Source organism: Mauremys reevesii, linkage group 24, assembly GCF_016161935.1.
Source record: "Mauremys reevesii isolate NIE-2019 linkage group 24, ASM1616193v1, whole genome shotgun sequence".
Lineage (NCBI taxonomy): Eukaryota > Metazoa > Chordata > Testudines > Geoemydidae > Mauremys > Mauremys reevesii.
The window spans coordinates 2,575,422-2,647,510 of record NC_052646.1 but is presented as its reverse complement, the minus strand read 5'-3'; the positions used below and the strand labels follow the sequence as shown (position 1 = coordinate 2,647,510).

General features: G+C 45.3%; 1 protein-coding gene and 2 long non-coding RNA genes across 3 annotated transcripts; 1 reads left to right on the top strand and 2 right to left on the bottom strand.

Annotated features, from left to right (window-relative positions):
* Positions 1-30,020: 30,020 nt before the first annotated feature.
* LOC120390010 lies at positions 30,021-45,306 on the bottom strand. Its single transcript, XR_005591010.1, has 3 exons — positions 45,206-45,306; positions 38,232-38,300; positions 30,021-30,531 (listed from the first exon to the last, which is right to left on the bottom strand). It is a non-coding gene; the product is annotated as an uncharacterized LOC120390010 (long non-coding RNA).
* Positions 44,355-45,724, top strand: LOC120390009. The gene is made up of 3 exons (XR_005591009.1): positions 44,355-44,397; positions 45,152-45,246; positions 45,636-45,724. It is a non-coding gene; the product is annotated as an uncharacterized LOC120390009 (long non-coding RNA).
* A 5,193-nt stretch (positions 45,725-50,917) lies between these two features.
* Positions 50,918-70,928, bottom strand: LOC120390008 (extensin-like). The gene is made up of 3 exons (XM_039512199.1): positions 70,796-70,928; positions 54,351-54,605; positions 50,918-53,125 (listed from the first exon to the last, which is right to left on the bottom strand). The coding sequence occupies exon 3, from the start codon at positions 53,101-53,103 to the stop codon at positions 51,949-51,951; it is 1,155 nt and encodes a 384-aa protein (XP_039368133.1). The 5' UTR covers positions 53,104-53,125; positions 54,351-54,605; positions 70,796-70,928; the 3' UTR covers positions 50,918-51,948.
* Between the last annotated feature and the right edge of the window lie 1,161 nt (positions 70,929-72,089).

The window sequence follows — 72,089 nt, the reverse complement described above, 5'->3', positions numbered from 1 at the left end:
GCACCAGAACATGCAGCAGAATCAGAGGCTGGTGCACTGGGGAACACTTCTCCAGAGAGAGCATCACCATTGCAAACCATGCACAAAGAACAAACATGGGGGAGGATGCACTGTAATCCCATTCTAAAGGTCTACAATGGCGAAGTAGTGAAATAACCTCAAGATATGTAAGCAAAACACTCCTGTGACCAGTAATATATTTCTGTAGAAGAAACCAAAACATTCAGTGCAGTATTCAGGTTTAAACAGTTATCCTAAGATTAATAGCAGGGCGAGAGAAACACAATGAGTTTAACAGAATTTGTAACCATCAATCATTTCTGCATTCAAATGTTTTTCTGCTAGAGGAGTTAAATAAACCACTCAGCGCTTCTGAATGTGCAGGTGGCAGGTGGCACTGGTCGAGATCTCTCTGGAATCTCCTCATTATCACACTCTGTAGGACTGACTGAGCCTGATGCCACTGATCTAAGGGTAGAGTTTTCAGCTGAACTTTTCAAAAGCCCCAAATGAACAGTCAGTTTCTTTGGCCTCTCGTGTTCTGAACTAAATATTCAAGAATGGAAGTGTATTTGTGCAGATGTTTTCTTCCCAGGTCCTTAGGCTGCACGAATGCATCTGGAGTTATATTTCCAGCACGGAGCAGCTTGACTTTTATGGGCGGTGACTCCTTGAATCTACTTACTGCCTTCCTTTAATTGGGAGGATGTGTGCGCAGGCAAGGCCTTTAGATTCTCTTCTATTCCCCTCTAGTCCCACAGCTGGATTAATCAGTGCAGTTCCACTGACGTCCACAGAATTTTGCAGGTTTTCGCTATTAAGGAATTTGGTAGTGAGAGGACAGGTGCTATATCCCCTCCATATATTTTCAGTCTGAGTTACTTCCAGATACGTCTTACTCGTTTGGTTTCACTTCCCGGACAGCTCCCTCCGCCTAGATGCTTCTTTCCAGTTCTCTCTGCTGAAGCACTGAGCCCCACCCTGCAATTCCCTGTCACACCCATTAATTTAATTTCCTGAATTAAAAAGGGATCCTGAAAGCAGGGACGGAGAACATTCGGCACAAACAGAGGTTGGTGCCGTGGGAAACATTTCTGTAGAGAGAGCACTGCCATTGCAAACCGCTTCAGAAAGAACAATCCTTACAGGGAATGGACTGAAATCCCTTCCTGCAGCCGTGCAATGGGATTAGAGAAATAACAGCAAGATACTCACGCAAAGCACTCTTGTGAACAGCAAGGAAAGGAAAGCCAAAAATGAAGCCCAGCCGTGAAGTTAGCTCTCCATAATAAGAACAAGACTTACCAAGTCACCAACAGGAGCAAACGAAGAAGCCGAGTGGATTGAGGAGCACTGGGACAGGAGCCTTTTTATATGGTTTGCATGGCCTGTTCCACGGAAATGAGGCACCCCACAGATATGCAGATATGATTTTTCTAATCCTATCTAGCTCCAATGACAAAGCCTTCATTACTCATGTCCATCACTCATCACTCATGTTACTAATTATTTTAAATTAATTATTTTTAGCGGATGCACATTCCATATTAGACTAAATGCGGTTTGTAAGTTCTCTGCCTGATCCACATACTCTATATTAGAAAAAGCCAATTCCATTAACAAGAGGATTCTTTGCATTTCCGTAAATTCCTTCTTCAGACTTTTTTGCATCTTCCTCTGAGGCATCAGGTACTGGTTGCTATTGGAGACAGGACACTGGACCCGATGGATCTTTGCTCTGACCCATTATGGGCATTTCTTCATTCTTGCTAATTACAACTTCCCTCCATGATCTACCACCCTATAGACACAGGGTTGACCTTGGATTCCTGGATTCCCCGGTATTTTTAGCAGAAGGACGCTTCGAATCCAGCCCAACTCTGTTAGTTCTGCTAGAATAAATATTTGTCAGGTGACTCCTAATGATATGGAGTTTGGCTCTTTATTATCTGACATTCTGTCTTCACTTAGGGGTGGCTTTCATTCTAATTGTTGTATTTTATAATGCAGATGGTAATCTGCTGTGGCAGGGTCCATCTTGATCTCTACAGAATGCCAGAGTCCCCAGTGGGGAAAGCAATCTCCTGTCCATCTCCATTACATGACAAAATTTAAATTTCTAACATGACATCAACATGAGTGTGGAACAGGAATTATGCTAAAATGTACTGGAAAAGAATCTTATGTGATCCTGTTGATACAGAAGTTGACTGTTCTGAAGCTCATGTTCCCTTTTCACCTATAGTGGGACCTTTCTTTCTTTCTTTCAAGATGAGAAGCCCTGGCAGAGATTTACTGAGATTGTAACATCTTTGGCACAGGAACCAAACCTAACACAACAGGTTCTAGGTCCGTTATCACAATACACCACGTTTTGTGCTGGATTCTGTCACTTTTTCTCACGTTCAGCTACCCTTTCCTCTGAGGCCATACCACAGATTTCCACATGTGGACACAAGGAGTGAAGTGGGACTCCAACCTGACAAAGCTGAAGCTCTCCTCATTGGATATCTATGATCCTACTTCATGGACTTCCACCTTGAAAGCAGGTGTCCACTCGCTGCTTATGGGCTCGGCCCCTTAGGGTCCAGCAGTGAGTCCTGAAGGGCCAAATTCTGAGAACAGATTAAAGTGACAGTGACTGTAACACAAGCAGCGTGATTCTGGGAAAAAATAATTCCAGGGGAAGTGTTATCTGAAGGCAAAGCTTCTTCCCCCTGTGCTTTTAATGTTACAGCTCATCTCTCTCCATTCCATTGGAAGGGTAATAACGATTTCAGAGAAAAACAGGCCTGTTAGGAGAGTTACTTTGAGTGTGCTCAGATTCCAGACAATTAGAAATACTGAAGAGTGGTAGACAATTTTATTCATTTAATGATTTGATTTACTGTACCTCCTAGAGGCCCCAAGTATGACAGTGAACTCATTGCTAGGTGCTGTACGAACACATCGTCCCTGCTCCAAAGATTTTAATCTAGACAGGCAAAGGTTTGGAGGGGAAAGAGGCAAAGGGAGGTGAAATGACTTGCCCAAGATCACACAGGCAGTCAGTAGCAGAGGCAGGGATACAGTCCAGGTCTCCTGACTCCCAGTGCAAGGCCGTATCCAGGAGATCCCACTGCCTCCTGTAAGGTATTTAATTATTGTGACTCACTAGAGGACAGATTCCTTTATTAGAAGAATCCAGAGATATTTTCCAGCCTGTCTCTTCCAGGTAGGACCTGGCTCCTGGAACCCTGAGGCCCAACTCGTGATAATAACACACTGGAATTCTAAAGAGGAAGATACACGCGTGTCGGCAGCATCAGAGGCTGAGTCACAGGGTATTGAATCAACTTCTGCCAGCTGAACCCACTGGAGACTCGCACACCCTCAGGGCCTTGCAGCAAGAGAGTCCACAGTGCCCGTTAATTGACAAAACAGGAATAGCAAAAGACACAAAAGAAAGGGTCTTGAAGATACCCTAGGATGGGCTCTTAATGACCCACAAGTGTTGGGTTTAAGGGCGAAAAGGGAACATGATCTTCCTGATACATGCATAGAAAGCTCCTCATTTTCTGATTAAAATATATTAAAACTTTCAACCCTGGAATTTTTCTTCAGAACAGTCACTGCCCTGTGTACACAGGATAACACAGATGTCTTTCCCAGCCCATATTATCATAATTACAATTCCACACTCACATTGATGGCCTCTTAGATATGTAAATGTTTTGCTGTAATGGAGATGGACAGGAGATAGTTCTCACCCTTGGGGGCACTGGCATCTCATACGTAAAAAGAGGCACCTCCCTCACAAGAGTTTACAATCTATATTAGAAAATATTAGAATTAGGATGAAGTTTCAGTGCAAAATAGCAAGAAGGCACCATGAGGTGAAGACACCATGTCACATCACAAAGACCCAAGCTCCTTATGAGGAGACACCTGACCAAAATTCATTCTAGCAGGAGTGGGCTGCATTTGGAGTGTCCTACTGCTAAAAATACCAAGGAATCCATGAGCCCAGCATCAGCTCTGTGCCCATAGAGGCATGCGTGGTGTATCATGGATGGGAGTTGTACATTAGCAAGAACAGAGAAATACCCAGAGTGGATCAGATCAGAGATCCATCCAGACCAATATCTTCTCTCTGCCAGTGAGCAGTACCAGCTGCGTCAGAGGAAGATGGAAAAGCCTGCGGAAGGAAGGAATGGACTCCATAAAGACCATTTTAAAGCAAAAAATGCAGTTGTTTATTGAATTGTATTTCTAATATGAATTTTGTAGGTCAGGCGTTTCCTGAAAGACGACACATGTGTCCACTTAAAATAATTATTAAAAATAATGATGCAAACAAGTAGTTGAAGGATGTTGAATTGGAGCAAGTCAGTTTATGCAAATCAAATGTGCATACCTCTAGGATATCTCGTTTCCGGATGCCAGGCCATGGAAACCATATAAAAAGACTCGCATCAAAATGCTCCTCAACCGACTTGACATCTTCGTTAGCTCCTGTTGGTGAATTGGGTAAGTCTCCTTCTGATGATTGGGAGCTAACTTCAAGGCTGGGCTTAATTTTTGGCTTTCCTCTTCTTGCTGCTCACAAGAATGTTTTCCTGAAGTGTCTTGTGGCTATTTCACTAATCCCATTGCAGGCCATGAGAAAGAGATTTCAGTCCATCCTCCCTCTTGTTTGTTCTTTCTGAAGTGGTTTGCAATGGCAATGCTCTCTCTGGAGAAGTGCACCAGCCTCTGATTCTGCTGAATGTTCTGGTGCATGATGCAAATGAGAAGATGATTCTGTTTGTCCTGATATTGCAAACCTTGAAGCCTCCTTTGTCTTTCAGTTTTGCCCACGTCCCAGGAAGATGGCTTACCAGCAGCAATGCAAAAAGACCTGCCTGCCCCCTCCTTGCTGTGTGACCAAGTGCACTACCAAATGCCTGGATCCCTGCTGCAAAGTCTGTGTGACCAAGTGTGTGACAAAATGCGTGGATCCCTGCTGTAAAGTCTGTGTGAAGAAGTGCACTACGTGTGTGCATCCATGCCCGTGCCCTCAAAAGTGTTGTCCATGTCCTCCGTGCCCTCAAAAGTGTTGTCCATGTCCTCCGTGCCCTCAAAAGTGTTGTCCATGTCCTCCGTGCCCTCCGTGCCTTCCAAAATGCCCACCTGTGCAGGACTGCTGCAAAGAAAAGAAGCTCTGTTAGTGCCCACGGAACCACCTACGTCTATGGAATGAAAATGAATTAAAGCCCCTCGTGCAGTAGCTCTCTCCTCACTCTGCTGGTCTAGCATTCCTCTTGCACTGTGACATGTAACACTTGTGGTGTAGACTCTTTAGTGTTGGTGATTTTTCCCCCTCTGGTCTCTTTTCTCATCCCGTCTTTTCATGTAGATGTGCCATAATAAAAGCTACAATTCATGACGTGGTCTGCCTCCTGGTGTTTCATTCTCTTCAGTAGTCACTCAGACCCAGATTCTCCTTCCTTGGATTTCCTTTTAAAAAGACACTTCCCTAGGAAGTGGTCACAGGTGCCCAGAAAAAGTGATATGGACAGAGGCAGCAAGGAGGAGAAAATCAGGACAGATCCAGGTGTTAAGAACATAAAAATGGCCATACTGAGTCAGACCAATGGTCCATCTAGCCCAGTACCCTGTCTTCTGACAGTGGCCAGTGCCAGCTACCCCAGAGGGAATGAATAGAACAGGGAATCATCCAGTGATCCATTCTGTGGATGCATCTCCTCTGGAATGGTGGCCGAAGCATGAAGGGACTATAGTGACCAGGATGCTCCCCAGGCCCATTATTCTGGTGTATTCACACCAAATTTTAAAAAAGCAAATGGGGCTTGAGCATTCACTATCCTCCCCTGACACCACACGCTCTCGACATATGGCTTAGACTCAAAGAACCCTAGGGTTAAGATGATGCACCATAAGGGTCATCTAGGCTAATCCCCTGCCAAGATGTAGGATTCGTTGTTAAACCATCCAAGGCAGATGGCTACCCAGCCGCCTTTTGAAAACCTCCAGTGAAGAAGCTTCTGCCACCTCCCGAGGCAACCTGTACCATTACCTACTCTTCCTTCCATTAGGACGTTTTTCCTGAGATTTAACCTAAATCTGCTCTGCTGTAGTTTGAACTCATAGCCTCTTGTCCTGCCCTCGGTGGCAAAACAGAACAACTTTTCTCCATCTTCTCTTTGACAGCCTTTCAAGTAGCTGAACACTGCTATCATAGCCCCCTTCATCTCCTCTTTTCCAAACTAAACATACCCAGTTCCTTCCATCAGGGAAGAGATAGCTCAGTGGTTTGATCATTGGCCTGCTAAACCCAGAGTTGTAAGTTCAATCCTTGAGATAGCCACTTAGGGATCTGGGGCAAAAATTGGTCCTACTAGTGAAGGCAGGGGGCTGGACTCAATGACCTTTCAGGGTCCCTTCCAGTTTTGGAGATTGGTATATCTTCACTTATTACCTTTAGCCTTTGCTTCTGTGGCTTGCGTTCCAGCCCTTTGATCATCTTTGTTGCTCGCATCTGGATACTTTCCCATTTCTCTACATCCTTTCTATACAGCCCACAGCACTTAGTAACTGCTCCCCGACTTCCAGTCATTCCTTCTGCATCTTGCTCCTGAACCCCTGTCAATTTTTCTCACACGTGAATAATCTCTCCAACTGCCACCAATCTGCTTCTGTCTGTCTGCTCCCTCTGCACCCAGCGTGCTGTCTAAGACCTCAGCTCCAGCATGTTCGGATACGGCAGCAAGGGGCACAGTATTAGAACCCAGACATGATCGATTTGATCCTATTTCCTCACAGTCCCATTCCCTAGCAGGCTGCCAATGCTCTGAAATTCCCGCGTTACGAAAGATCTCTTCCTGGGATATTTGAGGCAGCAGAGTGTGCTGTGTGTCATAGCATAAGGTGTGAGATTGAGGCGTAAGTGTGGAAGCCTCCAGGGGTTGTGGTGCATACCCTGATACATAGGAGCAAAGCTTTTTGGGATATCATCCAAACCTGCCCTCTGTTTAGACCACTAGTGTTTGTTATTGCTTTGGGCGCTAAGTAGCTACCCAAGAAAAATGGCACATCATAGCATAGAGAACATCCACAGCAAAGACCTGGAGCTATGGTAGGGGGTTGGTGTGGCCTAGTGGATAAACACTTGACAGGCAGACAGTGGAGCTGGTTCTCTCCTAAGCTCCATCACACACCTGCAGTGTGACCTTGGGTGAGTCCGTCCCCTCCTCATTTTCAGTCTGTTTAGATGGCCAGCTCTTCAGGGGAAGGGACTGTATCCTGCCGCCTGTCTGCTCAGCACCTGACGCATGTGGCCCCGGTCTCAGTGGGGCCTCGAGGAGCTAATGAAATATGAAGTAATAATAATAGCTCTCGTGTAACTCCACCAGCACTGACACACCCTTAGATGAAAGGCTGGCAAAGAGGTGGGAGGGCTTGGCTGATGCAGGTTGAATTATTTTTGGCACCCAGAGAACACTGCAGCATAAGAAAAGCTCAGATGGTCTTTTCTCCTTTGTTTCTTTTTAGGTTCATGGGTGTCTACGAAGTTTTCATGCTATGTGGGTCTTTTAAAGTGAAACAGAAGAGAGATCGAAATGGGCGAGACAGGAGCCAAGCAGTGATTAAAGAGACAAAGAGAGGGCAAAGCAAACACCAGGAGGCAGATGATTCCAAGAATTGCAAGTTAGATTTCAACACAACAATAATTCGAGGTTGGATTGAAGCTGGACAATGAAACTATTCCAGGGTTGAAGACGCGACAGTGGAATTGTACTGAGTGAGTCTCTAGGATGTGAGCAGTATCTGAGGGGTACATATTCAGTCAGTGACATCCTACGTGGCAAGGTCCTGATCCCATAAGAGAATTAACAGTCTGTGGAAGGATAAACCTCTGGACCCTTCAGTGAAATAACTAACAAAGCTCAGGAGAACATGAGCCAAGATAGAGGAAGAGAAATAACTGGCAAAGGGATGTCAGATGTATGGATTTTTGGCAGGGAGGTTGATTAACCATTGAAGAAACCTTCCAAGGGAAGGGGGAGGATTCTCCATCACTAAAAGTCTTCAGATCCAGACCTTTCTGGCAGAAACGCTTTAGTGAATCACAAGATATTGGGTGTAAGTACAGGAACTCCTCAGGTAAAGTCGTCCCTGATAACGTTGTTCTTATGTTCCGTTGCTGATCAATTAGGGCACATGCTCGTGTGAAGTTGTGCAATGCTCCCTTCTAACGTTTGGCAGCCGCCTGTTTTGTTCTCTGCTTGCAGGAAGAGCAGCCCCTTGCAGATAGCTGGTGGGTGGTTGGAACCAGGGTGGACCAGCAGCCCCCTTCTCAGCTCCCTCTATCAGCTCCCCACTCCCCTAAGTTCCCTGTGCAGCAGCTGTCCCTCCCCCACTGCCATGTGCTGCTCCTGCCCTCCGGCTTGGAGCTGCTCCCGAGACTCCTGCTTGCTGTATGGGGGAAGCGAGAGGAGGGGAGGCTAATGTCAGGGTGTCTCCTCATCCCCCCTGCTCCTGCACCCCGCTTACCCCATCTTCCGTGGAGCAGTGGGGACACATGACGGATGGAGGGAGCTTCTAGGCAGTAGCAGTGGTCTCAGGTCTCAGCAAGCTGATTTAATTAACCAGGCAGTGCACTTAAGCCTGGGATCAGCTACTTAAAGGGGAAATGCCCATTTTTCTTTCACACACAGGGTGTGTCTCCGTCTGCCCTGCCTCCTTTCCTGCTGCCTTGTAGAGTGTTGTGAGAGTTAACCCTTGAGGGCTCAGTCAATTGCTAGTTCATTTAGCAGTAAGGCATTCCCTGGGAAATATCCCACCCTGTGACTCCTCCACCCCAACCAAGCTTCACAATCATCATCACTGTGTTCCAGTATTAAATTGTTTGTTGAAAACTTATACTGCATGCTTAGCTTTTTGTCTGGTGAAAAACATTTCCCTGGAACCTAACCCCCTCATTTACATGAATTCTTATGGGGAAATTGGATTCGCTTAACATCGTTTTGCTTAAAGTTGCATTTTTCAGGAACATAACTACAATGTTCAGTGAGGAGTTCCTTTATACAGGGGTGACTGGGTGAAATTCTCTGTGCTGTATTGTATGGGGGTCACTATAGATCGTAATGGTCCCTTCTCACCTTGTGCAATTTAAAGGTGAAAATGTAGATGGGGAACAGAGCAATTCAGTTTCCAGGAAATGTGAAACAGAGGTGTACATTTTTAAAGGCAATGCCTGATTGTACTTGATGCTTGCAAAAGTCTTTCCCATAATGTATAATCCATGTCTGTGCTTATGGATAGCATCAGTAACCCCCTGTGGAAGGGGGCATGAATTCTGTGTTAAACTAAAATCGATTCTCTTAAAAGAGGCTTTTTTTTGCTCGACTTCCATTGGTTTTCTAGGATGGCCAAGCCCCAATTATATCTATTCAGTATCCACGGCAATAAAAATAAAGTGGAAGTAGGTTCGTCTGATGTAATAAGACCTCATTTCAGAACTTTGGCCCACAGTATGGTGACTTCTGCAGTGGGTACTTCTGCTAAGGAGAATGAAACTCCAGTAGGCAGATGATGCCAGGAATCATAGCTTTTATTGTAGCACATCTACATTAAAAGACGAGACGGGAAAAGAGACCAGAGGAGGAAAATTACCAACACTAAAGCGTCTACAGCACAAGTGTTACAGGATCTGTCCCAGGCACAGCTGATATCCCAGGGGCACAAAGACGGTCAGTTACTCGTTACAAGGGAAGGCATTGACCTCTGGATAGGAGAAGCAGAAGCAGTGCGCAGTGTGCGGACAGAGACAGGGAATGACGTTCCTAGAAACACATCACACTGCAAGGGGAAAGCCAGACCAGTGGAGTGAGGAGAGAGCTACTGCGCGAGGGGCTGTAATTCATTCTCATTCCGTAGGCGTCGGTGGGTCCGTGGGCACTAACAGAGCTTCTTTTCTTTGCAGCAGTCCTGCACAGGTGGGCATTTTGGAAGGCACGGAGGGCACGGAGGACATGGACAACACTTTTGAGGGCACGGAGGGCATGGACAACACTTTTGAGGGCACGGGCATGGATGCACACATGTAGTGCACTTCTTCACACAGACTTTGCAGCAGGGATCCACGCATTTTGTCACACACTTGGTCACACAGACTTTGCAGCAGGGATCCAGGCATTTGGTAGTGCACTTGGTCACACAGCAAGGAGGGGGCAGGCAGGGCTGTTTGCATTGCTGCTGGTAAGCCATCTTCCTGGGACGTGGGCAAAACTGAAAGACAAAGGAAGCTTCAAGGTTTGCAAAATCAAGACAAGCAGCTTTATCTTCTCATTAGCATCATGCACCAGAACATTCAGCAGAATCAGAGGCTGGTGCACTGGGGAACACTTCTCCAGAGAGAGCATCACCATTGCAAACCACTGCACAAAGAACAAACATGGGGGAGGATGCACTGTAATCCCATTCTAAAGGTCTGCAATGGTAGTAGTGAAATAACCTCAAGATACATAAGCAAAACACTCCTGTGACCAGTAATATATTTCTGTAGAAGAAACCAAAACATTCAGTGCAGTATTCAGGTTTAAACAGTTATCCTAAGATTAATAGCAGGGCGAGAGAAACACAATGTGTTTAACAGTATTTGTAACCATCAATCATTTCTGCATTCAAATGTTTTTCTGCTAGAGGAGTTAAATAAACCACTCAGCGCTTCTGAATGTGCAGGTGGCAGGTGGCACTGGTCGAGATCTCTCTGAAATCTCCTCATTATCACAGTCTGTAGGACTGACTGAGCCTGATGCCACTGATCTAAGGGTAGAGTTTTCAGCTGAACTTTTCAAAAGCCCCAAATGAACAGTCGGTTCCTTTGGCCTCTTGTGTCCCAAACTAAATATTCAAGAATGGAAGTGCATTTGTGCAGATGTTTTCTTCCCAGGTCCTTAGGCTGCACGAATGCATCTGGAGTTATATTTCCAGCACGGAGCAGCTTGACTTTTATGGGTGGTGACTCCTTGAATCTACTTACTGCCTTCCTTTAATTGGGGGAATGTGTGCACAGGTAAGGCCTTTAGATTCTCTTCTATTCCCCTCTAGTCCCACAGCTGGATTAATCAGTGCAGTTCCATTGACGTCCACAGAATTTTGCAGGTTTTCGCTATTAAGGAATTTGGTAGTGAAAGGGCAGGTGCTATATCCCCTCCATATATTTTCAGTCTGAGTTACTTCCAGATACATCTTACTCCTTTGCTTTCACTTCCCGGACAGCTCCCTCCGCCTAGATGCTTCTCTGTCCAGTTCTCTCTGCTGAAGCACTGAGCCCCACCCTGCAATTCCCTGTCACACCTGCTAATTTAATTTCCTGAATTAAAAAGGGATCCTGAAAGCAGGGACGGAGAACATTCGGCACAAACAGAGCTTGGTGCCATGGGAAACATTTCTGTAGAGAGAGCACTGCCATTGCAAACCACTTCAGAAAGAACAATCCTTACAGAGATTGGACTGAAATCCCTTCCTGCAGCCCTGCAATGGGATTGGAGAAATAACAGCAAGATACTCACGCAAAGCACTCTTGTGAACAGCAAGGGAAGGAAAGCCAAAAATGAAGCCGAGCCGTGAAGTTAGCTCTCCATAATAAGAACAAGACTTACCAAGTCACCAACAGGAGCAAACGAAGAAGCCGAGTGGATTGAGGAGCACTGGGACAGGAGCCTTTTTATATGGTTTGCATGGCCTGCTCCATGGAAATGAGGCACCCCACAGATATGCAGATATGATTCTTACAATCCTATCTAGCTCCAATGACACAGCCTTCAATTGCTTGTTTGCATCACTATTGTTCATAATTATTTTAAGCGGACGCAGTTTGTTCATTAGAGTAAATGTTGTTTGTAAGTCCTGTGCCTGATCCACATACTTTATATTAGAAAAAGCCAATTCAATTAACACCAGGATTCCATAAATTCCTTCTTCAGACTTTCTCGCATCTTCCTCTGAGGCATCAGGTACTGGTTGCTATTGGAGACAGGACACTGGACCAGATGGATCTTTGCTCTGAGCCATTATGGGCATTTCTTCATTCCTGCTAATGTTCAACTTCCCTCTATGATCTATCCCCCCATGCTTTACAGACACAGAGTTGACCCTGGAGTCATGGATTCGCTGGAATTTTTAGCAGGAGTACACTTAAAATCCAGTCCACTCTGTTAATTCTGCTAGAATAAATATTTGTCAGGTGACTCTTGATGATAAGGAGTTTGGCTTTTTATTATCTGACATTGTGTCTTCACTTAGGGGTGACTCCTTGCCATTTTGCACTGAAATTTCATTCTAATTCTAGTATTTTCTAATGCAGATGGTAGGCTGCTGTGGCACGGTCCATCTTGATATATACGGGATGCCAGCGCCCCCCTGTGGGGAAAGCAATCTCCTGTCTGTCTCCATTATGTTACAAAATTTCAATATCTAACATGCCCATCAACATGAGTGTGGAATGGGAATTATGCTAATATGGACTGGAAAAAACCTGTTTGTGATCCTGTTGCCACAGACGTGGCCTGTTCTGAAGAATAATGTCAAGGAATGAAAATTTTAATTTATTTCAGTTAGGATGCGGGAACCAAACTCATGTTCCCTTTTCACCTATAGTGGGGTCTTTCTTTCTTTCTTTCTTTCTAGATTAGAAGCCCTGGCAGAGATTTACTGAGATTGTAACATCTTTGGGACAGGAATGAAACCTAACACAGCAGGGTCTAGGTCCTCTTCCAAAATGCAGCCCATTGTGCACTGGGTTCTGCCACCTTTCCCCATGTTGAGCTTCACTTTTCTTGGAGGCCGTACCACTGATTTCCATGCGTATACCCATAGAGTGCTCCAGCCTGAGAAAGCCAAAGCTCTCCTCCTTGGATTTCTATGACCCTACTTCCTGGACATCCACTTCCTGCTTATGGGTTCAGCCCCTTAAGGTCTAGCAGTGAGTCCTGAAGAGCCAAATTCGCAGAAAAGATTAAAGTGGAACTGACTGTAACAGAAGCAGAGTGACTCCAGGAAAAGTTATTTCAAGGGGAAGTGTTATCTGAATGCAAAGCTTCTTCCCCCTGTGCTTTTCATGTTACAGCTCATCTCTCTCCATTTCCTTGGAAGGGTAATAATGATTTCTAAGAAAAACAGACCTGTTAGGAGTGTTACGTTGAATGTGCTCAGACACCAGACAATTAGAAATACCTAAGAGTGGTAGACTATTTTTTTTTATTTAATAATTTGTATTACTGCAGTTTCAAGAGGCCCCAACTGTGACAGGAAACCCATTGTGATAGATGCTGTACAAACACATAGTCCCTGCCCCAAAGATTTTAATCTAGACAGGCAAAGGTTTGGAGGAGAAAGAGGCATAGGGAGGTGAAATGACTTGCCCAAGATCACACAGATGGTCAGTGGCAGAGGCAGGGACATAGTCCAGTTCTCCTGACTCCCAGTGCAAGGCCATATCCAGGAGATCCCACTGTCTCCTGCAAGGTATTTAATTATTGTGACTCACTAGGGGACAGATTCCTTTATTAGAAGAATCGAGAGGTAATTTCCCAACTTGTCTCTTCTAGGTAGAACCTGGCTCCTGGAACCCTGAGGCCCAGCTGGTGAGAATAACACACTGGAATTCCAAAGAGGAAGATACACCCAAGCCGGCAGCTTCAGAGGCTGAGTCACAGGGTCTTGAATCCAGCTGGTGCCATCTGAACCCACAGGCGGATCACACACCACAGGGCCCTGCAGCATGTGAGTCCACAGTGCCCATTAACTGACTAAGCGGGAATAACAAGTGACGCAAAAGGAAGGGTCTGAAAGACACCCTGGGATGGGCTCTCAGTGACCCACAAGTGCTCGGGATTTTGGTTTTCGGTGTCATCACAGTGATGGCACCTGCAGCAGCACAGCACCCCCTAGTGCCAGTCTTGTACTGAATTAGAGAAGCATCTCCCATCCTATCCTATTCCTTCTGGTTATGGGCTTCGGTCAAAGCCTCCCTGCTATTGACAAGGGTTGACTTTCAATGGCAGGCTCTCTGCTCGACCCATCTGACCCTCCCCAGGCCCAATGTTCCGTTGTATTCACATCAAACCGTAGAAAGTAAATGGGCCTTGAGAATTAGCTCTCCTCCTCTGACACTACGCACTCTAAATCGTCTTTGTAACTACCCAATGACTTCCAAGGCCATGTCCCCAGCCTGCTCCTTAACCTCCTGTGCCTCCATCCCTGTGAATTTTCCTTCCACTTTGATACCCACCCTGTCCAAACCCACCTACTTCTGTCTCCCTGTTCCCTCTCCATACAGCATGCGCAGACACTGCGGCCATGGACAGAGACAGACTAGATCCTAGTTTTTCAGAGCCCTAATTCCTCACAGCCCTGCACTCCCTAGCAGGCTCCTAAGCACCAGGAGACCCGTTTTGCTCAAGGCCTCTTCCGGGTGCCAGGTGCCAGAGCACAAGAGGTGTGACTCTGAGGGGTAAGTTCCTCAAGTGGAAGCCAGCCCCACCGTCGGGGTACAGACATTGATACACAGGGCCAAAGCTTTTCGAGTGTTTCTTAGGTGGTTGGTGTGGCTTAGCGGACACTTGACTGGAAGTCTGTTCCCAGCTCTGTCACCGGCCTACTGGGTGACCGCAGGTGAGTTATTTCCCCTGTGGTCCTTGGTCTATTTAGATTGCCAGCTCTTCAGAGCATGACGGTGTCTTGTTGAGTGGCTGCTCAGCTCCTTACAGAATGAGGCCTGGATCTCTTAAAAAGAAAGAGATCAAGGAAACACTAAGAGGCAGATGAGGCTAGGAACACAGCCACAATTAAATGTTGGGATGGGAGCTGGGGAAACAAATTATCCCACCACTGACTATGCTACAGTTCAATTGTACAGAGTGATTCACTAGGGTATGAACAATATCCCTGAGGATCAGAGCCAGTCAGTTACATATTACATGGGAAGACTCTGATCCCTACACTTAGTAAGAGAATTAACATAAAACTCCAGTGGTTTCAGAGAAATCACTACCAAAGGCAAAGCCGGGAGAACATGAGCTAAGCAGGAGGAGAAGTAAATTGCACAGCAACATGGGATTTGCTTTTCATGCCGTGACTGTGGCTGCAAAGAATGCTTTCTTTTCTTACATGGCTAAGCTCTAAAAAGGTATCTCGACATAAGAACATAAGAACATAAGAATGGCCGTACCGGGTCAGACCAAAGGTCCATCTAGCCCAGTATCTGTCTACCGACAGTGGCCAATGCCAGGTGCCCCAGAGGGAGTGAACCTAACAGGCAATGATCAAGTGATCTCTCTCCTGCCATCCATCTCCATCCTCTGATGAACAGAGGCTAGGGACACCATTCTTACCCATCCTAGCTAATAGCCATTTATGGACTTAGCCACCATGAATTTATCCAGTCCCCTTTTAAACATTGTTATAGTCCTAGCCTTCACAACCTCCTCAGGCAGGGAGTTCCACAAGTTGACTGTGCGCTGCATGAAGAAGAACTTCCTTTTATTTGTTTAAAACCTGCTGCCTATTAATTTCATTTGGTGACCCCTAGTTCTTGTATTATGGGAATAAGTAAATAACTTTTCCTTATCCACTTTCTCCACATCACTCATGATTTTATAGACCTCTATCATATCCCCCCTTAGTCTCCTCTTTTCCAAGCTGAAGAGTCCTAGCCTCTTTAATCTTTCCTCATATGGGACCCTCTCCAAACCCCTAATCATTTTAGTTGCCCTTTTCTGAACCTTTTCTAGTGCTAGAATATCTTTTTTGAGGTGAGGAGACCACATCTGTACACAGTATTCGAGATGTGGGTGTACCATGGATTTATATAAGGGCAATAATATATTCTCAGTCTTATTCTCTATCCCCTTTTTAATGATTCCTAACATCCTGTGGCTGCAGAGAGTGGCTAAGCTCTAAAAAGGTATCTCGACCTTTGCAGCAGCAGTATAAGAGAAGGATATCCTGGATATTTCCATCTTCTTTTCAGGATAAATTTAGACACAAGTGGTTGTCAAACTCTCTGACAAATCCCAGCATTCGTTATAAAATCATTCCATTTAATACCTTGTATTTCCTAAGGCATTTGCTTTCAAAGGCATTTAGGTGTCTGTCTGAACCTCTGGTGGATTTCACACCCATACGTTAAGACGGATATAACATTTGAGCTGAAGATTCATGTGTTGGGCTTTAAGTTATAGATTTTTCATGGCCAAATCCCCATTAAGCTGGTGAAGGCAGCTGCCACCTTGCCAATTTGTGATGCTGTTTAGTCTTCCAGGACACTGGACAGAGCTGGGACAATCAGGTGTGGTCCAGCAAGATCCTTCTGTGACTGGATGACATGCTCAGATTTGCTGAGGGTAAAAATCAGCTACTAGAGACACATGCTAAGGAGCAAATTCATCACGTGCATAATTCCATTGCCCTTCACGATTCTGAGAAACTGGGCAAGGGAAACAAAAGCCCATGGCTATTCCTCATTCTGAAAGGATTTCTTAAATATCCTGTGTTTTGGTGGTGATTGATGGGTAAAGTGATGTCACCTAGACAGAGCTAAGATAAAGATATCATCACGAAAATGAAATGTACTATCATTAAAAATGAATTAAAATTCTATGATAAACACTTCTTTTAACTTGGAATAAAATAATGTCCTTCTAAAGAGGGAAAAGAGTCCAGAGACAATGTTCTGTGTTTGTTTTCCTGAGATTCACATGGTATATCTGTGCCACCCAGCATAATAGCAACAAATTCTAGCATTGTGTTCTAGTCTATTGTATTCTAGTCTATTGTTTATAGTTTCTGTTAAATGCCTTAACATCTGACGCATTCCAGTAGTGCCTTAAGCAATATGATTCACCTCTCTCACATGGTTTATTCATTCGGTCATCCACTTGCGAGGGCAATCACCTGTGGTTCGTTCCTTCTCTCATCCTCTTCCAGGGGCAGTTGCATGGGAAGGGCAGAGTTTTGTTTTGGTAGGAGTTTGTTTATGGGGATTGCTCTGACACGTACACCCCACTGTGTGTCTGTGTTAGAGAAGGGAGGTCAAACAATTCCGTGTCGGCCACTTGTCGCGTGATATGGTTTCTGGTGGTCCTTCGTTCGTGAGCGAGTTCATTCCAGACTCAGACCCGGTCCCTGTGAACGCGCCGTCCCCTGACCAGATGAGCTTTACTCCCTTTCTAACAGTTGAAGCCCTTTTGTCTCTAAGATTAATTGAGCTACCGGTGCAATGTACTTAATTATCTTAAAATGAGCTGGAAAAGTCACACAATTCGGTGAGATGGTGACATCCTTTACCAAACAGAGTAATTAATTCTTTTCCTCAAGAGCCCAAAGAACAGGAAGCACAGTGGGATTCTTTCGGGAGTGCTGGCCTTTGTACCTCGGAAGGCAAGAATCCTGAACAAGAAGACCAGGTGCTGAAAGTTTTCCCATGTAAATGTTAGGAGGTTTTGAATATGTAGAGCAAAGTTGGTCCCGGTCCTACAGACTGAATTTGGACGCGAAAGCGCTGAATCAAAGATTAACAGAAAAGGCTAAAGAGAAACTGATCACACTGTGTTTCACTCTCTGCCTTTTGTCTTACGGATCAAACCCACATGACTGCTAGACAAATAGAGAATTTCTGAGGTAACCTGGCAGGTTGTCTCTGAATCCCAGTATCACACATTATCTTAACTACCCATGGAGAGGCAGCCCTCACTGGTTCCCAGCTTTTGAGTGTTTGACTTTCGATGCATAAGATTCCCTTATTCTAGCCACAGCTTTTTTCCCTGCTGGAACAAGCCCAGTCACTTATGCTTGAAGTGGAGCACAGTTTTGGGAAGATGCCCAATTTTGAATGAAAGCTTCCGAGTGGTGGCGAATCTACGCTGTCCTTTGGGAAGCTGTTCAAGTGCGTAACGACTCTTTGTAGCTCAGAATTTTGCATCTTATTCCCACTTGGACTTTTTAAAACTTCAACTCCCAGCCACTGGCTCTTGTACTGTCCTTGTGTGACACATTAAAGAGCTCTCTAGCATACATAGAGGGAAGTGATGACTTATAGTTTATAGGAACATATTGAAAAAATGTCCTCGATAGTGCTATTTCTCTTCCATGGCCAACTAGCGTTCTGTGCTAGGCAGGCCTCTGCTCAGCTATTTCAGCGCAGCCAGCCGTCTATGCGATGGAAGTTACACCGACCTAAGTGCTGGTGTGAACAGTGCTACGTTGGCAGGAGAGCGTCTCACACCCACTTAGTTCCCCTGCTCGTGGGAGTTGGAGTAATTAAGTCAACGGAGCTAAAGTGGAGCAGCGGCAAGCTCTGTCGTGTAGCCATAACATACCCAGGTAGTAGGGTGTACATGTAAAAAAAATCCCCCGATACAAACCCCAACCAAAACAAAACTGCACTTCCCACAATTCCGCTGTGATGAGGATGAGAGAAAGAAGAAACTAAGCCGGGGATGATGAAAGAGTGGCTAAACCACCTGTGCAAGAGGTTAGTCAGTTGCTTAAGAAACTACTGGAAGGTGTCAGATGATGAGGATGATACAAGAACCTAGAAACAACAAAACAAACTTAGGGTGTTCTCTGTGGAGTTCAGTCTTTTCTCACTTTTGGAGCAAGGGGTTCTATTCCAAGTGAAACAACATATGAATCACACACATTGAATAACTTTCTACAAGAAGAGATTTTATTTCCATAATGAGATTTTTTTATTTTAGTGACTACATCACTTTACCCACCAAACAGCGCTAACACACAGGGGGATTTTTAAGAAAGCCCTTCAGAATGAGGTGTAGTCATGGGCTTTTGTATCCCTTCCCCAATTTCACAGGTCATGGAGGTCGCTGGATTTGTGCAAGAGATTAATTTGGGCCATAGTGTGTTTCCATGGTGGCTGATTTGAACCCTCCACAAAACTGACCATCGCATCCAGTCATGGAAATGTCCCCGTCGTACGGCACCAGCTGTCTCCCTCTCGATCCCTGGAAGAGATATTTAGCAACAGGGGTCTCAGTGCTTAGGAGCCTGCTGTGAGGGATTAGGGCTCTGAGGAAATAGGATCTAGTCTGACTGTCAGAGCTGGGTTCTTAGTCTCTGCCCATGGCCGCAGCGTCTGCGCATGCTGTTTGGAGAGGGAGCAGGGAGACAGAAGTAGGTGGGTTTGGACAGGGGTGGACACCAAAGTGGGAGGAAAATTCTCTGGGCGGCAAAGGCTGTGGTGGAGCAGGCTGGGGACATGGCGTCCAAAGTTACGGAGGAGTTACCCAGACTGATGCAGAGAGCGTGTTGCAGGACGGCAGCTAACGTTCACGGCCCCTTTGCTTTTTTATGATTTGATGTGAACTCACTGGAATATTGGTCGTGGGGAGAGTCAGGTGGGTCTAGCAGAGAGCCTGCCATTGAAGGGGAACCCTTACCAACAGCAGAGGGGCTTTGACCTAAGCCTCAACCGGGCGATGCTTCTCTGACTCGATACTGAACCAACGCCCTGGGGGTGCTGTGGTGCTGGGGTGCCGTCTTTGTGTTGACATTTAAAATGAAAATCCCCAAACAATCGTAGGCATTAAGAGCCCATCCAAGGATGTCTTTCAGCCCCTTCCTTTTGTGTCACTTGTTATTCCCGCTGAATCAGTTAATGGGCACTGTGGACTCTCATGCTGCAAGGCCCTGAGCGGGTATGAGCCTCCTGTGAGGCGGTGACAGCCACTGAATGTGTCAACGTGGGTGTAACTTCCTCTTTGGAATTCCAGTGTGTCGGTTCTTACCAGCCGGGCCTCCGGATTCCGGGAGATGGACTTGGGAAATTACCTGTCGGGATTGTTCTGATACAGGAGACTTTCCCCTAGTGAGTCACAATAATTAAATACCTTGTAGAAGGAAGCGTAATAGTGAGGATATAAGTCATTGTATTGCGAGTGAGGAGAAATGTGTTATATTCCTGACTTTGCCACGGACCTACTGTGTGACTATGGGCAAGTCACTTCACCTCGTGCTGTACAAGCGCATAAAAATATGGTTCCTGTCCCAGTGAGCTTACAAGCTATTTTAATCTCTGCGATAGCCTCTCCTAAAGAAAGAAAGAAAGAAAGAAAGAAAAAGCAGCTTCCTGACACATACCTGGCTAGGTTCTCATTTCCCGATTTAAATAAATTAAAACTTTCCAACTTGTGTCATTCATATTCAGAACACTTCACTGTCCTGTGTAAACAGGATAACACCACCACCAGGTGGTTCGCTCCATGTTTTCAGTCATTACAGTGCTGAACTAATGATTGAGTTAGTCAATTTGGTAAAAATTGTCGCCAGAACACATAATTTCATGACTTTTCCTGTCAATATTGTTGGGATTCCCCCAAGACCTATTCCATTTGCTTCCCCAAGAGTTCAGTTCGACTCCAGTTTTGTCACTCAGCTTCCTTTGTTTTGCATACAGCGACGGTACACTGAGTTGGTCCTACTCAAGCCTAGGGCACAGGTGTGAGGCATTCCACACAGCTAATGTTACACAGCAAACCTCTTGCTTTATACGTATTTATACGTTCCATTGCATTTACTGTTCATTGCATCACACTTCTGGGGATTACTATGGTCACTTTGTAAGGAGCCAGTCCCTGTAAAACATGCTCTGTCCACGCTCGCCTTACTCCTTACATCAACTTATGTTCCAGGTTTATCTTATCCATTGTTATCGTGTCCATTGTTGGTGGTTCTTGTGGTGTTCCCCTTACCTCAGCTAGGAACATAAGAACATAAGAACATAAGAAAGGCCGTACCGGGTCAGACCAAAGGTCCATCTAGCCCAGTATCTGTCTACCGACAGTGGCCAATGCCAGGTGCCCCTGAGGGAGTGAACCTAACAGGCAATGATCAAGTGATCTCTCTCCTGCCATCCATCTCCATCCTCTGACGAACAGAGGCTAGGGACACCATTCTTACCCATCCTGGCTAATAGCCATTTATGGACTTAGCCACCATGAATTTATCCAGTCCCCTTTTAAACATTGTTATAGTCCTAGCCTTCACAACCTCCTCAGGTAAGGAGTTCCACAAGTTGACTGTGCGCTGCATGAAGAAGAACTTCCTTTTATTTGTTTTAAACCTGCTGCCTATTAATTTCATTTGGTGACCCCTAGTTCTTGTATTATGGGAATAAGTAAATAACTTTTCCTTATCCACTTTCTCAACATCACTCATGATTTTATATACCTCTATCATGTCCCCCCTTAGTCTTCTCTTTTCCAAACTGAAGAGTCCTAGCCTCTTTAATCTTTCTTCATATGGGACCCTCTCTAAACCCCTAATCATTTTAGTTGCTCTTTTCTGAACCTTTTCTAGTGCTAGAATATCTTTTTTTGAGGTGAGGAGACCACATCTGTACACAGTATTCGAGATGTGGGCGTACCATGGATTTATATAAGGGCAATAATATATTCTCAGTCTTATTCTCTATCCTCTTTTTAATGATTCCTAACATCCTGTTTGCTTTTTTGACCGCCTCTGCACACTGCGTGGACATCTTCAGAGAACTATCCACGATAACTCCAAGATCTTTTTCCTGACTCGTTGTAGCTAAATTAGCCCCCATCATGTTGTATGTATAGTTGGGGTTATTTTTTCCAATGTGCATTACTTTACATTTATCCACATTAAATTTCATTTGCCATTTTGTTGCCCAATCACTTAGTTTTGTGAGATCTTTTTGAAGTTCTTCACAATCTGCTTTGGTCTTAACTATCTTGAGTAGTTTAGGATCATCTGCAAACTTTGCCACCTCACTGTTTACCCCTTTCTCCAGATCATTTATGAATAAATTGAATAGGATTGGTCCTAGGACTGACCCTTGGGGAACACCACTAGTTACCCCTCTCCATTCTGAGAATTTACCATTAATTCCTACCCTTTGTTCCCTGTCCTTTAACCAGTTCTCAATCCATGAAAGGACCTTTCCTTTTATCCCATGACAGCTTAATTTACGTAAGAGCCTTTGGTGAGGGACCTTGTCAAAGGCTTTCTGGAAATCTAAGTACACTATGTCCACCAGATCCCCCTTGTCCACATGTTTGTTGACCCCTTCAAAGAACTCTAATACATTAGTAAGACACGATTTCCCTTTACAGAAACCATGTTGACTATTGCTCAAGAGTTTATGTTTTTCTATGTGTCTGACAGACATTCTGTTTCCAGGCTGCTGATCCATTTACCTCCCTAATTCTGCCTTCCCAGAAATGAGGCCTCACCCATGACCAATTACTCATGTCAAACCAGACCTACACATTGTAGGATAATTGCAATTCCTGGGATCTTAGGTATGTAAAAGACGTTAATGTAATGGGAATGGATAGGAGACTACTATCAATTTAGGGGGCACCAGCACCCCATATGTATAAAGAGGGACCCCCACTACAAAGAGTTTACAATCTATATTAGATTAGCATCTATTAGGATTAGACTGAAGTTGCAGCGCAAAATGGCAAGAAACCACCACTAGGTGAAGAGACAATGTCAGATAATATAGACCCAAACTTCCCATCATTGGGAGTTACCTGACAAATCTTTATTTTAGCAGGACTAACAGCATGGAGAGTGTCCTATTGGGGCATCCAGGATCCCAGTGTCAGCTCTGTGCCTATGCCATGGAGGGGATTTGTACATTAGCAGGAACAGAGCAATACACATAGCGGGTCACCCCAACGATCCATATAGTTCAATAACCTGGCTCTGACAATGACTAGTATCTGATGCCTCAGAGGAAGATGCCAGCAAGCATGCAGAAGGAATGTATAGAGATCCATAAGAATTCATTTATTGAAGCAAAGAATCCCAGTTCTTTATTGAATGATTGTTTTCCAGTTTGAATTACGTAGATCAGGTGTTACAAGTTACACACAGCATTTCCTCAGATAATGTCATGTGTCTCCTTAAAACAATTATAATTATTAAAGTAATTATTAAAAATGGTGATGCAACCAAGCAATTGAAGACTCTGTACTTGGAGGAAGTTTGGATTGCAAAAAACCTCAACCCCATAGCTCTGAGGTGTCTCATTTCTGGACACCAGGCCACAGAAACCATATAAAAAGGCTCACACCTCAATGCTCCTCAATCCACTCAGCTTCTTCGCTTGCTCCTGTCGGTGAATTGGGTAAGTCTCCCTCTGATTATTGGGAGCTAACTTTATGGCTGGGATTTCATTTTTTGCTTTCTTCTTCTGAAATATATTACTGCTCACAAGAGGGCTTTGCTTAAGTATCTTGATTTTAATTCACTAATCCCATTGAAGAGCTTCACGATGGGATTTCAGTCCATCCTCCTTGGTGCTTGTTCTTTCTGCAGCGGTTTGCAATGGGGATGCTCTCTCTGGAGAAGTGTCCCTAGTGCACCAGCCTCTGATTCTGCTGAATAGTCTGGTGCGTGACACTAATAAGAAAATACAGTTGCTTGTCTTGATTTTGAAAACCCTGAAAGCTCCTTTTTCTTTCAGTTTTGCCCACATCCCAGGAAGATGGCTTACCAGCAGCAATGCAAACAGCCCTGCCTGCCTCCTCCATGCTGTGTGAAGCAGTGCAAGACTAAATGCGTGGATCCGTGCCTTCCATGCCCTCCTAAGTGCGTGGATCCGTGCCCTCCTAAGTGCGTGGATCCGTGCCCTCCTAAGTGCGTGGATCCGTGCCCTCCTAAGTGCGTGGATCTGTGCCCTCCTAAGTGTGTGGATCCGTGCCCTCCTAAGTGCGTGGATCCGTGCCCTCCTAAGTGCGTGGATGTGTGCCCTCCTAAGTGCGTGGATCCGTGCCCTCCTAAGTGCGTGGATGTGTGCCCTCCTAAGTGCGTGGATGTGTGCCCTCCGTGCCCACCTCTGCAGCAGTGCTGCCAAGAAAAGAAGTTCTGTTAGTGCCCATGGAACCACCGACATCCAGGGAATGAAAATGAATTACAGCCCCTCGTGCAGTAGCTCTCTCCTCACTCCGCTTGTTTGGCATTCTCCCTGCAATGTGATGTGTTTCTTGGAATGTTTCCAATCTCTGTCTTTACTTTGTAAACTCCTTCTGTTCTCAGTATCAAGGCCTTCCCTTGGAATGTGTAATTGACCGACTTTGTACCCCTGGGATATTGCATGGCCGGGAGAGGGATGCTGTATTGCTTGTGCTGTAGACTGGTTGTTGTTGGAAAATTTCCCCAGCTGGTCTCTTTTCCCCTCCCGTCTTGTAATGTAGATGTGCAGCAATAAAAGCTACGATTCACAGCATTGCCTGCCTCCTGGTGTAGTATTCCCTTTAGCAGTCACTAGCTCTCAGACCCAGATTCTCCTTCCTTTTATTTCCTTTGTAAAAGACCCTTCCCACAGAGAGTAGTCACTGGTGCCTAGAAGAAATGCCGGAGGTGCAGAGGTAGCAGGGAACACATGAGGCAGGCCAAACAGCAGCCTGTGTTCCCTGCTCAGCCGCCTCCCCTCTCCGCTGCCTGCTGTGTATGTGCTAGAGGGCCAGAATGCCAGTGGCGTCAGCCAGGCGTGGGCAGGTGGGGCCAGCCAGCCCCTCGATGTCAGAGGGGTCCTGCATGCAGCAGTAGATCAGGCACACGACTCTAGTGTCCTAATTCCAAGTTCACCAGAACTGATCATTACTAAAACCTCATCATTCTCGGGGCCTGACTCATGATTTTTGAACTCTTCCAATTGGCTGTCATAAGAAACAGGAGTGTAGCCACACTGGGTCAGGCCAATGGTCCCTCTATCCTAGTATCCTGTCTTCTCAAGTGGCCAGTGCCAGATGCTTCATGGGGAGTGAACAGATCAGGGCAATTATCATGTGAACCACCCGCTGTTCTCCAGTGCCAGTGCCAGTATCTGGCAGTCCATCATGGCTAAGCCTCTGACTGCCAGATACTGGTTCCTCACTCCCCCAAATCCCAGCCTGACACGCTGTCAGGCTGCCTCCTCCCTCTCTTCCGCCACTTCTTGCCAAGCCTCCAGGATTGTCCTGGACTCTTCAGGAATCACATGATGAAACCTCCACGAATACACCCAACCAAAAATGGCAGCCTGACTTCTGGGCCTGTTCTGGAAGGAGAGACGGTGGCTTGGGGAGGACCTACTGGAAGGGAGCCCCATATGTGTTCCTTTCGGAATGCAACGTGTGTGTAAAGTGCCAACCCACCAACGAGGAAATTGGGAACCTCTGCTTCTTGGCAGATAACCTGACCTCCTCCCTTAGGAAAATTCTGCTTCCTCTCCGCCTGTCACCTCTGCCCAGGACAAGTCATGGTGCTGCAGGTCGCAAAGAGGAGCTGAGGCAGCTAGAAGCATGTGAGACTGTCCTGTGCTCTGCCTCTGCTGGGATGAACTGAAACCGCCAAACAGAAGCCTGTATTCCCTGCTCCGTGCACCCACCCTCTGCTGCCTCCTATTTCAGTGCTGTAGTGCAAAAATTCTCCCGTTGGCAGCCCGGCGTGCTGGAGGCTCTAGTCCAAGGGGTCCCTGAATGTACCCTGCAATTCCAACATCATTGGTAGGGATTTGGGCCCAGTGGCCCCAGTGACCTCTTGCCCTTGCTCCTGCACGTAGAAATGGCAGGAAAAAAAATGTATTTCAGCATCATTTCTGGTTTCACATAGCTCTAGTTTGATTTTTCAAAAAACTGTAGGTCTTAGATTAAAATGGAGTAAAATCTCACACCCCCTGCCCCAAACCATCTTCCTTAGTTGTCCAGAAATAAGAAATCTAAGAACAGTTACCACTGATTTTATTTTAAAGTTTGTGAATGCAGGTGCTGCTAAGATGAAGCTATGCGACTTGATAAAAGACCTAGGCCAAAATTTGGTGCCCTGTTTTGACACAACAAAGGATCGGGACAGCAGGAGAAATATGAAATCTGAAGCCTATGGTTATCCCAGCTCAAGCATGGCCATTATCACTTGCAGGTCTCAGTGTTTTGTTCTCATTCTCCCTCATCAGTGGAAAAACTCTAGTTTCAAAATATTGAACATTAGGAATAATGCACGTTGCTTAAAATCACCTCTTCTGTTAATTTGCATTTCATAACTTGCTCTTAGTGAACAAAGAACCAATGTGAATAGCAGATACCCTGTGCATAGATGACACGGATAAGATATAGTCAGAGGACTGAATAGGGAAAGATTTTTGCTCTAGCGTGGGTGGGAGAGATTAGTTCCAATGTGCCACTGCAGATTGGCCTTGCATGGGCATGCCAGAAAAGGGGACATAGGTGGGAGGAGGTGGAACCAGTAGCCACTATTCCACATGCCACTGTGGGGAATATCCTGGAGACTGCCATGCAGGATTTCAGCCCTCGTGTTCTCTGATCAAGGTATTAGAAGCAACTGGTTCCTGTGATCCTACAACTCTATCTTCCCGTATCTCCCAGTGACGCGCCCTTGTAAAATGTGGATTGCGTTTCCCTCTGGTGGCTAGATCACATATAGGCCCTTTGTTTTCAGTTTTTATGTTATTTAACTTTTCCCAGGAACTTATCAGTGTTTATTACACCACAACAAAAACAGGTGAAAATCAGTGCAAAAACTATTCATAATTTTTGGGGGTAAATATTGGGGTTTATTTTGTTGGAGGGAAAGACGGGGGGAAAAGTATTCAATAGATTAATGCTTTGAATTCCATTCATCAGTGTGGTTTGTGCAGAACTAAAACAGAACTCAAAACACAATGCTGCCACCTCTCAGTTTAAGAAAACTCTATCCCCAAATCCAATTTTTCATTTGAATAAAGAGTTTACTGTTGTAGACGTAGAACTATTAGCCTATAAATATTTACATTTAATAATTGGGCTGCACCATTTGCCTACATTCAACTTCATCCTTTCCCTCTGTTTTTGTTGTTTTAAAACTTTTGAATGTGTCGTTCTGAAACGTATTCTGATATGGACTTTCATTTTCTTCCTATTTTAGTGTGTCAAATCTTTAAACTGTTATCTGCTACCAGCTTGAAATGTGTTCATGGTGGGCATGAGATTCGCCAGTACATTCAGATGTGCCCGCACGTCAGAGCTTTTGTGTGTACCTGTTTGCTTATGGTATGTATCCTCTAGACTCATACAGAGCCTTACGTCATAAACAGGCAGCTTTGCATAGCCACACAGACCAATGTATTACCGTAATACAGATATTTTCCTAATAAAACAAGTTTTATTTTCTGTGTTTGAATAATACAAAAGGAGGATGAAAATCAGAAAAAAATGAATAATACTTTTTGTAAAACCCAGGAATTTTTTGGTAACAATCAGTTTGAACTGAAAACGAAGGGGCTTAATCACATAACGTGGAATTTCAACATGGGATGCTAGCCTACTACTGCTGCCGGATGCTGGAACTGCTCTTTAGCACCAGTGCTCAAGGTCTGTACTGTGGGGTCAGCGTTACAAGGTCCAAACCCTACTGATGACCTGCTACAATAATTGTCATTTAAAAAAAATAAGCAAATAATTAAAAAATAATTAACTCCGTAAATGCTAAAAAAACGCAAGAATTTAAAATTATAAAAATATTAAAATATTTTTTTCCTGGTTCCACACTCTGTGCCCTCAAAGATTCTGATCATCTTTCCTCCCCGTTTCCTATCTCTCTCATCCTCATAGAATCATAGGACTGGAAGGGACCTTGAGAGGTATCTAGTCCAGTCCTCTGCACTCATGGCAGGACCAAGTATTATCTAGACCATCCCTGGCAGGGGTTTGTCCAACCTGCTCTTAAAAATCCCCCCTGATGGAGATTCCACAACCTCCCTAGGCAATTTATTCCAGTGTTTAATCACCCTGACAGTTAGGAAGCTTTTCCTAATATCTAACGTAAACCGCCCATTGCTTCTTGTCCTATCCTCAGAGGTTAAGGAGAACAATCTTTTCCCTCCTCCTTGTAACAACGTTTTACTTACTTGAAAACTGTTATCATGCTCCCTCTCACTCTTCTCTTCTCCAGACTAAACAAACCCAATTTTTTCACTCTTCCTTCGTAGGTCATGTTTTCTAGACCTTTCATCATTTTTGCTCTTCTCTGGACTTTCTCCAATTTGACCACATCTTCCCTGAAATGTGGCGCCCAGAACTGGACACAATACTCCAGTTGAGGCCCATTCAATGCAGAATAGAGTGGAAGAATTACTTCTTGTGTCTTGCTTACAATACTCCTGCTAATACAGGCCAGAATGATGGTTGCTTTTTTTGTAACAGAGTTACACTATTGACTTATATTTAGCTTGTGATCCACTATGACCCCCAGATCCCTTTCTGCAGTGCTCCTTCCTAGGCAGATGTTTTCCATTTTGTATGTGTGCAACTGATTGTTCCTCTCTAAGTGGAGTACTTTGCATTTGTCCTTATTGAATTTCATCCTATTTACTTCAAATAATTTCTCCAGTTTGTCCAGATCATTTTGCATTTTCATCCTATCCCCCAAAGCACTTGCAACCCCTCTCAGCTTGGTATGGTCCGTAAAATTTATAAGTGGACTCTCCATGCCATTATCTAAATCATTGATGAAGATATTGAACAGAACCAGACCAGAATCAATCCCTACGGGACCCCACTCGTTATGCCCTTCCAGCATGACTGTGAACCACTGATAACTACATTCTGGGAACAATTTTCCAACCAGTTATGTACCCACCTTATAGTATTTCCATCTAGGTTGTATTTCCCTAGTTTGTTTATGAGAAAGTCATGCGAGACAGTATCAAAAGCCTTACTAAAGTCAAGATATACCACGTCTACCACTTCCCCCCATCCATAAGGCTTGTTACCCTGTCAAAGAAAGTTATCAGGTTTGACATGATTTGTTCTTGGCAAAGCCGTGCTGACTGTTACTTATCACCTTATTATCTTCTAGGGGTTTGCAAATTGATTTCTAAATTACTAGCTCCATTATCTTTCTGGTTCTGTCTCCTTGCAATCCCCACAGAAATTACACAGCCTACTATCCTTGCTTCTCGCAAGCCCCATCCCTGCCAGCTCTCTAAACACCGTCAGCTCAACCTGTCTATGAAACCACAGTCCCCAAGCGCAGCTCAGTGGTGACAGACTGTCCTGTGTGCCAGGAACATGAAATGTGAATGATTCAGAGAGGAACAAGCAAGAACAAGAGCTGCCACCAAATCAAAAGGAGGTGGAAGGAAGTTTTCAGATGATTCAAACGCCCCCCTCTGCTCTTTGGCTCAAACTGACTCTTCCTCCTACTTTTGGTTGTGTGTAAGACCCAAGATTTTTTTTTTTTAAGTTTAAAGAAAAGAGTGTAAGAAAATGTCATAACAAGAACTAGTCAAATTTTTCAACAGAAATATTTGTTGGTGAAATAAGGGATTAGGATAAAAATGAAAATTTTGGTGGAAAACTAATTTTGGTCAATTTTTTTCTCTGGTTCTGATGAAAAACCAGAAGTCACACTGAATACATTTTAGTTTTCTGTTAGTTTGTTTTTTTAATTAAAAATCACAACATACGTTTGCATGAAATTTTGACAATTAAAAAAAAACCTCTTGTGAAAAACATTTTTTTCCATGAACTCTTACCCATAACTCATCATCACCCAGGGGACAGAGAGAAAGGGAGGAAAATAGAACCCTGCAGAAAAATAATCTTCTGGTTAGATTACAGAAGTGAGCCCTAAAGTCTCAGATGTCTGTCCCCAGCTCTGCTACGGACATCTAACGTCACCTTGGTCAAGTCACTTATTCTCTCTGTGTCTCAAGTTCCCACCTTCAACAAACACAACCCTTCTTTGCTTTCCAGGGTGGCTGTCAGGATAAATTTAAGTAATGTGTGTGAGGAGCTCACAGTGATGGGCACCGTAGCAATGTCTAGATAGCCAAGAAAAATAGAGTTGGAAGGAAAGGAAACACCAGGGGCCAACGGATACCATAAATTATCATTTTTATTCCAGCATGTCTACAATTAGATATGGAATGGAAAACAGGAGAACGAATTTACTCCATTATCATCTATTCCTCTGCACCAGTGTATGGTACGGTACGTCTCTGAAGGGTGTAAATACCAATAATTATGGAATAAGTTACAAACAGGAACATGTAAGTTTGCTTGACATTTCGTGGCTGTTCACGCTCCGGTGGATGCTCATATCATTTCAGTTGTACTTCTGCGTAGGCGGGCACTTAGGTGAAGGGCATTTTGGTGGCCTGCATGGCTCCTGGCACTTGGGAGGAGGACACGGCTCCTGGCACTTGGGTGGAGGACATAGCTCCTGGCACTGGGGTGGAGGACACGGCTCCTGGCATTTGGGTGGACGACACGGCTCCTGGCACTGGGGTGGAGGACACGGCTCCTGGCACTTGGGTGGAGGGCATGGCTCCTGGCACTTGGGTGGAGGACACGGCTCCTGGCACTGGGGTGGAGGACACGGCTCCTGGCACTTGGGTGGAGGACATGGCTCCTGGCACTGGGGTGGAGGACACACTGGTGGTGGCAGGCAGGTTTGCTTACACTGCTGCTGATGTTGGTAAGACATATTTCAACGATTTAGGTAAACCTGAAAGGAAAGTCACAACACAGCCCTTGTGAGTATAAGACAATCTTGCACTATTTTCCTTCATTGCAACATGGGATTTTCCAGAAGAGCCTAAGGGAATTAGATGCTCAATTCTCACTGAATTTCAGTAGGATTTGGACTCCTTTGAAAATTTCAAGCTAAACCTTGCCTCTCCTTTTTCAGTCATACACGCCATCGGCTCTTACTTGTCACCTGAATATCCCCAGCCGGATTAAGAGAAAATATTCCAGTAACTTGTGCACTGAGTTACCATTTATGGGGGTTCAGTTATTTTCTGTTGGCAATGGCAACATAGCCATGCTTCTATGAGTGCATCCCTGCTAGGATTCCCAGTGCGAGGCTTGTCCTGTGCATCGCTTGAGACCTCTATCAAGAAGCTGCTGGTTGCATTAGGTGCCTCTCTCTTTCGATAATAATCACCTGACAGAGCTACATTGTGCAATTTCCACGTGTAGTTCTGTTGACAAAATGTGTGAGTTTGGGATGCGCAATACAACCAAAAATACTGGACTGATCAGGCACGATAGCATGAAAGCTAAGCGGTGATAATATGTTCCAGCTGCGCCTTGCGAGAGCCTCAGAGAGCCTGAAAGGTCTCAAATGAATCAACAGAGAGAAAAGCGCTTAGTGCAAAAGCTTTTGGATGACAGTACAGAGCAGCATAACTTTTCTAGTGGAATAGTTTGACTCCTAGGGAAAAAAAACCCCCACACCTCCCTTGTTCTAGTCTCCTGTGGTCATTGAAAGTGTTCATTCAAATTAATCATATAGTTCTTCAATCACATAAACATCTCTGGGGATATGCACACACGTCCCGGCAACAGGTACCCTCTGATTAAACTCTGAGATTCACATTGCTTTGCTGACTTCAAAATAGCTCTTCTAATTACAACAGTTGAGGATCTATCCCTGAGACTGACAGACCTCCCGTTTGAATGTCTCCATTTCTAAGACCGAAGAGGGAATGAATTGATGCTTGTGCTTCAGGCTAAGGATGTGCTTAAATGATTGTCTAGTCAGGGCTTTAATCCTCTACCTCAGGCTGCAGAGTCCGTGTTACAGTGCCGAATGCCCTGGGCCCAATCCCTGCTGCAGACTCATAAACACTGACATGGATATAATTGATTCCAATCACCAACGCTGGCGTTATAGTGCCCTAATCAGTAAATCCCATCCTTAAACAGAACACGCGTGTTATCATAAATAGATCTCTGCAGAACAAAGGGTCAAGATAATAACCGCAGCAAAGGCAGCCTTCAATAATCAGAAAGACACTTACCTAATTCACGTACAGGACTGAGTGATCAAGAAGCGTCGAGAAGACAAGTGGATTGAGGAGGGCTGTGAAAAGAGACCTTTTATAGCATTTCTGAGGCCTGTTTCCTTCAATGCAGGCTCTGGATGGATACTGTGAGGACATTGTATGTAGCAACCGGAACCTGCTCCAGCACCTCCTTAAATTCCTTGTTTGAATCATCTTTTCTGGAAAATTCCCAGCCTTCTCCCATTTCAGAACCAAGCAATTCCCTCCTCCTCCCACTCTATTCAGAAAGATGAGGAAATGAAACTCGAGTTGGGAAACAGCATTTGCTGAAACAAACATCTGAATGCTTTGTTTGGATAATTTTTTCTCCCGTCTTGTTTAAATAAATCCTGCCATTCATGGATTTGCTTCCATCTTTGTATTTCCTTCAAATGTTCTATACACGACTTCTCCTGGTTGCAATCTCAGATTCAATGGATTCCAATGGAACAAGGCCAAGTTCAAGGGTCGAGGCCAGCGATTCGGCCTTTGGAATCTGCCCCTAGTAAACTTAGTCTTAGAGGCCTGCAAACTCATCCCAGTCCTCTCCACTCCTTGGCCGGGCTAGACTAAGGATTCACCACAGTCTCCTGCTGCCGTGAAGTTTGGGTCCTTATGTTCTGACGCTGGCTCTTCACAGAGTGGAACCACCTCACCCTGTCCTGTTGCAACGATCACAACATTTCTGCCCCTGAAATACATGAATAGATTCAGGGACTTTAAGGCCAGAAGGGACCGTTATGATCATCTAGTCGGACCTCCTGCATAACACAGGCCAGAGCATTTCACCCTATTGCGTCTGTGTTGAGCCCAACAACTTGTGTTGGATGGAAGCATCTATCCCAGCAAGACATCCTGGCTGGATGTGAAGACAATAAGAGATGGGGAATCCATCACTTCCCGCAACAGTTTGTTCCAGTGGTTAATCTCTCTCTCTGCTAAACAATGGTGCCTTTTGTTCATCTGAATTGGTCTGGTTATAACATCCAGCCACTGGTTCCTGTTCTGCTTTTCTCTGTTTGGCCAAAGAGCTTGTTAGTACCTGGTATTTCCTCCCTCAAAGGTTCTTTGACACTATAAAATGTGTGACTTCAATTTCCTGCCATATAGGGCTTTAAGGGATTGGCGAGAACTGTGATAAACAGGGCTGGAGTGTGTAATTCAAGAAAGATTGGGACCCTTCCATCATTGATAGTGGCCACAAGCCACAGTGCTTCCAATTGCCTCTGGCCATGCGTTGATGTCCAGGTTAACTTCTGGTGTGAGAGCCATTGATTTCTGGATGCCTGTGAAACTGGTCGGGGAGAAGAAGAAAGAAAACCCGCACAAGTCCATTTCTCAGTCTGAAGCCCTTATTGCTGTATGTATTGTCAAAACCCCTAGGAGCCCAGCCATGGGCTCATATCCTGTGGTGGAAGGTGCTGAAGAAAAAGACATTCCCTGCCAACAGCTTAGTACCACTCCATGATAGCAGAATTCAAGGCTTTCAATGTGGTTTTGCCCAGGCAAAAGTAGGGAGAAGAAAAGCATCAGGGAGACGAAACAATCATTTGTCAGAAATTTGTTTAAACATGTTGTTTAAAGGAAATAAAAATCCTTTATTTGGATTCATAATATATCGCCAAGTCTTTCCATTGACTTGCATGGACTGTGGCGAAGGCCCATTCTGAAGATGAGGTAATGCTGAACTGAATCAGTCTGCCTGTAACACATGACTCTGCACTGTGACCTGTCTGACAGATCATTAGTGTGCAGGCGGAGTGTATATAACCGAGATGGGAAAAGATATGGATTTAGGTGTGTTCGTGACATTGTTCCAAATCATCTTCTAATTAAATCTTTTCTTCCAGTGATGAATGACTACAAGATGTGATCACTCTCTGTGTTCTTCCCGTCAATACAAAGAGGCAATAATTCAGAACAAGAAAAACAAGGTGGTGAAAGTTTTTAATGTATTTCAGTTGGGAATTGAGACTCGGTACCTTGAAAGTCTATCTATCTATCTATCTATCTATCTATCTATCTATCTATCTATCTATACCCATACACCCCCTCTATCTATCTATCTATCTATCTATCTATCTATCTATCCCCATACACCCCCTCTGTCTGTCTATCTATCTATCTATCTATCTATCTATCTATCTATCTATCTATCTATCTATCTATCTATCTATCTATCTATCTATCTATCTATCTATCTATCTATCCCCATACACCCCCTCTATCTATCTATCTATCACAGGGAAGTCAAAGGATATGACCCTATTTGGATTACTTTTTCCATATAGCTAGGTCCATTTCCTGCTGAAGGATTCAGCACTTTGGGATCCATTAGTGAACTTCTATTGTCCCGATTCGAAGATTAATAGGACTGGGTAAAATAAGGGGCCTGATTTTCAGAGGTGTGGCGCTGTCTCTGGTTCCCATGGGAGTTTTGGGTGCTCTCTGCTCCTTTGATAAGTTAGGATGTGACTGATAGTGTTTGAGCAGAGGAGACCTTGATTTAGTGCATTTGGATTGGGGCTGGATGACAGGTCAATGCTGGTTTTCCATTATCATCTGCCCTTCCCCAACCCTATGGAAACGGAGGACAGAATTTGGTTCCTAGGGTTGCGCACACAGGGTGTGGGATGGAGGAAGGCATAAATGTGGCTTCCTGTTCTCTTTTCCCTGTAGCCCCTCATAACTTTTCAATCACAATGTTTGTTTTGTTTTTTTAAACCAAAAATGTTTTTTTGATAGGGGAGGCAGAAAGTGTCCTGTGAGGAAGGGGGATTTGTTAGCCCCTGGAGCTGATTAGAGCAGCATAAAGGACGGTCCTACCTTGAAGTGGCTGCCCACAGCCCATCTGGATCACCTTGGATAAAACCCATTCCCCCTTTCCCTCTCTTGCACCCTGTTTTCAAGGAAGAGGTGGCAGCGAGCACAGGATGTTGGGGGAATTCACCGGGGGACACTTACAGGTATAAGGGAGTCTGAGGCAATGACGAATCCTGCCCATGGTATGTGTCTTTAGCACCATATGGATGCCATTTTAATGGAGCTGTGCTGATTTGCGCCAGCTCAGGATCTGGCCCAGGGAGTGTACCTATAGCAGGAACTTCTGAGGTTTAACTAACTTATGAAGTATTATGAGGATTGGACAAGATCTGATCAGACCTGCTCCCGAGGCTCGGCATGAATTTCAGTCGGAGGGGCAACCAGCAATCGCTCTTGCACATGCACCTACAGACACTCCCCGGGTTACGCAAGACCCGAATTATGCAAATTCACTTACAGAAAAAGTTCCATAAGCCAGAAATAGGATTTTTGAGTTGTGGAAATTTTTGCATAACATATGGGTAGACGTCTCCGACTTACGCAAAATTCAAGTTACGCAAGACTTTCCGGAACGGAACGATTGCTTAAGTCAGGGGGCGTCTGTATAGGGATTATCCTGGAGGCTGCTGTGCAGAGGCTCAGCCCTGGTCTCCTCTGGTCAAGTTATTAGAAGCAACTGGTCCTTGTGATCCTACACCTCTACCTTCCTGTATCTCCCAGTGATGCACACTTGGAAAATGTGGGTTGCATATCCCTCTAGTGGCTCGATCACATAATATGGAATTTCCACATGGGATGCTAGCCTACTAATGCTTCCGGCTGCTGGAGCTGCTCTTCAACTCAGAGGAAGATGCAAGCAAGCATGCAGAAGGAATGTATATAGATCCATAAGAATTCATTTATTGAAGCAAAGAATCCCAGTTCTTTATTGAATGATTTTTTTCCAGTTTGAATTACGTAGATCAGGTGTTACAAGTTACACACAGCATTTCCTCAGATAATATTATGTGTCTCCTTAAAACAATTATAATGATTAAAGTAATTATTAAAAATGGTGATGCAACCAAGCAATTGAAGACTCTGTACTTGGAGGAAGTTTGGATTGCAAAAAACCTCAACCCCATAGCTCTGAGGTGTCTCATTTCTGGACACCAGGCCACAGAAACCATATAAAAAGGCTCACACCTCAATGCTCCTCAATCCACTCAGCTTCTTTGCTTGCTCCTGTCGGTGAATTGGGTAAGTCTCCCTCTGATTATTGGGAGCTAACTTTATGGCTGCGATTTCATTTTTTGCCTTCTTCTTCTGAAATATATTACTGCTCACAAGAGGGCTTTGCTTAAGTATCTTGATTTTAATTCACTAATCCCATTGAAGGGCTTCACGAGGGGATTTCAGTCCATCCTCCTTGGTGCTTGTTCTTTCTGCAGTGGTTTGCAATGGGGATGCTCTCTCTGGAGAAGTGTCCCTAGTGCACCAGCCTCTGATTCTGCTGAATAATCTGGTGTGTGACACTAATAAGAAAATACAGTTGCTTGTCTTGATTTTGAAAACCCTGAAAGCTCCTTTTTCTTTCAGTTTTGCCCACATCCCAGGAAGATGGCTTACCAGCAGCAATGCAAACAGCCCTGCCTGCCTCCTCCATGCTGTGTGAAGCAGTGCAAGACTAAATGCGTGGATCCGTGCCTTCCATGCCCTCCTAAGTGCGTGGATCCGTGCCCTCCTAAGTGCGTGGATCCGTGCCCTCCTAAGTGCGTGGATCCGTGCCCTCCTAAGTGTGTGGATGTGTGCCCTCCGTGCCCACCTCTGCAGCAGTGCTGCCAAGAAAAGAAGTTCTGTTAGTGCCCATGGAACCACTGACGTCCAGGGAATGAAAATGAATTACAGCCCCTCGTGCAGTAGCTCTCTCCTCACTCCGCTTGTTTGGAATTCTCCCTACAATGTGACGTGTTTCTTGGAATGTTTCCAATCTCGGTCTTTACTTTGTAAACTCCTTCTGTTCTCAGTATCAAGGCCTTCCCTTGGAATGTGTAACTGACCGACTTTGTACCCCTGGGATATTGCATGGCCGGGAGAGGGATGCTGTATCGCTTGTGCTGTAGACTGGTTGTTGTTGGAAAATTTTCCCAGCTGGTCTCTTTTCCCCTCCCGTCTTGTACCGTAGATGTGCAGCAATAAAAGCTACGATTCACAGCATTGCCTGCCTCCTGGTGTTTCATTCCCTTTAGCAGTCACTAGCTCTCAGACCCAGATTCTCCTTCCTTTTATTTCCTTTTTAAAAGACCCTTCCCGCAGAGAGTAGTCACTGGTGCCTAGAAGAAATGCCGGAGGTGCAGAGGCAGCAGGGAACACATGAGGCAGGCCAAACAGCAGCCTGTGTTCCCTGCTCAGCCGCCTCCCCTCTCCGCTGCCTGCTGTGTATGTGCTAGAGGGCCAGAATGCCCGTGGCGTCAGCCAGGCGTGGGCAGGTGGGGCCAGCCAGCCCCTCGATGTCAGAGGGGTCCTGCATGCAGCAGTAGATCAGGCACACGACTCTAGTGTCCTAATTCCAAGTTCACCAGAACTGATCATTACTAAAACCTCATCATTCTCGGGGCCTGACTCATGATTTTTGAACTCTTCCAATTGGCTGTCATAAGAAACAGGAGTGTAGCCACACTGGGTCAGGCCAATGGTCCCCCTATCCTAGTATCCTGTCTTCCCAAGTGGCCAGTGCCAGATGCTTCACGGGGAGTGAACAGATCAGGGCAATTATCATGTGAACCACCCGCTGTTCTCCAGTCCCAGTGCCAGTATCTGGCCGTCCATCATGGCTAAGCCTCTGACTGCCAGATACTGGTTCCTCACTCCCCCGAATCCCAGCCTGACACGCTGTCAGGCTGCCTGCTCCCTCTCTTCCGCCACTTCTTGCCAAGCCTCCAGGATTGTCCTGGACTCTTCAGGAATCACATGATGAAACCTCCACGAATACACCCAACCAAAAATGGCAACCCGACTTCTGGGCCTGTTCTGGAAGGAGAGACGGTGGCTTGGGGAGGACCTACTGGAGGGAAGCCCCATAGGTGCTCCTTTCGGAATGCAACGTGTGTGTAACGTGCCAGCCCACCAACGAGGAAATTGGGAACCTCTGCTTCTTGGCAGATAACCTGACTTCCTCCCTTAGGAAAATTCTGCTTCCTCTCCGCCTGTCACCTCTGCCCAGGACAAGTCATGGTGCTGCAGGTCGCAAAGAGGAGCTGAGGCAGCTAGAAACATGTGAGACTGTCCTGTGCTCTGCCTCTGCTGGGATGAACTGAAACCGCCAAACAGAAGCCTGTATTCCCTGCTCCGTGCACCCACCCTCTGATGCCTCCTATTTCAGTGCTGCAGACTCATAAACACTGACATGGATATAATTGATTCCAATCACCAACGCTGGCGATATAGTGCCCTAATCAGTAAATCCCATCCTTAAACAGAACATGCGTGTTATCATAAATAGATCTCTGCAGAACAAAGGGTCAAGATAATGACCGCAGCAAAGGCAGCCTTCAATAATCAGAAAGACACTTACCCTTCAGCTCCAGGGCTCAAGGTCTGTGATGTGGGATCAGCATTGCTAGGTCCAAAAGCTGTTGATGACCTGTGGTGGAAATTGTTATATCAGCCCAAGCACCCACTGCCAAGTGTCCCAGCCAGCTTCCTGCTTTCACACTATGCCCTCAAAGATTCTGACACCATTCCTCCCCCTGTGCTATCGCTCCCATCCTCATATGGTTCTTTCTCCTGGCAACCCCCATGCAGAAATTACGCAGCCCACTATCCTTGCTCCTCGCACGGGGCTGCCAACTTTCTAATCACACAAAACTGAATACCCGTGCCCCACCCCTTCCGTGAGGTCCCACCCCTGCCCCGCCTCTTCTAGGAAGCCCCGCCCACCACTTGCTCCATCCTCCCTCCCTCTCTCCATCGCTCACTCTCCCCCACCCTCACTTGCTTTCACCGGGCTGCGGTGTGGGGTTGGGATGCGGGAGGGTGTGAGGGCTTCAGCTGGGGGTGCGGGCTCTGGGGTGAGGCCTGGGAAGAGGGGACTTCAGGCTGGGGCAGTTGTTTGGGGGGGGGTGTGGGGCATGAGGGCTCTGGCTGGGAGGGCGGTCTCTGGGTTGGGGGCAGGGGATGAGGGGTTTGGGGTTCAGGGTCCAGTGGCACTTGTTATAGCTCCCAGGAAGTGGCCGCCAGGTCCCTGTGCCCCCTATGTGCGTGGGTGGCCAGAGAGGCTCTGCAGGCTTCCCTTGTATCTTCATGCGCCAGCCCCACAGCTCCCATTGGTCACAGTTCCTGGCCAATGGGAGCTGCGGAGCCGGCACTAGGGGGCGGGGGCAGCACGTGGAGCCTTCCTGACCACCCATGCGCCTAGGGGCCACAGAGACCTGGTGGCTGCTTCTGGGAGATGCAAGGAACCTGCCTCAGCCCCGGGACCCCGCTGCACCACTGACTGGACGTTTAACGGCCTGGTTAACGGTGCCAACCAGAGCCGCCAGGATCCCTTTTCGACCTGTCGAAAACTGGATCTCAGGCAACCATATCCTCACAATCCCCATCTCTGACTGCTCTCTAAACACCCTCAACTCAACCTCTTTATGAAACCACAGTTCCCAAGAGCAGCTGAGAGGTGACAGACTGTGCTGTGTGCCAGGGACATGAAATGTGTATGATTCAGAGTGGAACAAGCAAGAACAAGAGCTGCCGCCAGATCAAAAGGAGGTGGAAGGAAGTTTTCAGCTGATTTAAATCTCCCCCTCTGTTCTTTGGCTGAAACTGATCCTTCCTCCAACATCTGCTTGTGTTTAAGTCTCAAGATTTTTTTTTTTTAAATTTAAAGAAAAGCGCGTAAGAAAACGTCATAGATTCATAGACTTAAGGTCAGAAGGGACCATTATGATCATCTAGTCTGACCTCCTGCACAACGCAGGCCACAGAATCTCACCCACCCACTCCTGGAACAAACCCCTGACCTATGTCTGAGCTATTGAAGTCCTCAAATCGTGTTTTAAAGACCTCTAGGTGCAGAGAATCCTCCAGCAAGTGACCCGTGCCCCACGCTGCAGAGGAAGGCGAAAAATCTCCAGGGGCTTTGCCAATCTGCCCTGGAGGAAAATTCCTTCCCGACCCCAAATATGGCGATCAGTTAAACCCTGAGCACGTGGGCAAGACTCGAACTGGTCAAAATTTTCAAAGGAAAATACTTTATGGTGAAATAAGGGGTTATACATAAAATGAAAATTTTGGTGGAAAATTAATTGTGGTCAAATTTTTTCTAGCTTTCTGATGAAAAACCAGAAGTCAGACACTGAATATTTTTTAGTTTTCTGGGTTTTCTTTTTCATTCAAAAATCACAATAGGTGTTTGCATGAAATTAGGACAATTAAAAAAAAAAACCTCTTGTAAAAAAATATTTTTTTTCCATGAGCTCTTACCCGTAACGCATCATCACCCAGGGGACAGAGAGAAAGGGAGGAAAATAGGACACAGGAGAAGGATAGTTTTCTGGTTAGTTTACAGAAGTGAGCCCTAAGTCTCAGAGCGCTGGCCCTGGCTCTGCTACAGACATCCAATGTCACCTTGGTCAAGTCACTTATTCTCTTTGTGTCTCAGGTTCCCACCTTCAACAAACACAACCCTTCTCTGCTTTCCAGGGTGACTGTCATGATAAATGTAAGTAATGTGTGTGAAGGGCTCACAGTGATGGGCACCATAGCAATGTCTAGATAGCCGAGAAAAACAGAGTTGGAAGGAAAGGAAACACCAGGAGCCAGCGGATACCATAAATTATCATTTTTATTCCAGCATGTCTACAATTAAAGATGGAATGGAAAACAGGAGAATGAATTTACTCCATTATCATCTATTCCTCTGCACCAGTGTATGGTACGGTACGTCTCTGAAGGGTGTAAATACCAATATTTCAGGGGTACAAAGCCAGTTGCAGATGATACCAATCTCTAGAGGCTACTGAAGACTGAGTAAATACACAGTGTAAAAGTAGACTCTGAACCCCCCCAGAAGCCAAGGCAGGGAGAAGATAAGAGAACCAATTATGGAATAAGTTACAAACAGGAACATATAAGTTTGCTTGACATTTTGTGGCTGTTCACGCTCTGGTGGATGCTCATATCACTTCAGTTGTACTTCTGCGTAGGGGGGCACTTTGGTGAAGGGCATTTTGGTGGCCTGCATGGCTCCTGGCACGTGGGTGGAGGACACAGCTCCTGGCACTGAGGTGGAGGGCATGGCTCCTGGCACTTGGGTGGAGGACACGGCTCCTGGCACTTGGGTGGAGGACACGGCTCCTGGCACTGAGGTGGAGGGCATGGCTCCTGGCACTGGGGTGGAGGGCACGGCTCCTGGCACTGGGGTGGAGGACACGGCTCCTGGCACTTGGGTGGAGGACACGGCTCCTGGCACTGGGGTGGAGGACACGGCTCCTGGCACTGGGGTGGAGGACACACTGGTGGTGGCAGGCAGGTTTGCTTACACTGCTGCTGATGTTGGTAAGACATATTTCAACGATTTAGGTAAACCTGAAAGGAAAGTCACAACACAGCCCTTGTGAGTATAAGACAATCTTGCACTATTTTCCTTCATTGCAACATGGGATTTTCCAGAAGAGCCTAAGGGAATTAGATGCTCAATTCTCAGTGAATTTCAGTAGGATTTGGACTCCTTTGAAAATTTCAAGCTAAACCTTGCCTCTCCTTTTTCAGTCATACACGCCATCGGCTCTTACTTGTCACCTGAATATCCCCAGCCGTATTAAGAGAAAATATTCCAGTAACTTGTGCACTGAGTTATCATTTATGGGGGTTCAGTTATTTTCTGTTGGCAATGGCAACATAGCCATGCTTCTACGAGTGCATCCCTGCTAGGATTCCCAGTGCGAGGCTTGTCATGTGCAGCGCTTGAGACCTCTATCAAGAAGCTGCTGGTTGCATTAGGTGCCTCTCTCTTTAGATAATAATCACCTGACAGAGCTACATTGTGCAATTTCCACGTGTAGTTCTGTTGACAAAATGTGAGAGTCTGGGATGTGCAATACAGCCAAAAATACTGGACTGATCAGGCACGATAGCATGAAAGCTAAGCGGTGATAATATGTTCTAGCTGCGCCTTGCGAGAGCCTCAGAGAGCCTGAAAGGTCTCAAATGAATCAACAGAGAGAAAAGCGCTTAGTGCAAAAGCTTCATTCTCAAGTTGTTCGACTGCCTTGAGGGGTTTGGATGACAGTACAGAGCAGCATAACTTTTCTAGTAAAATGGTTTGACTCCTAGGGGAAAAAAAACACCCCCCACTTACCTTGTTCTAGTCTCCTGTGGTCATTGAAACTGTTCATTCAAATCAATCATATAGTTCTTCAATCACATAAATGTCTCTGAGGATACTCACACACGTCCCGGCAACAGGAACCCTCTGATTAAACTCTGAGAGCCAGACCCTTAGCAGGGGTAAATTCACTTTGCTTTGGTGACTTCAAAATAGCTCTTCTAATTACACCAGTTGAGGATATAGCCCTGAGACTTCAGGGCCTCCTGTTTTAATGTCTCTATTTCTAAGTGCTTCACTGAAGGGGCAATTAATTGATGCTTGTGCTTCAGGCTAAGGATGTGCTTAAATGATTGTCTAGACAAGGCTTTAATCCTCTACCTCAGGCTGCAGAGGTCCGTGTTACAGTGCCAAATGCCTTGGGCCCAATCCCTGCTGCAGACTCATAAACACTGACATGGATATAATTGATTCCAATCACCAACGCTGGTGATATAGTGCCCTAATCAGTAAATCCCATCCTTAAACAGAACACGCGTGTTATCATAAATAGATCTCTGCAGAACAAAGGGTCAAGATAATGACCGCAGCAAAGGCAGCCTTCAATAATCAGAAAGAGACTTACCTAATTCACTTACAGGACTGAGTGACCAAGAAGCATCGAGAAGACAAGTGGATTGAGGAGGGCTGTGAAAAGAGACCTTTTATAGCGTTTCTGAGCCCTGTTTCCTTCAACGCAGGCTCTGGATGGATACTGTGAGGACATTGTATGTAGCAACCGGAACCTGCTCCAGCACCTCCTTAAATTCCTTGTTTGAATCATCTTTTCTGGAAAATTCCCAACCTTCTCCCATTTCAGAACCAAGCAATTCCCTCTCCCCCCGCTCCATTCTGAAAGACGAGGAAATGAAACTAGAGTTTGGAAACACCATTCTTTTTTATAATTTTTTTCTCTCATCTTGTTTAAATAAATCCTGCCATTCATGGATTTGCTTCCATCTTTGCATTTCCTTCAATGTTCTATACACGACTTCTCCTGGTTGCAAACACAGATTCAATGGATTCCAATGGAACCCGAGTTCAAGGGTCCAGGCCAGTGATTCAGCCTTTGGAATCTGCCCCTAGTAATCTTAGTCTTAGAGGCCTGCAAACTCATCCCAGTCCTCTCCACTCCTTGGCCGGGCTAGACTAAGGATTCACCACAGACTCCTGCTGCCGTGAAGTTTGGGTCCTTATGTTCTGATGCTGGCTCTTCAAAGAGTGGAACCACCTCACCCTGTCCTGTTACAACAATCACAACATTTCTGCCCCTGAAATACATTAATAGATTCAGGGACTTTAAGGCCAGAAGGGACCGTTATGATCATCTAGTCGGACCTCCTGCATAACACAGGCCAGAGAATTTCACCCTGTTGCGTCTGTGTTGAGCCTAACAACTTGTGTTGGACTGAAGCATCTATCCCAGCAAGGCATCCTGGCTGGATGTGAAGACAATAAGAGATGGGGAATCCATCACTTCCCGCGGCAGTTTGTTCCAATGGTTAATCTCTCTCTCTGCTAAACAATGGTGCCTTTTTCTCATTAGAATTGGCCTGGTTATAACATCCAGCCACTGGTTCCTGTTCTTCCTTTCTCTCTTTGGCTAAAGAGCTTGTTAGTACCTGGTGTTTCCTCCTCCAAAGGTCCTTTGACACTATAAAATGTGTGACTTCAATTTCCTGCCATTTAGGGCTTGAAGGGATTGGCAAGAGCTGTGAAAAACAGGGCCGGAGTGTGTAATTCAAGAAAAATGGGGACCCTTCCATCACTGATAGTGGCCACAAGCCACAGTGCTTCCAACTGCCACTGGCCATGCGTTGATGTCCAGGTTAACTTCTGGCGTGAGAGCCGTTGATTTCTGGTTTTCTGGATGCCTGTGAAACTGGTCGGGGAGAAGAAGAAAGAAAAACCGCACAAGTCCATTTCTCAGTCTGAAGCCGTTATTGCTGTATGTATTGTCAAAACCTCTAGGAGCTCAGCCATGGGCTCGTATCCTGTGGTGGAAGGTGCTGTACAAACACGGAAGAAAAAGACATTCCCTGGCAACAGCTAACAACACTCAAGGATTTTGAATGTGGTTTTGCCCAGGCAAAAGTGGGGAGAAAAAAAACATCGGGGAGACGGAACGATCATTTGTCAGAAATTTGTTTAAATATGTTGTTTAAAGGAAATAAAAACCTTTGCTTTGGATTGATAATATATTGTGAAATCCTTCCATTGACTTGCATGGAGTGTGGTGAAGGCCCATTCTGAAGGTGAGGTAATGCTGAAATGAGCCACACTGCGTGTAACATACTACTCTGCATTGTGACCTATCTGATATGTCATTAGTGTGCAGGCGGAGTGTATATAACCGAGATGGAAAGAGATACGGATTTAGGTGTGTATCTGACATTGTTACCAAATCATCTTCTAATTAAATCTTTTCCTCTAACGATGAGTGAATACAAGATGTGATCACTCTCTGTGTTCTTCCCATCAATACAGAGGCAATAATTTGGAACAAGAAGAACAAGGTGGTGAAAGTTTTTAATGAATTTCAGCCAGGAAATGAGATGTGGTACCTTGAGAACTGAACCTAGATGAGTCAGGAAGCTCATCTTTCTTTCTTTCTTTCTTTCTTTCTTTCCCCATACACCTTATCTGTCTATCTATCTATCTATCTATCTATCTTCAAGATTATTACAGGGAAGTCAAAGAATATGAGCCTACTTCAATTACTTCTTCCATAAAGATAGGTCCATTTCCTGCTGAAGGATTCAGAACCTAAAATATAATTTTCTATTTTTGTAAAAAGGAAGACTAAACGTCTCTTCTTTGGATGTCAGATGATCTTGTATCCCAATCTGGACCGTCCCATGTTATCTCCTGTTGTCTAAGAAAATCGGTCTCTCTATGCAGCCCACTTGTCTCCCACCCCCCAATCAGCATTTTAAAAATTCTCTTTATCTGTCAGCACTTTGGGATCCATCAGAGAAATTCTATTGTCCCAGTTCAAAGATTAATAGGACTGGTTAAAAATAAGTGGCCTGTAATAAGGACTGTCCTATATTGAATTGGCTGCTCACAGCCCTTATGGATTACCCTGGTTACAACCCATTCCCCCTTTCCCTCTCTTGCACCCTGTTTTCAAGGAAGAAGTGGCAGAGCGTAGAGGATGTTGGGGGAATTCACCGGGGGACACTTACAGGCATAAGGGAGTCTGAGGCAATGATGAATCCTGCCCATGGTATGTGTCTTTAGCAGCATATGAATGCCATTTTAATGGAGCTGTGCTGATTTACACCAGCTCAGGATCTGGCCCAGCAGGGTGTGTACATCACAATAGCAGGAACTCCTGAAGTTTAAGCAAACTCATTGGACAAGGTCTGATCAGACCTGCAGCCTTGGCTCAGCAGTGATTTCAGTGGGATTTTTGCCCTGGGACAGGCTCCGCTGATTATAAATGAATTAACTAGTTGTTAATAGATTAGGTGGGGCTTCCATACAATTAATAATCTCCCACTCCCGAGAGGGAGGTGTCTCTGACAAATGATGACTTCAACCAGAACTAAGGAATTGTCAGCAGTGGTTGTGAAACAATCTGGTCCTCATGCAAATTCATTGTCTCCTCCCCAGGTCTCATAAGCCTTATAAAATAGCTCCCCTCAGTAGGTGCATCAATCCACTTGACTGCGTGTTTCCTTGTACCTGCAGCTGAAACAGGTAAGTGCCTCTCGGCTTATTTAGCTCGTGTTATTGCTGGTGTTGATTTGTTACTCTCTACCGCAGAGATAGAGCGATTTTTGTTGAGAGACCCATAGAACAGACAGGACCATCGTGATCATCTAGTCTGACCTCCTGCAAATCGCTGGCCTCAGAACCTCACCCATCCACGCCCTTGACCTCTGGCTTAGTTACTGAAGTCCTCAAGTCATGGTTTCAAGTTGTTCTGTAGGAACGCTCCATATTTTGTTATTCCGCCTGGATGCTCCAAGACGAGGGCACCACCTTGTGAGGCATTGTCCATATGCACAGTACCAGGCAGTGCCTCATGCAAAGTGCTCTCAGACTAGAGAGACAAACGAGGGAGGAAGGAAGAAATAATAGGCCTCTTTCAGCGATGGGGAACTGAGATGGAGGGTGATTAGGAGGAGCTGATAGAAAAATGGAAAAACAATTTTGTGAAAAAATTCAAAATTGTTCCATCTTGCAGGTTTCAAATTGGAATAATTTTCCATTTTTGTGACCCCCCCCCAGCAAAAAATGTTGAAATGTCAAAATTTTATTTGCTTTTATTTAAAAAAACACAACAAACAAAACCCTCTTTCTGTCGAATGAGTAGGCAGTAAAATGAATTATAATCAGAGTTTGGCTTTTTTGTTGGTTTTCTGTTTCTTGAAAGACAACTGCTTGCTCCACAGGTGATTTCAAAATTCTCTCTTGTCCTCCTGCAGTTTAAAAGCCTGTTCAGCTTGCAAAAATGTATGCCTGACTGACTGAATCTGTGAAAGCAGGCAAAGGCGCATCGTGGTATGTTTTGTACCTGCTGAAAAGACACCTCATTTTTCTTTCAGGTTTACCTAGATCATTGAAAGATGTCTTCTGATCAGCAACAGTGTAAACAGACCTGCCCGCCTCCTCCAAAATGCCAGGAGAAATGCCCTCCTCCATGCAAGGAGCCCTGCCTTCCGAAATGCCAGGACAAATGCCCTCCGCCATGCAAGGAGCCCTGCCCTCCAAAGTGCCCCCCTCCGCAGCAGTCCCAAGACTGGAAGCAGTGCTAACATCCTCTGAGCCTACTGCAATGAACCGACAAGCACAGACCGCAGATGAGTCTCCTCTCTCATGACCCGCTTAGCTTGTGTTCTCATCCGAAGAAGCGTTTCCTTCAGAGCTCTGCCCTGTTCTGCTAAATCTTTCATTCGTATCCCGAGACTTGCAATGAGCTGATGCAGTAGCCCTGAGATCCACCGTACAGCCTGGAGAGATGTACTCCTCGCTTGTACTCAATGGGCAGCCGGCATTGCAGACAAATCAGTATCCTCTTCTCCATCCGATTGTTAATTGCGGACGTGCAACAATAAAATTTCAATTAAGATTATTAACTGTCTCCTGCTCTTTCTTTTATTTTTCTCTGTTCCCCTCCACTTCTCTGAGATCCAGTTTCACATATGAGCATAGTAATTGCCAGACTGGATGAGACCCCTAGTCCCCAGTATCCTGCCTTCAACAGCAGCCAACACCAGCTGCTTCCGAAGAAGGTGTATGAACCCCACAGTGGGCAGATGTGGGATAATTTGCCCCCATCCCCTGCGAATGGTCTCACCCTGATCGCTAACACTTCGAGACTGGCTTAAAGCCTGCAGCTTGTTTCTCTTGAAAATAACCTTCATTGTTAAGGCCAACATAGGTTGAACAAACAAAGAAATAGGAATATCGAGTTCTTGGCTCACTTACAATCAATGTTAACAAGAAAAAAAAGTGTAAGAACTGAGATGTGTACATGGAAATGTCCAGGACAATGAGTGACCTTTGCTGTGGGTAGCACAAATAATTGTAGATCAGGCAAATACTAAAAATCATTTTGATTTACAGGAATCTCAGTTCTCTCCTATTGAAAAGAAAGTGAGCGGGTTGTTGTACTGACTTGTACGTTTATTTGGCAGTCAGTCATTTTCTGATAAAGCAATGCAATGATTTTGCTGTTTTTTTAAAATAATACAGAGGTTGTTTGTTTTCCAAATTCTCCATGGAATTTTTTTAATCTATTTTTTCCCCATTTTTAAAATGAGTAGTTTTGGACAATGATTTTTTTTTCAATTTTGCAAGAAATCCCCCCTTAGTGAAGATGACCAATCAAAATCATCAATACAAAAATCAATGTAGAGCTACAAACTAAAACAATGTTTTCACCAAAAGTCTCCACTGAGAATTAATTTTACAAACAACCCAATATTTGGGAAAAAATCAAAATCCTGCCATCCAACTTCTAAGGGCTCCTTTGGGTTGTTAGGTTAGCGATTGCTGGAGGACAGTGCACTCTACGCATGGTCAAAGCAGCCCCCTCTGAGAGGCCTAGCTCTTTCCTTAGGGAACGGGTCAATGGGAAGGATTTGCATTAGAGGTCCAGCATTGCTTGACCGTCTAAAAGTAGGGTGACCAGATGTCCAGATTTTATAGGGACAGTCCCGATTTTTGGGTCTTTTTCTTATATAGGCTCCAATTACCCCCCAGCCTCATCCTGATTTTTCACACTTGCTGTCTGGTCACCCTATCTAAAACAGGGATGGGAAACTATGGCCCGCGGGCCGAATCCAACCTGCCAGCCATTTTTATCCAGGCCTTGAGCTTCCTCTGGGAAGTGGAGTCTGGGGCTTGCTGGAGCACCGGGGATCAGGGTCTTGGGGGCCACTCCATGCAGCTCTTGGAAGCAGCAGCATGGCCCCCCTATGGCTCCTATGCGTAGGGGCAGCCAGTGGGCTCTGCTCTGCACACTGCCTCCATCCCAAGTGCCGTCCCCTCAGCTCCCATTGGCCGGGAACCGTGGCCAATAGGAGCTGCAGGGGCAGTGCCTGTGGATGGGGCAGCATGCAGATCTGCCTCACCGTGCCTCTGCATAGGAGCCAGAGCCGGGACATGCTGCTGCTTCCGGGAGCTGCTTGAGGTAAGTGCCACCTGGAGCCTGCACCAATGAGCCTTGCCCTGTGCCCCTATCCCCTGCCCCAAACTGATCCCCCTCCTGCCCTCCAAACCCCTCAATCCCAGCCTGGAGCACCCTCCTACACCCCAAACCCCTTATCCCCAGCCTCACGCCAGAGCCAGCATCCCCAGCTGGAGCCCTCACCCCCCCACACACCATACCAGCCCAGAGCCCCCTTCCGCACCCTGAACTCCTCATTTCTGGCCCCACCCCAGAGCCCGCACCCCAAACCAGAGTCCTCATCCCCTCGCGCACCCTTACCCCAATTTTGTGAGCACTCATGGCCCGCAATACAACTTCTATTCCCAGATGTGGCGCTCTGGCCAAAGAAGTTTGCTCATCCCTGTTCTAAAAGAAGCTTTGGTTGGTTTTACTGCAGCCATGCAAGGGGGACCTTCAGAAGTGACTGAATGTTTTGCATTTGTTCACTTAATTTAGGAATGGATTTTCCAAAGTCCTGAATCATCATCAGGCAGGAATTATTGCAGCAGGATCACACTTGCAGGAGTGTCAACAATTTGGGTGAAAAAGACTGTTTTTCTGGGAGACTGTGGGCTTTGCTGGTTCATTTTTTATTTTTAGTGGGAAGATGCCTGATGATTGTCTTTATACCAGGTATATAAAAGTGAAGGAATAAAGGGAACAGTGCAGGGCATGGAGACATTCAGAATATAGATGAGCTACTTACTTTGAGTACTTTCTTTAAACTCAATCCAGAATATGTATACAACAGAAACGAGAAGGAAGATGTGGTGGGGTTGTTTTAGTGACTAGAAATCTCAATTATTTTTATTATTCATTAATAGAGGGGCTTTGGGATGACTGGTTTTCACATAGAGGTTAATCTTCTATTGATAGTGTTAGGATGAAATATTATCTCCCATTATACGTGTTATCGACTGAAAGGGGCGGCCAATTACCCTCACGGTTCGTTCTCAAAAATGTTCACAAGACCAAATAACCAAACTTGGTCAACAGGATTGTCTAAAGACAAAGCAGAAGAATACAAATAGGAGACAGGCAGACCCACCTTGTGGGAAGCAAATTCTCACAGCATGTTTTTATCTTAGTCAGAGGGCGCAATTCAAAGATACACATTTCAGCTAGGAGAAATTATAGGATGTTTTTACAAATCACAGAACTCTTCACCTGTCCCTGAAATCCAACCCACTGGTTCGTCCCAGTTCCTTAACATGTTCCAGACCTTCCCTAGCTTTGTTTTGGATCCCAGCATTGCAGAGACTGGTCCGTGATGGTGCCTCTCTCTGCTTTCCCATATCTCATTTTGAACACTCCATTCCAGTGCAGATAAGCCATGACAGGACTCCCTTAGTGTGGGTGCAAAATACTCATTCGCTTTTTGCTTTTTTCCTTCTTTCTCATGCCAAAGCTGACTCCAGCTTTGCAAAGTGTTGTGGGATGTTTGAGACGGGGGAACAGAATTGCTGGAAGAGCATAATACTTGCAGTTAATGTAACGTCCCAACACTATTTGTACTAAGCACCTGAGAGCTACTAATGTGCTGTGTACCACATCCAACGTATATGGATTGACTGACGGTATGTACAGCCCCAAGCACAACAGGGCCCAGATCTCAGGGAGGTATTGTCCCGTCCCTAAGAGGGAATCCTTTCAAACCTGCACGTTTTCACCACTGCAAAGCGAGTGTAACCAGGCTACCAGTCTGGTTCGTCCACTTTTCAATCCCCTTTGGCACTAGTGTGACTGTATGAGCTGCCGGAGGATTCGGTGAATCAGCTTCTTATGAATTTAACATGCCCTTCGTTCCATTGATGATGAACTCATTAATTCAGCAGGTAAAGGGAGTGTCGTTCTGTGCTTGAATTCACTCACAAGTCACAGGGCTTAACGCTGTGATGACTGGGGGGCATTCCCTGGTCTGTGCTATGCAAAATGCCAGGCCACATGATCCAAACTGCCCCCTTTAGCCTTAAAAATCTGTGCATCCTGAGAGTCCTCTCTCACTTCAAAATCAATCAATATTTCAAGATTAACTTTTTCTATATCTTTAAAGATGTTGTAGGTAGAATTATTTTCACAAAGGGCCTGGCCATAAACGATTATGTTTTTTTTATTTTTGTTTTATTGTTGAAATTCACAGTGAAAGCAATTATGGCTACAATGCCGGTAACATGCACAAGATGATTACAGATAAGTACAGAGTACATCAATGGTATCATTGTTACCGTGCCTGGTAACATACATCTATAACTCATACAGTAGAGTGTATACATATCAAGCATCATTCTGCAAACTAATCAATGGAAGCCATGCACTGAGGTTGCGTTCTTCTGGAATGAGCATGGGTTAGACACAGTAATCAAGGCCTTTCCCCTAACTGCTTCCAGGTTGAGTTGTTGTTTTGGTGTCTTGGAACAGTTAATATAACCTATTGGTGGACAAATGGCTCACTAAAGTTGTGGGACATTGTTTTAATGGAGAGGACTTGCAATTCGGTAAAGTAACTATCAAATCGGACTAGAGATCATTATAGGCATCTTTGTGCCTTATCTATTCTGGTGTAATTTCCAATAGATGAGAAATTTAGGACCATGAATTTGTAATGATTGGAAAATCCTCTGTTCTAGTCCCCGGCATTAATATTATTGTTTATTATTTCTATTATGGTAATGCCTGGGAGCCTCAGGCATGGATCAGGTGCTAGGCACTGTACATAAAACACAGAACTAAAAGCCTGTCTCTGCTCCGAGGAGCTTACAGTCTATGTATATGAAAAGGGACAGCACATGGATACAGCCAGCCAGATGGGAGAGCAGAAGAAAACAATGAGACGGTACCAGTTTTCATGATGGACAGTGGTCCTGGCTCCCCTGCTGCCTAACTGTTGTCCAGTTAAGTTGGAACATCAGCTTAGGCAGCCCTGGTTCTAACCTCCCTCAGCATCACCTACTTTAGCTCTGTGGGGATCAATGGAACTAGGAGAGAAGAATGATATTAGCTCTTCAAAGCATGTTTTATACAATTTGTACCCGAAGTACCCTTTTCTAGCAGTGCATAAAAAAAATTCAGAAAGACCACATCTCTTATTAGCAGAACTATAGTATCGAGCCATCGAATTAACACATGGGTGGGAAGCTGTGCATCTGAACAGAATACCCTTAAAGAAACGAGGGGATGAGGTAAAATGACCGACAAGAAGCCAAAGGAATCGGTGCCAGGAGTTTGCACTTTGCTTTTCGTTCCATGGCGTTCATTGTTACTTGCAGGTTACTTCCAATTGGGTGGCAACTGGCATTGCTGCTTGCATTGTTGCTGTTCAATGGGTGGGCATTTCTTCACACAAGGTGGGCATTTCACTGGCTCAGGGCATGGAGTAGGAACTGGAACTGGTGGTTCCTTGCATGGTGGCTTCTCTGGAGAACAAGGTATTGGCTCGGGGCATGGAGTAGGAACTGGGACTGGCAGTTCCTTGCACTTCTGCTTCTGTTGAGGACACGGTAATGGCTCGGGGTGTGGAAGAGGAAATAGGACTTGTGGTTCCTTGCATGGCGGCTTCTCTGGACAATAAGGTATTGGCTCAGGGTGTGGAAGAGGAACGGGGAATGGTGGTTCCTTGCATGGTGGCTTCTCTGGAGAACATGGTATTGGCTCAGGGCATGGAGTAGGAACTGGGACTGGTGGCAACTTGCACTGCTGCTTCTCCTGAGGACACGGTATTGGCTTGGGGCATGGAGTAGGAACATGGACTGGTGGTTCCTTGCATGGCGGCTTCTCTGGAGAGCATGGTATTGGCTCAGGGTGTGGAAGAGGAAATGGGACGTGTGGTTCCTTGCATGGCGGCTTCTCTGGAGAACATGGTATTGGCTCAGGGAGTGGAAGAGGAACTGGGACTGGTGGCAGCTTGCACTGCTGCTTCTCCTGAGGACATGGTATTGGCTCAGGGTGTGGAAGAGGAAATAGGACTTGTGGTTCCTTGCATGGAGGCTTCTCTGGACAATAAGGTAATGGCTCAGGGTGTGGAAGAGGAACGTGGAATGGTGGTTCCTTGCATGGTGGCTTCTCTGGAGAACATGGTATTGGCTCAGGGTGTGGAAGAGGAAATGGGACGTGTGGTTCCTTGCATGGCGGCTTCTCTGGAGAACATGGTATTGGCTCAGGGCAAGGAGTAGGAACTGGGACTGGCGGCAACTTGCACTGCTGCTTCTCCTGAGGACACGGTATTGGCTTGGGGCATGGAGTAGGAACTTGGACTGGTGGTTCCTTGCATGGCGGCTTCTCTGGGCAATACGGTATTGGCTCAGGGCATTTCACCGGCTCTGGACACGGCACAATTTCCGGGCACTCTTTCGGCTTTGCCTTACAGAGTGCCGGCGGTAGGCTGATGCCTTGCTTGCATTGCTGCTGGTCTTGGTGAAGAGACATCTTTGTTGCAATACAGGATAATCTAAAAGAAGCACCAGAGTCTATCAACACATGCTATGTAAATGCAATAAGAATAGGGGCCAACCTCCCAGTGGTTTGGGAGACTGTTAGAATGTGCTTGCCTTTATTATCTCTTCCGCCTTCTGATGCCAACCCATCACTTATTTCACCCACTTCCTTCTTTTCATCCTGACTTCTGGTTCCTACTCTCACTCTGTCCTCTCATTTCCCCTTCTCTCTGTTCTGTACTTCCTGGACAATCCTCTTCCAGCTCCCACTACAGACTCCTTCAAACTGCAGCTGATTTCAGTGTTTCAAATGAAATTGCCTTTTCCCCCTTCGCTCCTCCTCCCAGTGAACTCAGGACCCCACTCTTTTCAGTATCTTTCTGTGTCTATTCCTGTCCCCTTTGCTTATCTGAAGTCCAGGTGAAAGGAGGCCCCGTAAAGAAACCAGAACAAAATATTCCCCCAAAGAAATTGCTAGCACACTATCATACTGAATTTCTCTATGGTGAATACATGGAGCCTGATTCCCCTCTTACTCTGCATTTACATCAGTGTCCCTGTATTGGTGCCCCTTTGGATTTCAGATGCTGTAACTGAAAGGAGAATAACACCCATGGCATTTACAAGCGGTTGTGCAAAGAATTAGTAAGAACAAGCATGATGCCAGTGGTGCGTGCACCCTCAGTGACACGCCGGCAGTGGCTTCTAAATGGGATGGATAATTGTATGGCCACTAATAACACATGCAGCTGAAGCAAGCTAAATTGAATGCACTCACACCCAGTGCTTCAAAGAGCAAGGCATACCCTGGTCAAATCAGAATAGAAGGAAGTTCTCATACCGTTGTAATCCACAACTGCACAGATGAATTATGGGAGATTTCCTGCTACCTAAGAAGCATCAAGTGCCTTCCAGCAACAGAGGCTGGGGGTCTAATAAAAGATATGACCTGACCCACCTTGTCTCTGCTTATCCTGGGACCAACAAGTCTACAACAACGTTGCAAATAACTACAAACTTGGATGAATCTGTTGTCTGCTCCAATGGCAAATCCTATGTTCTTATATTTCTGGGAACAACCTAAGCATATCAAGGAAAGTTTCATATCTGTAGCTCCAGATATTTTAACATCTAGAGCCAAATCCAAATGGAGTTAGCTAAGGGTATTTTTAACCTCTCCTCTCTGTGCTGCCACCCAATTCAATCCTGAGCATAAAAAATCTGTATGATTAGACTTACCCAACTGCCCGAGGAGAAGGAACCTGCAGAAGTCAAGTGGATAGTGGAGCTCTGAGGTGAGAGGACTTTTATATGGTTTCCAAGCCCTGCCTTCTGGATATGAGACAATCCACATGAATGATGAGCTCACTCGTCCCAACCCAGAAGACTCACGTATTTTCTCAACTGACCTGTTTCTGGATTGACCTTGGTAGGAAACTCCCTCATGTTCTGATGAGTGTTGTATAATTTATTTGATTCTCCTCCCTGACTAATCTGAAGGGAAAAAGTTACAAAAGTGATACAAATAAGCGATAAAAGGGGAGACCCCCCACTACAGCATCAGTGCAGCTCCATTGAAGTCAGTGGGCCAGATCTTCAGCTGGTTTAAATTGACACAGCTTCATTGGAGTTCATTCTAAGGGCTCACCTTCCCTGGGCCATTTGCCATTGAATTCCTTGAAGTGACTCCTGATTTGGCTTTAGCATAAGTGAGAGGAGGATCTGGTCCTTGGTCTTCCAAGATTGGTTCAAGAAATCAAAGAGTTTGAGATGTTGAAAAGTCCACTTAAAATGCAGCAGGATGGATTGGATGTCATATCAGATGAAAAAGTTTGTGGTTAAGTTACTGGACTGGGAGTCAGGACTCCTGGGTTCATTACTGCCAAAGGAGCTCCTGGGTTCTGCCAAAGACTCACTGTGTGACCGTGGGCATGTCACTTCATCTTTCCATTCCTTAGTTTCCCCATCTGTAAAATGTAGGCAATAGTACTTCTCTGTTTCACAGCAGTGGTGCGAGGCTAAGGTCATTCATGTCTATGGGTTGGTCAGATGTTATGGTGCTGACGGAGCATATAAATACCTAGATAGAATGGAAATTCCGAAACCCATGTGGGCTTCTATCACCTTTCACCTTAGAAAGGTTGAGGGGAGAATTCTACTTGTGGGAATGAGACATTTTTAGAACCTAAAATATAATTTTCTATTTTTATAAAAAGACTAAACATCTTTTCTATTCATGTCAGATGTTCCTGTGACCCAGTGATGGACCTTCCCATGTTGTCTCCCATTGCCTAAAACAAAATCTGCCTCTCTATGCAATCCACTTGTCTTTCTATCCAGTCAGCATTTATAAAATAGTTATATGGATGCTGATAGGAGCATAATAGGCCAGATTCTGCTCTCATTTGCAGGGGTGTAAATCCATTCCACTGATGGCAGGACAGCCACAAGTGAGGAGCAGACTTTGTCTCTGATTTGGAGGGGTTAAGCATTGGCATGGGTCGTAGAGCTTATCATGCCCATGTGCAGTCAGCCTGCTGGTTTGAGTGTTCACTGGGTAGATGCTTTGAAAACGGTTGCAATCCAAACTCTTCAGTGGCCATAAGGGCTTACAACATGGAGCCCAGCAGAACTGGTCAACATTTTTCCGCCAAAATGTTTTCTCTATGGACAACAGCGTCTTGACACAATGGAAATGTTCACTGCAAAATTTCAATTTCTCATAACAAAATAACATTTGTTACAAAAATGTCAAGGAAATTTTTTTATGAAAACGAAACTTTGTTCATTTGCATGACAATATTTTGCAGGGGTAGACGGGGAAAGGGACAATTATCTCCCTACCTGCTCTAAGGAACAGGGATGAATTTCACCATAGCTGATTGTCTTGCAATAATCACCTCCGTCAGCCTTAGTGATTTGATGTGTAGGCTCTTATCAGGGCTGTAATGTCTTTCTGGAGCAACTCCATGTGCTAACGACGCAACGAGAGAATTGAGGCATTCTTGTGGCATGTGATGGGAATGGCAGCTTCGAGCTATGTTGCAATTTCCTCTTTTTAATCCTTGTTTCTCTATTTGTGGGTGGGACACCTGGGTGGGACACTGGTTGATGGTGTTGGTGCAACTTCTTGTCTTATTTCATCTGCAGGTGGGGCCCTGGCATAGTCCCTATCTCAGCTGGGCTTGGGAGATGTTTGCTTTGTCTCCCAACCTCTGATCGAAAGGGGTGGAATTCAGAAGGCCATCTCAAGACCTCTGTGCCACCTAAGTCCTATGGAGCAGCTCTTCAGCTGGCTGAAAATGTCGCAACACCGCTGACGTCAAGAGCTATGACAAATTTATACCAGCTGAGCAATGGCCTTTACAGGTTTATTTCTGGAATCATGGCTCATCATCAACAAGAATTCTTTTAGCTTCACCTGGGGCTTGCTTATGGAAAATCTTTCTTCAAAGCAGAGATGCTGGAAAATGTTCAAACCCAAAGTAAACCCGTTTGGGTTTTTTTTTCTGGGCATCTAACCAGTTCTGCTTTGGGTGTCAAATTGCCAGCAGTAAATTCTAATGTCTCCTGGTTAACAAAAAGCAGCTTTCATAGCAAGAAAGGACATGATCTAGTGCTATGAGCAGCAGGGTGAGCGCTGGGCCTGCTCTGACAGTGTGCCTTTTGGCAAGTGCGAGTGTTTGGTGGTGGTAGCGGCCTGTGATCTACAGGTCAGACTACAAGAACTGGTGTCCTTCTAGCCTTCAACTCTATGTCACTATGTCACTGACCCTTTGTGTGTCTTAATTTCTCCACCGGTAAATCAAGACTTTTTATGCTGCCCTCTCCTAGAGCAGGTTGTGAGCAGAGTTGGTTGAAAAATGGTGACACATTTTCATGAAAACTTTTCAGGCATTTTCATGAAAAGATTTTGTCAGAATTAAAAAAAAAAGTGTCCAACTCTATGTAGAAACAACACTTTGGGGGTTACATTTTTGGAAAATGTTGACCTGGTCAAGTTGTGAGTCTTAATTAATTATTTATGGTTTTGTGATATGCTTTGAGGATAAACAGTAACATTAGAATAAATAAGAAATAAATATAAAATCTTTTCTCTCTTTCGTGACTTACTTTACCTCCTGGTACCTTTTTACCTCAGACAAAATACTTTCCTATAAAGGTATAAATACTTTGTCCGTATCTGAGAATTGTATTAATAATACTTGGCAGCTATTTTCTGAGACAAATACTATATGTGGTGAAACTTGTCTTAATCAAGAATTCAAGGAGCTGTGAGAAATGAGTAGTTCAGTAAAGGAGGCTTCCCAAAGAAGTCAATCCCTCAATTCATCTGGGGATAGTTTGTGGTTACCTGTTAATGGGGCTTGATTCTGTTCTCAATTTACATCAGTTTCATGCCAGTGTAATTCCATTGAATTCAATTCTGAGTTACACTGGTGACTGCAGAATAGATCCTGGAAGTTGCCTACTGAGAGGTGATCTCTGTACTGTAACTATTATTTATTATTTGTGCGGTGGTAACACCTGGAGACCAGGGTCCCATTGTGCTAGGAACTGTAAAAACACAGAGTGAGAGACAGCTCTTACCCCCAAAGAGTTTACAGTCTAAATATTCAAGGCAGACAAAGGTCGGGAGAATTATCAGAGATTAAAATATTTTGTCCAAGTTCACACAGGAAGCCTGTGGCAGAATCATGCATTCTACCCCTATCTCCTAAATCCTAATTATGGACTTAGCCACAAGTTCACCCTTCCTCTCCTGTGCAGGTGATGGTGCAGGTTGTCGCTTTTTCCCCTCTGTGACAGAGGACATTGCGGTTTTTCAGAGTAATCCCACGAGTTTTGTGTTTCATCAAGCACCTGACACTCACAGAGTAATACAAACATGCCTGGAAACTGGAATGGCTTCTCCAGACCAACGCCTTGCTCTGCAATGTGCCTTGAGCTGGCTTCGTAACTCAGCGAGATAATTTCCACCCCTGAATAACATCATTTGTTCTGTGGGAGGCTTCATGCTGGGACAATTGTATCTTCTGGTTTTTTGCTCCAGTAGTGACTTAACACTGAGACATCAACACTTAACAATAGCTGTTTCTGGTGCCTCCTTCATCTGCCTTCTCTTGTTCCTCATCCCTTGTCATTCACCCCCCTGACTCATGCTAGGAAACAATCCTTTCCAGGTGCCAATGCTTCATCCAATCCATGGCGATAGACCCATGTCTCAGAGTCATTTGGACTCTTACCAATCCCTGTGGAAATTGATGGGCTTCAGCATAGACTTGAGATCCAATTCCAGCCCCTAAGGAAATCAGAGAATGTGAATTTGGAGACTCTAGTTACTGAATTATGCCAAGATGAAAGTCTTAAAACTGTGGGCCAGGTTCTCAGCTGGTATAAGCTCATTGAATCCCATGAAGGATCTGGCTTTGTATCTTTCACGATCTCCTTCCGGGTCCAAATGAGTTCTTTTTGGCACTCATCCTGCTATGAATGGACAAGACGAGACTCTATGACAAAACGCTACATCGTGTTGATACTATCGTCAATTCAGATCTGAAATGTCCTATTGAAGGATCTCTTATGTTTGTCACCAAGATGCAAAGTTAGGAGCATCCAAGTGTTTGTTACACAGTGTTGAACGAATTCCTATCCATTAGACCTGGTATACTGCTCATTACAGGGATGCAAAGATTGTGGAAAATTTCTGGTTGGATTGTATCAGTATTTAATAATAACGCTCAGAACTTGAAAAGCCTTTTGGCACTTTCAGTCACTGCACAAACATCGACTAATTAGTCCTCATTACTCACTACAAGATAGGTAATGGCAGGAGGTATTATTATCATCATATAACAAGTGGAGAAGTTGAGGCATAGCCAGGGGAAGTGACCTTCCCAAGGTCACAGAGAAAGACAGTGGCAGAGCCAAAATTATATCTCAAGTGTTCCTGGATCCCAGTCCTATGCTCACTCCTATAGACCATACATCCTGTGGTATTAAAATTGGGTGTCGTGTGTAAAACAAGGGATCCCCAGCTGCTCAGGGCCTACAGTTTGAAAGACAAGGGTTACCTGTGCCTCCTTGGTGCTGGGGAAAGTTGTGTGGGCTGGAGTGACGAGAGGTTACATGGAAAGGGAGGGCGAAAGGAAATGAGAGAGAAGGGAGAGCTGCACACAAGCAGACATAGAACCTGGAAGGGGAACACGCCACATACAAGAAGGGGAGGAAAGGCAGATACATGGCAGAAGGGATTGCAGACATTCCATGGGAACAATTCATTTCTCCTGATAAGAATGGCATAGTCATCTGAGGCCAGATTTTCAAAGATATTTATGTGTCGCTCTGCTCATATCTAACTGACATACATGAACATAAGAACATAAGAATGGCCCTATTGGGTCTGACCAAAGGTCCATCTAGCCCAGTGTCCTGTCTTCCGATAGTGGCCAGTGCCAGGTGCCCCAGAGGGAATGAACAGAACAGGGACTCATCAAGTGATCCATCCTCTGTCTCTCATTCCCAGCTGCTGGCAAACAGAGGCTAGGGACACCATCCCTGCCCAGCCTGGCTAATAACCATAGATGGATCTATCCTCTCTGAATTTATCTAGTTCTTTTTTGAACCCTGTTATGGTCTTGGCCTTCACAACATCCTCTGGCAAGGAGTTCCACAGCTCCATAAGAACATCCCATTTTCAAAAGTGACCGAGGCATTTAGGAGAGCCCCAATTTCATTGAAATCCAATGGGCTTTAGGCTCCTAAGTGACTTAGATACTTTTGAAAAATTTATCTTTTGGCCTTGCAATTCTGACCCAGCAGCATCTAAATGACTTTAAATATCCCTGTGCTACACACTAGGCAAAACAAATTGCTGAAGCTAAAGGGTAGCTCAGGACACTGTGAGCTAGATTTAGGGTTGATTTCAGTGGAGTGAGGCTGATTTATTACAGCTGAGGAACTGGCATAAAACAATTGTTCCAATATCTATTCCTGGGGGAATTCTGCACCAAAAAATAAAACATGCTGAGCACAATATTTTAAAATTCTGCATATTTTATTTGTCAAAAATAACTCAATATAATCACCACAGTTTCAATTATTTTGGTAATTTATTTCAAAATACCTGTCCTCAAGTATGTCTGTAACAATATAGACAACAAAAACATTTCCCCCAGAAGCAGAGAGTTAAAGAAACCCCTAGGATAACCCAGTTCCTGTTTCTGTGTTATGCTTTTGTTGGGTACCTCAGTCTGGGTGTGTCACATGTGCCAGCTGGACTCACCTTGTGGGAAAATGCTGCATCTCCAGTCTAAGACACCCACACACTCCCCCCAGACACCAGCTGAGGGGTGCCCCCCTGCCCAGACTCCTGCACCCCCAACCCCCCAGATCCCAGCCATGGGGCACCCCCTCCAGCCCAGAAACCTGCACCTCCTAACCCCCAGAGTCCAGGGATCTAGAGAGAGAAACAGCCTGATGCTGGGTCCTGGGCCTGGACAGAGTTTCCTGCATGTTGCCTCCTTCCTTCAGGACATGCTGGGAGCCACAGCTGTCCGGAACCCTCCAGCTCCCACTCCCTGTCCCCTCAGTCAGTGTCCTGCATTTGCAAACTGGAGAGCCGGGCTCTGCTGGGTCCAGCAGCCCCTAGTGACGGCCATCAGCCCTGCAGCATTCTGCGGGGAAAAACGAAATTCTTCACAGAACAGTAATTCTGTGTAAATTCTTCATTGTGCGGTGGTGCAGAATTCCCCAGGTGTAAAGATCACTAATCAAAGGTTAATTGATTAAACCTCACAAACCATGGAACAGAGTAACTTGCCCAAGTTCCTACAATGAATTGGAGGTAGCCCTGGGAACAGAATCTAGGATTTCTGGCTCCAAATTATGCGTTTTAGTCACCAACACAATCCTTCCATCTCCCTTAGGGAAGAGCAGAGTTTTATGACAAATGTGCAAGGAATTCTCTTGAATGCAGTCATGTGATTGCAAGACACTCAGCCGACCTTGCTGGAATCCTTTAAGAAATAATTCTAGTGCCGATCAGCTAATGTAAGCATGGCAGGGGGGTATAGCTTCAGGTGGAGAAGGTAGCCTGTTTGCAAGGCTGTCTTTTGGCTTCTCTCCATGAAGTTTTTCTTTTGAAATTTCCATGCATGGAGAAAAGTCTGGATTTGAAGGAAGCATTCTCCTCTTGGATTTAGTTTCGTTGTATTAATCAGAAGTGGTTGAACCAGCTCTCCAAAGGCCTGGCTCGCCCTGCTAGCTTGATTATACGCCTGTCGCTTCCACCCCCTGCTTGTTCTCACTTGTCCATCATTATTTAAGGGCGGACACACCTGGATTCCATATGAGGTGGCTCATAGGATGAAAGAGATAATTACATAGGTTTAATTTCCTCGTATCATTCGGTCTGCCTGCCAGTCTAATCTATCTTCTATTTTTACAAGGCACCCATTACAGTAGCATCCAGGTGCCAGGTTTACGTGTCGTCTGCGAAATGATACAACAGAGGAAAGATTGTAAATTCAACCTTTCCTAGGTTATATTCTCCATCGATTGGAGTCTTTAAATTGGAATGGGATGATGTCCTTCTAAAAGATATGGGGCCTGATTTTCCACTGCACTGCACCTTGTGTGCTCTTTTATATCAGTGCAAAGTTGGATGTGGAGGGCTACCTTTTCTGTTCTCGCAGCATTTCACCTTCATTTTGCACTGGTGCAAACGACCACACAAAGATGCAGGGCACTGGAGAATTGGGTTCTCCCACCACAGCTTACTGCCTTAGTGCAGGAAGTGCCAGGTGAAATTCTATGACACTGTGTTATGTATGAATTCAGCCCAGATACCCCCCATATCTATGAATATATGACAACGAAATAATTTTTTCCCCCATCAGCCCTGTGAAATGACAGTGTGACTTTGTATTCTAAGCTTAAAAACCTCCCCTATATTTCTCTTTAACTCTCTTGGGGAACCTTGAATACAAAAGCTAGTTCACTTGGGTTAGACCCCAAAAAGGCTGCCTTAGTGTAGAGGTCATTTCTGCTGAAGTTCATCAATTCTTGTATGTTCCACCTTCCATCCCAACATGATTTTAAGTTGCTGGGATCACCTTGAAATGCCTCCTCCGTGTTGCCTTGTGACACGCTGATGAAACTAAATGATTCTTGAGCATGTATCCCGCCTGGCAAACTCTTGAAGATGGCTCCACTCCATGGCACAGCACCGTGACGATGCCTCGTAGCCACTCGAGGGTTTTGTTCGAGATTTATAGCAATAGATAAGCAAACCAGCTGCCGTAGGATTTGACAGACATAACACACTCCCTGGGTTTTGGATCAGGGCCTGTGAAGCTTTTCCTCTTGAAAGTGATTTACAAGATCACCTCATTAACTCATTGAGAAGAGCAGCCTTTAGCTCAATTAAGGCATAATTGCAAAGCAACTTGAAGGATGAGGCAGTGTCAGGAGTCCCAGCATGGCTACATCACCAGCTACCTAACTGTCCTGTATTCACATCAACCAAATGATAAAACCCTACAAAAGGACCGGGCCAAACTTGCAAGATGTGATCGTAGAATGAAATCCCACTCTACAGTTTCAAGGGCTTAGCATTAAAACTGGCAAGATTCATTTGACGATTCGGGGTCAATCTTTTCCCCCCGTCCCCAGTAGCTTGAGTGTTCCATGTGCTGTGGCGTGGTTGGGTCTTCTTCCCTGTTTTGAGTGACAAAAACTAATAAGCAACTTTAAGGAAAAGTGATTTTTCACAGGAACGTCAGATCGAAGGGCCTATGCTGGCTTTAAGCTTCCTTTGTATTGGGGCAATCTAGGGTGTTGCCTGGCTCCTGGTGTAAGTCAGAGCAGCCCCAAGGCTACTCTAAACTTATGTTTTGCTCCCTGTGACCCCTGGGAAGCAGAGAATAGTGAAAGTGCAGTGTGCACTGGCCACGCTAGAGGCTGGGATCAGAGCCTTTCCCCCAGCTCCACAGTGGCTGGGGAAACTCCCTCCTCAGTGAGGGATGCTCAAGGGGCTCTTTCCTCCCACTTCAAAGCCCCTTTACATTGCAAAAGTGACCTAAGTGTCACTTAGAATCAAGCCCATCATTTTCCTTCTCCACAAGTGAATTTATTTCTCTGCGTGTATGGCAAAAGATGTCATTGCTCACCTGCGTTTTTATTTTTAGGCAGATCTGAGAAGACTGACTGTTCATGCAGAGAATTTGAAAAATGTCTTCACGTGAACGAACCTTCGTGCTTCATGCAGGGCTGACACACAAATCACCAGCTGCCAAAATAAAAAATGCCCCAGAAAAGGGAGTTTTCTCTCCCAGATGACACTCAAACTACTAATTTGGTCAATTGGGGGTTGTGAAAGAACAGAGGCCTCATGCATGGAACAATGTCTCACTTCTGGGAGGCCGGGCTTAGGGACCATATAAAGGTTCTTTCATCCCAAAGCCCCTGAATCCCCTTCGCATTGATTCACTTGCTCTCACGGTGAATTGGGTAAGTCAGCTTATACTGCGCTTATTAATGAATTAGCATTAAATAGGGTGATTGTGTCAGAGTTTATTGCCAGTGCTAATGTGGGAGCGCTCACTATATTACTGGAAATCTTCTATTGCTTCTATTTTATTCTGATGAGGCAGATTAAACATTTGTGGCTCCAAACTTTTGCAGTTAAGGAGTTTGGTTTCCTCCCATAGGCCATATGCCATTGGCTTGATGGAGTTACTCCTGGTTTTCACCAAACTCAGCTGACTTTGATGGAGTTATTTCTATTCATAACACTGTAATTCTATTGTCTCCATTGGAATTAATCCTGATTTACCCCAGTGTCAGTGGGAAGGGAATGAAGCCCAGAGGGCTCTGAGGTTACATAGGTGGGTTTTGCATGCTTCGACGAAAAAGCTAGCAACATTCTGGTGTGACGGTGCATAAAGGGTTTGATAACATTTCCAGATTAGAGCACAAATTCCCCAGGGTTAATTGTTGCAGGAGGGGAAAATGAACGGGGAAAGCTATGAATTGCCGGAGACCAAAAGGGATGATTGCTGGAGAAGTCTTTTGGTTTTATGGTAGTATTTTGCTTAGCACAATGGGGCCCGCATCCTAGTCTAGTTGTTCTTCATAATGCTATTGCAATGCAAAAAATAATAGTAATAAGGATGGTTATAAAATGCTCAAAGACAAGGGTCTAGGAGATGGAAGGGGCAGAGCAGAAGGGAGCGAGACCTGGAGGAAGGCAGTGCCAAAGGAGGGACAGGCAAGGGGAACTGGATGGGTAAAGGGAATTAGAAGGAAGGGAATTATTCTAGATCTGAGTCTCCATTGCCCTGTGTCAGTTATTTAAACCCTGCCATTGTGATTTTAGTAGTTTACATCTACTTTGTGAACCAGGGCTGGTTGAACATTTTTCATCAGAATGGAAAATTGGGTTTTGACTAAGCCTTTATATTAATTGGGCTTCTTTCCTTAAAAAACAAATGTCCCACCAGAAAACCAAAACCAGGACATTTTTCAGCAAGATACACATTATATTCAATTTTCAGCTGAAAATTCTCCGTTTACTTTTTTTTAATGACAAGTCAGAATTTTACTCTGGAAGCCCCAGCCCCCGTTTCCCATTTTTGACCTGCTCCAATGTGAGTAACTGCAAAAGATGTGGGGCAATGCAGACACAGGCCCAGCATGATTTCATCCAGAACTTAAGACATCATGAAAACACCCAAGAGTGCGTTTTAAAACACCCACCTTCAATGTCATTGGTATTTGTGTAGCAAATGTAAAAACTATCCAACATTTCTCCCAGGTTTCCCCGAGCTACAGAAGATGGCTTCACAGCAAAACCAGCAGCAACGCAAGCAAACTCTTACCCTGCCACCGGCACTGAGCAATGCCACTTCAGAACCGGCACCGACCCCAGAAGTAGTACCAGAACCATGTCCAGCAACAGTCAAAGAACCAGAAAATTCACCCCAGGAAGAAGAGAAGCCACAGGAGGAGTGTAAGCAGCCACTGAACCAGCCTCTTGGACCAGCTCTGGGACTGGAACCAGAACCAGTACTATGCCCAGAACCAGAATCAAATCCATCAGAAGTTAAAGAAATAGAATATCTACAACCGGACCAGCAGCAACACAAGCATCCACCAACCCTACCCCCTGCATCAGGAATAGAAACATCAAAGGAATATCAGCAAGCAGAACCAGAACCGGAACCAGAACCGGGACGATGCCCACCACCAATCACTGAACCAGAAGGTCCCCCTTTTGTGCAACCATCTTCACCTGTGAAAGAGCAGCAACGGAAACAACCACATCATTGGCCACCAAAGCGGAAGTAGCTTCCAGCTACCAAAGGGAAACCATGATATGAGAAGCAAGACCCAGTGCTTGACACAGTTAACCTCATATTCTCATCTGCTGTGGGTTTAGGTGGTTTTGCTGTAGAGGTTTCAGAGTTTTGTCCAGTATATGTTAGGGCCTGTTAAATATACTCCATTAGTATCCTTAAACTGATGCCATACATGGGACAGATCCTCTTGAAATCACTAGAACCCTACTGATTCCCACCAGCTAAGGATCTGGCCCTTCTTGTCTATCGCTCGTCTATAGGAGATGTAGGTGCAGGCTGTAGGTGCTATGAAGTTCTGAGCGTATGCTTTCACTATCGGGTCCCTGCTTTTGAAACCCATCCATGAGAAAGAGTGAGAACTGGGCTGTCTATACTGATGTATCAGGGATGGTCTAGACAGTATTTGGTCCTGCCATGAGGGCAGGGGACTGGACTCGATGACCTCTCGAGGTCCCTTCCAGTCCTAGAGTCTATGAATCTATGTTCACCTTCACAACCCTATTAATAGATCCCAAGGCCAGAAGGGGCCATTGTGATTTTCATGAACTCCACTCCGCTAATAACTTCCAGCCTCAGGAAAGAGGAGTGTCTAGATTCATTGCCTTGGTGTGTAATGAGCATTAACTGGAGAATGATGAGGATCAGTTAAAAGGCTTGAACGGGGAGAGAACAGTATATAAGTTAGGGGTGTTTCACTCTGATTCATGATGGGGTTGACTTTTCACCTTTGAGCAACTAAAATCCCTGGGGTGTAGATAGACGCTAACCAATATGCACCGTGGAATGTCATATGCTGGGATAATTGTATCATTAAATGGCATGGTCCATTATTTGATTGTGCTCTGCTCTCTAGCTGCATGTGTGACGCAATAAAATCTACCATTCCAGGATGGTCACACCTGCCTTCTGGTGTTTCTCTGGTCCTCTCCCCTACCCCCAATACGCATTGACTTACCAAAGTTCTTGTTTCTAGGGGTAGCAAGAATAATTATGTCTTTATGCAGAATGTTAAATATACAGGGCAGGAACTGCCTCTTATTATGTGTCTATAGAGTCCAACACAGCCAGGCTCTGAGGGGGAGTGTAGGCGCTACCATAGTGCAAATAATAAAGAATACAGAACAAATGATCAGAAACCTTAAAAACATTCAAGGGAACTCCCAAGAAAATTATTGTGATAATTCAGGGCAGCTGCACCTGTATTTCCATGCAATGGTCCAGCAAGGGTCAAGCTTCTGGCTCCCCAGCCGGGACCTCTCTTGGGTGGAGACCTGGGTCTCTCTCCCTTCTGACCAGGGTATTTCCAGACTGAACAGCAAGCCTGAAACTCAGCAAGGGGAGAGGGTCTCGGCGCCTGGGCTCCAGCTGGAGCGGGAATGTCTAAACTGCTGTTTTTAGTCCCATAGTGCGAGCATGCGTCAGTTGATCCAGGCTTTGAGACTCACGGCCGGCGGGGAGGAGGAGTTTTTGTTTTGCAGTGTAAATGTCTCTGTAGAGCTTAAGGCCAGAAAGGAGCACCCAGTCTTCCAGCCTAACCCCCTGTACATCACAAGCCGCTAACAGCACCTCGCCACCCCTATGCTAAATCCAGCAAATGGAATTAGACCAACGTATTACAGCCCTCTGGAGACATTTGTCATGTCACTTACTGCATGACTGGAAGGTGCTCAGATACCGTGGGGATGGGGATGTTACAAGAACTTGTAAAGACTAGACCAGAATAGAATAGCCATAACATTAGCATAAAACCTTGATTTTTTTTAATGAAAACATGACCATTTTGGACAAAAATTCCCATTTTGTCCAAAAGCTGCTTTCCTCTCGAAACATTTAGATCGTCCCCCTAATCCTCATTGTCAAGTGATGCCTTTTGGTATGTGCCAGTAAGTATAAAAACCCCTTCACTTCCGGGTGGCAATGCTCCTGGAACCAAGTTTTGTTATGAAAAGCTGACCTGAAAGTAAAATCATCTAGGACTAGATTGTGGCATCTAGTTATAGCTCAGGGTGGGGGCAGAACAGTGCACTTCTGGAGCACCCTAGTGCATTGGGGAAAAACAGTTATCCCCCTATACGAGAGGCAGTGCAACCCCACCCATCCTATGCAGCCAGCCGTGCTCTGCAAAAGCCGACATGTGTAAGCCCAAATGTCACACCCAGTACTTGAGGGTCTCCTGTAAGTGAAGTGAACCCAGAATCTGAGCCTCCAGCCCTGCAATGCATATTGTTTGCGATGAATGAAAGGATTCCCTCTAATATAGGAAACACATGGAGAGAGGTGTGGATACCATTGCTGTAAGCGCATCAGCTACACAGAAGCGTAGGTGTTCAAGTCCCATGATGATGAGTGTGTGTGTGTGTGTGTGTGTGTGTGTGTGTGAGAGAGAGAGAGGGAGGGAGAAAGCTATTTCAGAGCTAGCAGCAGTGACAATCCACTTAAAGGCCACTGCTAGGTATTGTTGAGTGTGCAATGCTGTCCTCTCGTGGCTTGTCCATGGAAAGGATGAACACTTATTACACTCCAGGCAGAGGAGGATTCTAATCCCAGCTTGGGGTGTGTGAATGGAACACATCTAGGAGAAGCTGAACAGAATTCATTGCAATGAAACTGAAGCAGTAATTAGTAATGTCCTTATCTCCCGGTGGGGCTCCTTTCTAAGGCTAAACAACCCCAAATCTTTTCAGTCTTTCTTCACATTAGAATTGTTCCATGCCCTTAATCATTCTTGCTGCCCAACTGTAAAGCCCAACAGAGATCAGGGTCTCATTGCGGTAGGTGCTGGATGCAGAGTGAGAACCAGCCCTCGCCCCATTTTTAGCTTGCTTCTGTGATAGGAAGCGTGGGATTGGGACCACCAAGTTCCCAAGCCCAGGTCCCACAGACATGGGTTTACAGTTGCTGGACCTGGGTCTCACAGCCGTGTTACTGTGTCCATACTGCATTACGCAGACCTGTAAGTCCCCATTTGGCAGATAACATATCCCCTCTGTAAGGACAGATCTCCTGTTTCTTCCCTCCCAATTGTCTCTAGCTCCCTCCTGTGTTGAAACTTAATGTTTGATGCCAGGCGGAGAGATTTGGATTCTTGATGCATTGGCTCGTGCTCCTACATTTCATTAGCAGTGTTGTTGCTCCTTCGCGTTCCTTTGTTATTACAGGGTGGGCTCCAGACTCCAAAGTGTCGTGGCTGGTGTGGCCTCAGGGATAGTCTACGTCAAAGGCTCATTTCCTAGTTCTCAGGGTCTGGGTCCTGCTTTTGGTTCCCTTTACCAGCAGAGTGTTGTGCTGCCTTCCTATATGGCACTGGACCAGCCAGACAGGTTAAAAAAAATAGCTAAGGAGATTTTCTTAGCCTGTAAACTCACGGGGCAGGATTTATGTCTTTGTGTGTGGGTGTGGGTGGGTGGGTGGGGGGGGCAACACCAATATGGGTGCTTCCAGGCTACATATAAATAATGACAACAGAAGCGATAGTTTTCAATGAATGCCACGACATGAAAGTGAAAGGCTCAGTGCTAGCTGGCTAGTCTCCGCCGAGGACCAGTTATGCTGCCATGCCCAGTCCAGGGATATGTAGGTTTTATTAGCAGCTGTCCAGTGCTTTATGTTTCAGGAGGGTTAGCCAAAGTTGCCTTAGGAGATTCAGCTGCAAAATCCTTATTGAAATGACTGGAGTGCACATTAGGAGAATGCAAACCATGCAAATCTGCACGATAAACTATTGAGAATCCATCCCAGGTCTCAAAAACTCAGGCAGGAACATGACGAGTTCAGACCAGTTGAATAGGAAGCTCAGGACAAGTCCCACCACGTAAGAACTCAAATGAGGTGAGTTTCTGACCCAGTAGGCTTCCTTTTGTAAGTAAGGCCAGCAAGAATCTGGCCCCTGAAGTGCAAAGATCATCACAGAAAAGGTGTAATCACAATGTTTTCTGATTGTTTTTTTTTTTAAATCTGGACCGCACGTGATAAGAAATTGATTAACCTAGAAAGTCATCAACACACCTGGATAAAATGGATCTGCTAGCTATTCCAATTATATTCCATCATCCCGACAATTACATCTTTGGCAGTCCAGGCTCCTTCCTAGGAGTGACTGGTGCTACCTTCACCATGCAGTCACCTGATGCCAGCAAAGAGTCCCACTAGAATCTAGAGCTCAGATCCCATGCAGGGTGGTGAGTTGCTCTGAACTCACTGCTGAGCTTAACGCCAAGTTATTAAATAAAAGGTCAAACAATTAGAATCATAGAAGATTACGGTTGGAAGGGACCTCAGGAATTCATCCAGTCCAACCTCCAGCTCAAAGCAGGGCCAACCCCAACTAAATCGTTGCAGCCAGGGCTTTGTGAAGCCTGACCTTAAAAACCTTTAAGGAAGGAGATTCCACCACCTCCCTGGATAACCCATTCCAGTGCTTCACCACCCTCCTAGTGAAAAAGTTTTTTTCCCAATATCCAACCTAAACCTCCCCCGCACTGCAGCTTGAGACCATTGCTCCTTGTTCTGTCATCTGCCACCACTGAGAACAGCCTAGATCCATCCTCTTTGGAACCCCCCTTTAGGTAGCTGAAGGCTGCTATCAAATCCCCCCTCATTCTTCTCTTCTGCAGACTAAATAACCCCAGTTCCCTCAGCCTCTCCTCGTAAGTCATGTGCTCCAGCCCCCTAATCATTTTTGTTGCCTTCCGCTGGACTCTTTCCAATTTCTTCAAGTCCTTCTTGTAGTGTGAAGCCCCAAACTGGACACAGAACTCCAGATGAGGCCTCGCCAATGTCGAATAGAGGGGAATGATCACATCCCTCGATCTGCTGGGTCCCTCAAGGAGCCTAAAATCTGTCCCTATTGACCTCTCTGGGCAGTGCTTAATTTGTAATGAAAGAGGCTCTGGGACCCAAGCAATTTGGTGCTGGGGCTCGAGCAATGTTTTTACTAGGAAGGCCTGGGTCTGCCTCTGAATTGAAATATGGAATGTCTGCCACTCTGTGCCTCAGTTTCCCCCTTTGTAAATTGGGGCTAATAATAGGCAGAAGGATTAAAGCTGCAGAGAGATGTGGGGATGAAGAGATGGTATATGCAGAGGACAGAAAGCAGAGAAGTGGAAAGATGGCAGTCAGAGGGGGAACTAGAAGGAAGATAAAAGAGGACTCATGGATGTTGAAAGGGTATTGAGGGAGTAACAGAAGCCTTTTAGTGAAGATTGTGGTGCCAAGAATAATCTTGACCTAGGTTTGTTCTTGTCACTACTTATTATTTGAAAATCCCTGACCTTGTGCTCAGCACTAGGCTACATATAGGAATCATAGTATGCACTCAGTTACCTTAATCCCACTTCTCCCACCATGTCATGCACACCACAGTAGGCTGGAGAGCTGCTACTAGAAGGTCAGGCTCCTGTACCAGATATAGACCATCTACAGACCCTCCTTCTCAGAGAGATACATCAGAAATGTGTCTTCCGTAGGATAATTTAATGAACTGCCAAGAACAGGAATGGCAGTTGCGAGCTTACATTAAATATGTTATACATGGCACCACCTAGTGGCTGAACCGTGTAATACAGTTTAGCATTCGATCGCCTGGAACATCAATGGGACGCTCGAGTGCTGCTGACACAGGCACTAGGGATGCGTGGGAATGCAGCAGCTCACGTTACAGCAACTCAGCAGCAGCTAATCCAACCGCTCTGGATAACTCCAGTGTTGTTTCGCAGTGTGGTCGCTCTCAAGGTAGCTTGAGTAGAGTCACTTGAGTGTTTTGCATCAAGCTAACTATGGCAGTGAAGCCAAGCCCTGCAGTCTTTCTGGGCCAGATTTTCAAAGTATTTAGGTGCCTCGTGGGATTTTGAAAAGCACTTTGAAAATCAATGATTGACTTCAATGGGACTTGATACCTTTAGGTGCCTAAATACCTTTAAAATCTGGCTTGCTGTGCCTTCATTCCCCATCTGTAATACAGGGAACTTCCCAGAGGTGGTGGGTGGATAAACACAATAAAGACTGTGAGGTGCTCAAGATTTACACCAGTGGAGGATCTGGCCCAGTTCCCAGTAAGGTTTCTCTTTTTCAGACAGGTTTGGTTAAAGCACCTTAATTTTCAGTCTCCACAATCAGAAAAGAATAGAAAATAAAACTAACTTTCAACGTGAAGACTCCTGGACTATACTAGAGGGTAGTATAAATAATAACACCCCTGGCCTCTAACTGTGAAAACTTCCTTTTTTAAGTGAAAATATTTTTTTTTAAACCAAAGACAGTTTTCAAAATCATTGTTCTTGTTTTGTTTTTATTTTCAGGATTTTTGTTTTTTATTTATGCTGAACAATCAAATTATTTCTGCAGGAAATTTGGATTAAAGAAAAAGCCCATTCGTTTCCTGAGAAACGTCCCATGACAAAGATATGGCTTTTATATTTTACAGCGCTACCAAAAAATTACAACCGTATGTCTAACACTTAGCTGCAAATTGACTTCAACACTGGGCACTGATTTACACCAGCTAAGGATGTGTGCCTTTGTTTTTAGCGGGTAAGCCTAGCAGTGCCACCACCTTCAGGGTTAGCGAACATTTGTGTCATTTATCAGTTCTGAGGCCTTACATGAAATGATGTCGTTT

What these genes read in the sequence shown, in the direction of transcription:
- LOC120390008 (XM_039512199.1), bottom strand. Translation starts at nt 53,103, where the DNA reads ATGTCTCTTCACCAAGACCAGCAGCAATGCAAGCAAGGCATCAGCCTA.